The 70,540-nt window shown below is 47.8% G+C and overlaps 4 protein-coding genes across 5 annotated transcripts in view; all 4 read left to right on the forward strand.

Moving 5' to 3' along the window:
- Positions 1 to 5,331, forward strand: part of LOC129703850 (peroxisome proliferator-activated receptor gamma coactivator-related protein 1-like) — a 13,909-nt gene extending 8,578 nt beyond the window's left edge. The window contains exons 9-14 of the mRNA XM_055646526.1: positions 227 to 1,238; positions 2,722 to 2,877; positions 3,330 to 3,435; positions 3,826 to 3,947; positions 4,332 to 4,483; positions 5,000 to 5,331. Coding sequence (XP_055502501.1) covers positions 227 to 1,238; positions 2,722 to 2,877; positions 3,330 to 3,435; positions 3,826 to 3,947; positions 4,332 to 4,483; positions 5,000 to 5,103 — 1,652 coding nt within the window. The 3' untranslated portion in view covers positions 5,104 to 5,331. The remainder of the gene's footprint in view (positions 1 to 226; positions 1,239 to 2,721; positions 2,878 to 3,329; positions 3,436 to 3,825; positions 3,948 to 4,331; positions 4,484 to 4,999) is intronic.
- Positions 5,332 to 10,504: 5,173 nt separating this feature from the next.
- Positions 10,505 to 44,088, forward strand: rrp12 (ribosomal RNA processing 12 homolog). The gene is made up of 34 exons (XM_055647163.1): positions 10,505 to 10,709; positions 11,695 to 11,927; positions 12,985 to 13,068; positions 14,823 to 14,899; positions 16,326 to 16,431; positions 16,785 to 16,901; positions 17,087 to 17,225; positions 18,597 to 18,724; positions 21,180 to 21,278; positions 21,482 to 21,573; positions 22,683 to 22,794; positions 24,893 to 24,993; positions 25,581 to 25,695; positions 26,462 to 26,604; positions 28,901 to 29,022; positions 29,934 to 29,998; positions 31,480 to 31,642; positions 32,155 to 32,309; positions 32,794 to 32,861; positions 34,020 to 34,113; positions 34,300 to 34,458; positions 34,554 to 34,634; positions 35,310 to 35,415; positions 36,409 to 36,516; positions 37,226 to 37,383; positions 37,840 to 37,931; positions 38,575 to 38,730; positions 39,598 to 39,764; positions 41,750 to 41,857; positions 42,094 to 42,143; positions 42,474 to 42,543; positions 42,742 to 42,815; positions 42,947 to 43,029; positions 43,862 to 44,088. The coding sequence occupies exons 1-34, from the start codon at positions 10,571 to 10,573 to the stop codon at positions 43,941 to 43,943; spliced, it is 3,846 nt and encodes a 1,281-aa protein (XP_055503138.1). The 5' UTR covers positions 10,505 to 10,570; the 3' UTR covers positions 43,944 to 44,088.
- A 5,743-nt stretch (positions 44,089 to 49,831) lies between these two features.
- Positions 49,832 to 54,908, forward strand: LOC129704394 (neurotensin receptor type 2-like). Its single transcript, XM_055647475.1, has 2 exons — positions 49,832 to 50,748; positions 53,478 to 54,908. Exons 1-2 carry the CDS (start codon positions 49,854 to 49,856, stop codon positions 54,080 to 54,082), a joined length of 1,500 nt encoding a protein of 499 aa, XP_055503450.1. The 5' UTR covers positions 49,832 to 49,853; the 3' UTR covers positions 54,083 to 54,908.
- A 9,142-nt stretch (positions 54,909 to 64,050) lies between these two features.
- The window catches only part of sh3pxd2aa (SH3 and PX domains 2Aa), a 121,021-nt gene continuing 114,531 nt past the window's right edge, over positions 64,051 to 70,540 (forward strand). The window contains exon 1 of one of the 2 annotated variants that reach the window (XM_055647165.1): positions 64,051 to 64,555. In XM_055647165.1, the coding sequence (XP_055503140.1) occupies positions 64,478 to 64,555 (78 nt within the window). In that variant the 5' untranslated portion in view covers positions 64,051 to 64,477. The remainder of the gene's footprint in view (positions 64,556 to 70,540) is intronic. The other variant, XM_055647164.1, reaches the window with a different exon arrangement.

The raw sequence follows: 70,540 nt of genomic DNA on the forward strand, positions 1-70,540 counted from the left end.
AGGGTTATGGACCAAGCGCAGGCAAGTGGAACTAGGGACGATGGGACGTTGTTGGCCGGTGTGGGCGAGTTGGGCCGAAGGACCTGTTTCCACACTCTATATGACTATGACATGGATATGTAGGGGACGGAGGGATATTAGATTAACATGGTATCATTGTGGGATGAAGGGCCTGCTCCCGTGCTGTTCTACAAACGTGAGGTCTGACGGCCGTGTGTGTTTGCAGGTCTGACCCCTCCGGCCACTCCCCCTCACCAGTACTGGATATCGCCATCGCCGGCCGTCACCGCCGGAGACGCTCACCCCGGGGGAAGCGCTGAGATCGCCCCGGCCTCTCCTCCACCGCTCGGATGGCTGCTCCAACCAGCCAAGTGTGAGGGACCGCCCACCCCGCCCTCTGACCCCAGGAGCTCACCCACCTCGCCCTATGACACCAGAACCAAGCCCACCCTGCCCTCTGACCCCAGGAGTTCGCCCACTGACCCCAGAACCAAGCCCATCTTGCCCTCTGACCCCGGAACCAAGCCCATCCTAACTTCTGATTCTAGAAACAAGCCTAACCTGCCCTCTGACGCCAGGATCATGCCCTCCTACCCCAAGCCCTCACCCACTTTGCCCTGTGATCCCATTGCTTCACTCACCTTGCCCTCTGACCCCAGGACCTCACCCATCCCATCCCCTGACCCCAGGACCTCGTCCAGCATGCCCCATGACCCCAGAACTCCGCCCTCTGACCTCAGGTTTCCGCCTTCTGACCCCAGGCTCGTTCCCACACCCGCCCCTTGCGTTGACCACGAGTACTGCTTGCCCGCAAGTGTCCGCAAGACCCTGCCCCCCTCCTCCCTTCCCCCAACATCCCTGCCTCCCTCTGCCCTGCCCGACTTGGGCTGCCGCTGGAATGTGAGGCGGCAGCATGGCATCACTATTAAGCCCATCACCCTGCTGAGCCGCCGAGCCACCGAGGCCTCAGACCGGGCCATGACTGCGGAGGCACCCTCTTCACGAGGGCCTGCCTCGGGACCGGCGGCCAGAGTGGATACCACCCCCTGCTCGCGCCTGGACGCTAGCCCCTTCCCACCCGGCAGTGCCCAGCACGGACAGAAAACCTCATTGGAATCCCCGCGGCACTCCCCGCAGACCCACGTCTCCCCCTGCTACAGCCGGGACTGCTCCACGTCCTCCAGCTCGGGCTCCTCGTCACGCTCGCGTTCACGGTCACCAGCACAGAAGAGGAGACGGTAAGGCACCCCCTCTTTCAGTTATTAACAGGAACTGGGGCAAGGAAATGACTTTGGGGTGTGTTGGCGCGGTCATGCATGTGATTGGGTCCCATGGTCTTCGCTTAGTGATGCGTGTTGTTGTTGGCTTGGTCGTGCGTGTCATTGTGTCATGGTCTTGGCGTGATCGTGTGTGATTGGGTCTCGTGGCCGTGGTGTGTTGACGTGATCGTGCATGCGTGTGATTGGGTCTCATGGCCTTGGCGTGTTGGGATGAGCGCACGTGTGATTCCATCACATGATCTTGGCGTGTTTGCGTGAACATGCATGTCATTGTGCCCTACCAGGGCATTCTCTTTAGCCTGAGTCAGATCACATAGAGACAGGCCCATAAGCCAATCTCATCCATGCCGACCAAGATTAGGTTCAGGTTTGGGTTTACTATTGTCATTTGTACCAAGGTACATCGTGAAACATTTTTGCACGCTATAGATCAATACAATCAAGTCAAGCTCAAGTACAATAGGTAGAGCAAAGGGGAAGATACAGAGTGCAGAATATGGTTATCACCAAGTTCTGTTGGCAAAGTCCAATGTCTGAAATGGGGTAGTGAATCGGACAGTACCCGAGCTTATGGAAGGACCGTTCACCCAAGGCTGATAACGGAGGGAAGAAGCTGTCCCTGAGTCTGGTGGTGCATTCCTTCAAGCTTCTGCACCATCTGCCGGACGGGAGCAGGGAGAAGAAGGCGTGACCGGGGTTGGACAAGACTTTGATTATGTTGACTGCATTTCTGAGGCAGCGTGTAGTGTAGATGGAGAAGATGGTGGAGAGTCTGGTCCGTGTAGAAGTTTGAAGAGTCTTTGAAGACATGCAGATTTTCCTTGGTTTCCCCAGAAGTAAAGGCGTTGCTGTGACCAATTATGAGCTTGTCCCACTTTCCCATTTTCACTCTCCTTTCTTGTCCGTTTACCTGTCTAAATACTTGTTAAATGTCATTGTACGCAACTGCAGCTTCCTCTGGTAGCTCATTCTGTACATCCACCACCCAATGTGTGGAAAAAATTGCCCCTCAGCAGTTTTTAAAATCCTTCCCCTCTCACCTTAAACCTGCACTATATGGTTTTAGACTGCTCGTTTGATAAAAGATTGTGACCATCCACCCCATCTCCACCCTCATGATCTCATGTTCTGCTCACAGTCTCCAAATCTGAATAGCCCCTCCGTTCCCTCCTAACCCTCACCTTCTGACTCCTTCCACTACGCCAATTTTATATCCAATTGGGTAGTTCTCATGATCTGCGGGGTCGTGGAGGGGGTGGGGGTAGGCGGATGAGGGGCAGGAAGGGGGAGTGAGAGGCGGGGGGGGGGGGTGTGTAAGGGACGGGGAGGGGGGAATTGAGGTGCAGACGCAGGTACTATTGGGGCTGTGAGGGGGGGGGGGGTGGTTAGGGGGTTACTGGGGGTGTGAGGCCTCACCCGTGCCCCGTCGCCCTCTCAACAGATACTGCAGGAGACGTTCACGACATTCCCGGCCCAGCTCCCGGTCCGATTCCCGGTCGAGTTCCCGATCCCGCTCGTACTCCCGATCCAGCTCCCGGTCCACATCTGCATCCAGGTCCAGGTCCAGGTCTCCACAGAGTTGCAGTGTCCGCATGAGGTGAGGGGGAGAAACGGGTGGTGGGGGAAGGGGGAGAGTCAGGGTGCGACTGTTTCTGGGAGAATGGAATGTCCGTGGTGGGTGCAGACATATCTGGGGCGTGGGGGGACGTGATTGTGAAGGGTGGTCCTGTTACTGGGTGGGTGACTGAGGTAGTGGGGAGTCGGGGTAAACTGTTTCTGAGAGGGTGGGTGAAGGGTGCCGCCGTTTTTGGGGCGGCGAGGGAGAAGGGTGGACCTGTTTGTCGGAGGGTGGGGCGGGGGGGGGTGGGGGGGGGGAGTCAGGATGAACCTGTTTCTTGGGGCGTTGCCAGGATCTAGCCCGTCCCCGGCGGTCAGTGGGCTCCGAGCTGGAAGGGGTGAGGGGTCGATACAAGGGTGGGGTTCGGTGCGGAGGTTACCGGAGCCAGTCACCGCAGGCCAGTTATCGGGGTAACCCTGTGTCTCCTGCAGTTACTTCGAGCAGCTGGAGCCGTTCGAGGAGCCCAGGCACCGGTACCGGACGTCGCGGCACCAGGCAGTGGAGCACAAGATCAGCCGCAGCCGGGAGCTCGCCATCGTAAGCACAGCACAATCCCACTTGTCCTACCGCCCTGCCCCCCCCCCCCCCCCCCCCCCACGCTGGACCCCGACCACCGCCCCACGCTTAGAGGGGTATTGGTCAAACCAGTTTAGGTTGGACGGTGGGGCCAAACGGCCTGTGTCCGTGCTGCGTGACTCTTACTGTGGTCACCCATGGGAGCCCGGTCCTGATTGTGCCCTAGGTTGCCCTGACTGGAATCGGTGCACCCCCCTTGTCTCAGGGTGGCGAGGGCCGATGGGAGGAGATGTCGTTGGGGGGGGGGGGGGGGGGTGGGACTTTCTCGGCTTGCTGTGGGTGGGGGTGGGGACCTGTCCCGGGGTGGGGGTGAAGGTGGGTTTTCCAGTCACGGGCCGTCTGTGCCAACAGGAGGAGCGACGGGTGGTGTACGTGGGGAAGATCCGTAACGGCATGAAACGCGAGGAGCTGCGGCGAAGATTCGAGGTGTTTGGAGAAATTGAGGATTGCAACATTTACTTCAGAACGCAGGGGTGAGCACGTTTCCCCCCTCTCCCCCTCCTCACCCCCCGCCCTCACTCACCCTCCCCTCCCTGCCCCCACTCCCCCTCCCCACACCCCTCTCCCCCTTTACTTCAGAACGCAGGGGTGAGTACGTAGCACCCTCTCCCCCACCACCACCCCGGCCCACTCCTACTCCACGTCTTTTCCTGCCCATTCATCCTCTCATCCTCCACCTGGTGCCTCTTCCAGTGTCTCCCACTCTCCCACTGCTCCCCTCTACCTGCACGCCTCCTGCTCACCTGTCCGTTTGGGCCTCTCCCCTGCACCCCCACTCCTGCTCCATCCCTGTCCTCTGCTCCTCCTCCCCCCCCCCCCCCCCCCCCCCCCCGTGCTAACAGGTGTTGCCTCTGCAGGGACAACTACGGATTTGTCACGTTCCGCTACACCTGCGACGCCTTTGCGGCTATAGAGAACGGGCAGACGGTGCGACGGCCCGACGAGATGCCCTTCGACCTCTGCTTCGGTGGCCGGCGGCAATTCTGTAAAACCAATTATGCCGACTTAGGTGAGTCGGGGGCATCAGTTTACAGCCACAGGCCCACAGTGGCCAGGCAGGGGGGGTGAGACGATGACGCTGTACAGTTTTTTTACCAAACATAAATTTAATCAATTAAGAACACACCCAAATACTAAATTACCATATATTCTTAAATATCCCCAAATACCAAATATACTAAATATCAAATGTCTATATTACACACCTGGTCCAGGATGCATTCAACCCTCTGCTGTGCCCAGAGGTCCCATAAATCCCCCCCATGGTGCCCGTAGACACCACATGTTCCTTATCAAGGGGCACCCGGGCACAGACATAACCCTGGACTAACAGCCGCCTCGGGCTGGCGCCGATGTCTGGTACTCTCCCCTCCCTAATCCAGCTGTCTCAGGGTATTGCTGCTGTCCCCTCCCTTCTTCCCCTCCTTCCTTGTCTCCCCTCTCTCTCTCTCCCCCCTCCCCCCCCCTCCTCTCCCTCCACCAGTTAGTGTACTGCCTGTAACTTTTTCTTTTTTTTCCCTTGCAGACTCTAATCACAGTGAAGTCGGTCCCTATTCAAGCAAAAGCAAGTTCGAATCTTTAGACTTCGACACTTTACTGAAGCAGGCGAAGCGGAGCGCGCGGAGGTGACAGGAGTTCCCGCGGTGGGAGAGGAGGAGTGGAGGGGTGGGTGGTCTGTGACTGCCTGCCTCTCTGTGTCATGCTGCTACTGAAGAGAATGCCATTGATGGACTCTGCGTTGCTCTGCTCTGTCGCCCCGATAGTGACTCGCCTCCGGGAGCGGGACAGTGAGCACGGAGTGAGAGAGAAGAAACCCACTTTTAAATAAAATAAAATAAAATACCACACGTAACAAAAGCTGCTGGTGACTGGGGAGAGAGATGGTGGGGCGGAGGAGGGGCATCGGGCCTGGGGGAGTGGGACGCGGGTAGAGACTAGGGAGGGGGGGGGCCACTGGGGAAGGGAGAGGGGGACTCTGGGAGAAGAGGGGGTGGAGACTGAGCCACTGATCCTGGCAGCGCTGAAGAAGAGCCCGGCCCGGCGTTGGATTAAAGACGATCGTCGAGTTCACAGTTACATTGTGTGACCGACCCCGTGGCTGGTTTACTGTTCACAGGAGCATTTACAGACAGGTGGACACAAAATGCTGGAAGTAACTCAGTGGGACTGGCAGCAACTCCCCCGACAGAGAGAGGAAATGGGTGACATTTAGAGTCAAGACCCATCTTTCGACCCAAAAGTCCCCCCCATTCCTTTTTTTTCCAGAGATCGAGGAGAGGCGTATGCGTGGAGCGATTCCAGCCGAGCTCACCCCCGCTCCGTCGGAATTGCTCATAGCATACTCTATAGGCTGCTCCTGCACACTGCACTTCCTCGCCCTTGTCTTTCGTCCGGACACGCTCTGGCAGTCCGTGTTACCACCTGATGGCGGGAGTGGTCCTCAGTGGAGGTCTCTCTATAAGGGAGTCCTCCTCTTTTACATCGGGGACCTGGGGTGGAGAGTGTTGCACATGACTGTGGCCTGTAACAGATACTTGAGCTGGTTCATGGACTCGCCAGCCGCCTGTCACTTCTGGGGTGAGTAAGAGACCGTGTTCCATTTGTACATGCAGTGTGAGAGGTTGCAGCCCCTGTTCGAATATCTGAAGGGGCTGTTCCTCAAGACTTGGCTACATTTTCGCCCCACACTCCTGATATTTGGGCGCCCGGTACAGAGGGGAGAAGGTCGGGAGGGGGAATCTCCCTGTCCGTCTGCTCCTGGGCCTGGCCAAGATGGCCATTCGGGTTGTCGACGGCCACACCAGGCCTCTACGTCCATGTCCACGGGGACTTTGGAGGGAACACACGTGGTCGCCGCGGGAGGTTGAGTGTTTTCAGGGCCTGATTTACGTATATGCTAGACAAGCTTAAGCTTAGTGCCTCGAGAGCCAGGGGGGCCTACCCACCTCGCTGCCTCACTGGACCCGTCGAACCTCGCCGCCCCACCGACCATCCGCGCACTGGGACCTCCTACGCTTTGCCCACTGACCCGGACTCCACTCCATTGCCCTCCAGCCGCCCGCAGCTGTCGCCTTACCTGCAGCCTGGACTCAGCACCGGGCCTGAAGTTTCCACGCTGCAGACTCCAACTCCCCTGGGTTTGACTGCGCTGGGTCCTAGTGCTAGTCCCCCAACCCTGTTAATCTCAGTGGCTGTTCCACTGGGTCTTCCCCATTCCCCTCAGACCATGTGACCCCAGCTCTTCCCCACCCACACTACAGTCCTCATACCCCCCTGACCACCCACACTACCCTCCACCTGACATTGCCATCACCTCAGTCCACCCACCTGCCTTCCTCTGGCCCCAACCCCCATCCCTGCCATGTGTTCACCATCCCCCCCTGACATCCCCCTCTCAGATACCGAACGGTCTGTCCTGAGCAGAGGCCTCACCTTTGTGCCCCTCCGTCCCCACCTCAATGAATCGCCCACCGCGATTTGGAGCTCTTCTTCAGTCGCCTCCGCCTCACACCGTTCTTCCATGGGAAGGAGTCCTCGACCCCATTGATGATCCCTTTTCCTGTCTCCAACAGACCCCCTCCTGACGTCAGAACGGGAGAAACATAGAAAATAGGTGCAGGAGTAGGCCATTCGGCCCTTCGAGCCTGCACCGCCATTCAATATGATCATGGCTGATCATCCAACTCAGTATCCTGTACCTGCCTTCTCTCCATACCTCCTGGTCCCTTTAGCCACAAGGGCCACATCTAACTCCCTCTTAAATATAGCCAACGAACTGGCCTCAACTACCTTCTGTGGCAGAGAATTCCAGAGATTCACCACTCTCTGTGTGAAAAATGTTTTCCTCATCTCGGTCCTAAAAGATTTCCCCCTTATCCTTAAACTATGACCCCTTGTTCTGGACTTCCCCAACATCGGAAACAATCTTCCTGCATCTAGCCTGTCCAACCGCTTAAGAATTTTATAAGTTTCTATAAGATCCCCCCTCAATCTTCTAAATTCTCGTGAGTACAAACCGAGTCTATCCAGTCTTTCTTCATATGAAAGTCCTGACATCCCAGGAATCAGTCTGGTGAACCTTCTCTGTACTCCCTCTATGGCAAGAATGTCTTTCCTCAGATTAGGAGACCAAAACTGTACGCAATACTCCAGGTGTGGTCTCACCAAGACCTTGTACAACTGCAGTAGAACCTCCCTGCCCCAATACTCAAATCCTTTTGCTATGAATGCCAACATATCATTCGCCTTCTTCACTGCCTGCTGCACCTGCATGCCTACTTTTAATGACTGGTGTACCATGACACCCAGGTCTCGTTTCAGCTCCCCCTTTCCTAATCGGCCACCATTCAGATAATAGTCTACTTTCCTGGTTTTGTCACCAAAGTGGATAACCTCACATTTATCCACATTATACTGTATCTGCCATGCATTTGCCCACTCACCCAGCCTATCCAAGTCACCTTGCAGCCTCCTAGCATCCTCCTCACAGCTAACACTGCCCCCCAGCTTCGTGTCATCCGCAAACTTGGAGATGTTGCATTCAATTCCCTCGTCCAAATCATTAATATATATCGTAAATAGCTGGGGTCCCAGCACTGAGCCTTGCGGTAGGTACCCCACTAGTCACTGCCTGCCATTGTGAAAAGGACCCGTTTACTCCTACTCTTTGCTTCCTGTCTGCCAGCCAGTTCTCTATCCACATCAATACTGAACCCCCAATACCGTGTGATTTAAGTTTGTATACTAATCTCTTACGTGGGACCTTGTCGAAAGCCTTCTGAAAGTCCAGATATAACTGGTTCTCCCTTATCCACTCCACTAGTGACATCCTCGAAAAATTCTATAAGATTCGCCAGACATGATTTACCTTTCATAAATCCATGTTGACTTTGTCCAATGATTTCACCACTTTCCAAATGTGCTGCTATCTCATCTTTAATAACTGATTCTAGCAGTTTCCCCACTACCGACGTTAAACTAACTGGTCTGTAATTCCCCGTTTTCTTTCTCCCTCCCTTTTTAAAAAGTGGGGTTACATTAGCTACCCCTCCAATCCTCAGGAACTACTCCAGAATCTAAAGAGTTTTAAAAATTATCACTAATGCATCCACTATTTTTGGGGCTACTTCCTTAAGTACTCTGGGATGCAGCCTATCTGGCCCTGGGGATTTATCGGCCTTTAATCCATTCAATTTACCTAACACCACTTCCTGGCTAACCTGGATTTCACTCAGTTCCTACATCTCATTTGACCCCCGGTCCCCTGCTATTTCTGGCAGATTATTTATGTCTTCCTTAGTGAAGACAGAACCAAAGTAGTTATTCAATTGGTCTGCTACGTCCTTGTTCCCCATGATCAATTCACTCGTTTCTGACTGCAAGGGACCTACATTTGTTTTAACTAATCTTTTTCTCTTCACATATCTATAAAAGCTTTTGCAGTCAGTTTTTATGTTCCCTGCCAGTTTTCTTTCATAATCTAATTTCCCTTTCCTAATTAAGTCCTTTGTCCTCCTCTGCTGGACTCTGAATTTCTCCCAGTCCTCTGGTAGGCTGCTTTTTCTAGCTAATTTGTATGCTTCATCTTTTGTTTTGATACTATCCTTGATTTCCCTTGTTATCCACGGATGCACTACCTTCCCTGATTTTTTTTTGCCAAACTGGGATGAACAATTGTTGTAGTTCATCCATGCAGTCATTAAATGCCTTATATTGCATATCCACCGTCAACCCATTAAGAATCAATTGCCAGTCTATCTTGGCCAATTCACGTCTCATACCCTCAAAGTTACCTTTCTTTAAGTTCAGGACCCTTGTTTCTGACTTAACAATGTCACTCTCCATCCTAATGGAGAACTCAACCATATTATGGTCACTCTTGCCCAAGGGGCCCCGCCCAACAAGACTGCTAACTAACCCTTCCTCATTACTCAATACCCAATCTAGAATAGCCTGCTCTCTCGTTGGTTCCTCTACATGTTGGTTTAGAAACCTATCCCGCATACATTCCAAGAAATCCTCCTCTTCAGCACCCTTGCCAATTTGATTCACCCAATCTATATGTAGATTGAAGTCACCCATTATAACTGTTTTACCTTTGTTGCACGCATTTCTAATTTCCTGTTTGATGCCATCCCCAACTCCACTACTACTGTTAGGTGGCCTGTACACAACTCCCACTAGAACATTCTAACATTAAAAGAACATTCTCAGCGGCTTGGAATTCCCGAAACGGCCACTTCCTACCAGAGATCGCGGCTCCCGAAGTCCACAGGCTGAGCTGGGTGGAGATTCACGCTGGCGGCCCTCGGCAAAGGGTTCCCAGGGTTGCACGATATTAAAATCAGCTCGGCCCGAGGCTGGGAGCTCCACAAACCACAGCTCCATGATGTTGAAGCAGCAGGCCCAACCTAATCTTTGGGCCCAACACCCCAGAGCTTCCAAAGGCGATCCAAGTAAGGCATCGCCCGCTCCGCGATGAATCCAATATGTATTTTAATTGGGGGGGGTGGGTGTGGGGGGGGGGGGGGGCTCACAAGTGAAGTAGCTTAGGTCCTCTCTTCATCTAAATCCGGCCCTGGGTATTTTGTTGAATAAGTTGGCGTTATAATAATTTGATGATCGTTTGTTTGTAAAACTGTCAACATAGGCAGTCTTTGATTGTGCTAATTTATATCTTTTTTTTTGTTGAATAAAACTACTTGTATAATAATAAAAAAAAAGAGGGGAGGCTCATCGTCGAGGCGCGGTCACGGCTGCAGTACCGCTCCGGCCCGGCGGGGGGGGGGGGGGGGGGGGGGGGGGGATGCGTGGTCACGGCTGCAGTACCGCTCCGGCCCGGCGGGGGGTGGGGGTGGGGATGCGTGGTCACGGCTGCAGTACCGCTAGGGCCCGGGGGGATACGCGGTCACGGCTGCAGTACCGCTCCGACCCGGGGAAGGCGCGGTGTGCAGATCGGGCGGCCGGGCCTGCAGTACCGCTCCGGCGCGGGGGAGGCGCGGTCCCAACTGCAGTACCGCTCCTGCCCGGGGGGAGGCGCGGACGGTCTGCGGCCGGATCTACTCTGCCGTGGTCGAGGGTCGCCTGGTGCTGGACGATGGCGCGGAGCGGCCGCTTACGCCCCGGGGTGAAGCAGAAACTGAACCGCTGGAAGAAGGGCCACAGCAGCGAATCCAACCCGCAGAGCCGCCGCTTTCGCGATGCGGCGCGGAGCCGCTTCTACAGCCGAGCGGCGGGTGAGCGGGGGCGGGGACCGGGTGCCCATGTGCTCTGAGCTCGTCCACCGGCCTGCTGCGGACAGGAGCCTGCGGCCCGGGTAGTGGGGACGAGGACGAAAGGTGGAAGGTTCCAGAGACAGGGCTGAAGGGAGCGGCCGCTGGGCTCAGTGTTGGGGGACAGGAGTTGGAGGAGGGGGTTGTGATCAGGTAGGACAGCGGACTGAGGGGAGATTCCAGAGGGATTGAGAGAATTAATAAGGGGTGATCACTTTGACCGGACCTCGTGGATCAGTTCTTTCTTAAACACTTTGATCGGACGGAACTGCAAGCCCCTCGATATTGAGCAGAACTGCGAGGAATAAACACGTGGATCAGATAGCTGCAAGAATTATAGTTGTAATCGTGTAACCGCCCAAGAACTGTCTAGGAGACTGGGACCGCCACTGTGCTGGGGCTCGAATGGAGTGGAATTTGATTAATGTGTTGGGAAGTAAGACGATTGGGAAGTAAGATGATTGAAGTGTTAGTGGAGGAATACGTTTGAACCAGTGATCATTATTCTATTAATTTTAAAATGGTCATGGCAAAGGATAGCACTAGTCCAAAGTTGAAGCTCCAAATTGCGAAAAGGACAGTTTTGATAGCATGTGGCTGGAACTTGATGAGGGGCTGTTTTCAGATAAATATCAAAGCCAATATATTCCTATATAGTGAAGGGCAAGACTGCCAGGAGCTGGAAACCCTAGATGACGAGAGAAAATTAGGTTCTGATCAAGTAGGAGGTATATATCCAGTGTGGGCAAGTGAATCCATGTGCCTGTCCAAGTGTCTTTTAAATGTTATTTCATCCTGGAGAATCGTTAGAGTGCTATTAATATCTCCTTCCCTTTTTATTAAAGTTGACTTTATTCTCTGTATTTGCTCTGCAAGTGCTGATCTCCGTACTTTCAGAAGTGTTGTGTTTTCATGATGTTCCTTACCTCTGAGTGTTTCTGCTCCTCAGGGCCCAGTGACCTGACTGTGGATGTGCTGAAGCTGCACAATGAGCTCCAGTCCAACAGCTTCTCGATCGGCCCAAAGGAGGGGCCAGCAGGAGGGTCGGTGCTGGAGACTGAAGGAGATGCCCTCACTGAGAAAACCGGCGGCACCTTCCTTAGTGGCCTGTCGGACTGCAGCAACCTGACCTTCAGCCGGATTCAGCGGTACTGGGAATCCGGCTCTGCTGCCCACAAGGAGGTGAATGTTTGGGCAGCATTTGCAGGGAGTCTGTGAGTGACGGTGCAGCATGCAAGAGCAGTGTGCTCTTGTTCTTTATCTCTGCTCCCTGGACTAGAACATCAGTAGAGATGTACAGCATGGAAACAGGCTCTTCGGCCCAACTCGTCTATGCTGACCAAGATACTCATCCAAGCTAGTCCCATTTGCCCGCGTGTGGCCCATACCCCTCTCAACCTTTCCTACCATGTACCTGTAAAACTACCTTTTAAATGTTATAGTACCTGCCTCAGTTTCATTCTGCAAGGCCTAATTGAGTTTGCAAGTGATCACCAGCCCTGTTGTGCTCACGATATCTATTTACATGTTCCTCTGGTTCCTGCCTTTACACCCCAGCTTCCCCGCTCATTTGTCGATTCTCATCTATTCTCGTTGCCACCGTTCTCTCCTTTCAGCAAGGAATGCTGATTGATAGAGGTGTTCAAGACCACGATGATTTAGCTGGGGTAAATGACAGTTGTTGCCTGTGTATAGTTTGAAGTAGAGATCAGGACATACAGGCATGTTGTGGGCAAAACCTTGATATGGAGAGGATTCACTGTATGGAGACAGATTCACTGCAGCAGTTGTCATGGGAATAGAATCATACAGGCATTTAGAAGAGAATTGTGAAGAGTATTTACACGCAATGTGGGAATGCAAAGGATCTGCATGGGATTCATGTGCCAAATGGCTTTAAAATAGGCCCATTGGCTCACCGAGTCCACACTGACCAGCGATCACTGCACACAGTAACACTATCCTGCATACACTAGGGAAATTTTACAATTATACCAAGCCAATTAATCTACAAACCTGTACTTCTTTGGAATGCGAGAGGTAACCGGAGATCCCGGAGAAAACCCACGCTGGTCACGGGAAGCACGTACAAACTCCATACAGACAAACACCCATAGTCAGGATCGAACCCGGGTCTCTGGTGGTGTAAGGCAGCAACTCTATTGCTTTTCACATTAGTCTTTGGTTCTATGATATGTGTGCAGCTGCGTGACATTTTCTGTATGTGTTTAATTTACAGATATGTGCGGTGTTTGCTGCTGTCACTGAGGTGATTCGCTCTCAAGGAGGGAAGGAGACAGAAACAGAGTATTTTGCTGCATTGGTGAGTTTCCCAGCGCCCCTTTGCCCTGCCCCTGTGCCCGTCACATGCCCAGTGCAAGGGGATTCCCAGTATAAGACTGGTGCTGTAAGGCTGACGCTTCACTCATACAGGCTGGCCAGGTTTCAGATACACTTGTTTCACAGCCTCACCAGCAATCTGTCATGTGGGTGAACGTTTCCCCAGTTTCCTCTTGACCATCCCTGAGCTCATTGTGGCCTTGGTAATTCTTAAAGCTGTTAGTTTCACGCTGATTATCAGAGCTCAGTTCCCCATCAGCCCTGTTCACAGGGCCATTGTCACCAAGCTCTGGGTGAACATGTGTTGGTATTAAGTAGCCTCGCTGCTCTTGATTTAGTTCAAAATCATGAGAGACCTCTTCCACCCCTGCAACGGACTGTTCCAGCCGCTATGGTCAGGCAAACGCCTCCGTTGCCATGCAGTGAGAACGGAGAGGTTGAGAAGGAGTTTCTTCCCAGAGGCAATTCGGACTGTAAACGCCTTTCTCACCAGGGACTAACTCTACAGAACGTTTTTCCTTCTATTATTTATTATGTAAAAGAATATGTGTGTTATGATTGTGTTTATAATTTGTTTGGTTGTTTTGTTGTTTGTCTTTTGCACAAAAGTCCGCGAGCATTGCCACTTTCATTTCACTGCACATCTCGTATGTGTATGTGACAAATAAACTTGACTTGACTTGACTTGACTTAAAGATAAAGCATGTAAACAGTCCTTTCAGCTGACCGGGTCCGCACCTAGCAGCGATCCCCGCACATTAACACTACCCGACACACACTAAGGACAATTTTCCATTTGCACCAATCCAATTAACCTATAAACCCGTTTGTCTTTGGAGTGTGGGAGAAAACGCACGCAGGTCACGGGGAGAACGTACAAACTCTGTACAGACAGCACCCCTAGTCAGGATCGAACCCGGGTCTCTGGCTTTACCACTGCGCCACTGTGCTGCCCTTGGTATTTCCCACACATGCACGGATGGGAACATGATACTGATTCAGCCTGGGCCGCTGTTCCGTGAACGTGCTCACTATCTGTATCAGACTCGACATCTTTCCCTTACACACCCGAGTCAAGATTAAGGTCACAGATCTAGGGTCCTGTCACTCACTGCTTCTGATGTTGGTGGCAGTGCAGCGAACCCCATTTATATGCTGATGCTACGCTGGCCTAACCTTGCCCTTCCCTGCCCGCTGCACATTGCTGGAGGACTGGGGTCTCCCCCACGAGCACCACTGTCAAAGTTACAGAAGCAGACCTGCTCAGGCGGGTTCTGGAGCGAGGCTGCAGTTCAGTGACGAGGGGTCTCGACCCAAAATCACACCTGTTCGTTTTTGCCAGAGATGCTGCCTGACCAGCTGACTTACTCCAACATTTTGTGTCCATTTTCTGGAGTTCAGTGTGTGTGTGCGGTCCCAGTGTGTGGGCTGTTGACAGTGTGCATGTGTGATCCCCGTGCGTGGGCTGTAGACAGCTTGTGTGATCTCATGTGTGGCCTGTAGACTGTGTGTGTGTCTGTGTGATCTTCGTGTGTGGGCTGTAGACATTGTGTGTGTGTCTGTGTGATCCCCATGTGTGGGCTGTAGACTGTGTGTGTGATCTTTGTGTGGGGGCTGTAGACATTGTGTGTGGGCCCCGTGTGTGGGCTGTGGGCAACGTGTGTGTGATCCCGTGTGTGGGCTATAGATAGCGTGCATGTGTGATCCCTGATTGTGACTACCCACTGCGCTCCACAGATGACGACGTTGGAGGCGGTGGAGACCGAGGAGTCGGTGGCAGCCGTTGTATACCTCCTGAGCCTGGCGATGAAACGGTGAGTCTAAACATTACAGAGCTCTGAGACTCATCAGTGCATAGGGTGCAAGGCAAGAGTAAAATGCCTCGTGTTTCTGATTACGGTCGTCTTAGTGTGAATAAGATGCCTCTGGTGGGCCATTGGGAAGATACGTTGACTGCATGTAAGAACACTTTAGCTGTGAGTGTAAGTGTGATGCTCAGTGAACAAGGACAGTGTGTTCCTCTGAGCACTCTTGCTTGAATTGTAAGCACAATGCCTTATTGAATGAGCACATAAAAGCAGATTCCCCTCTTCCATTATAGATGATGCTCACTCGGGTCTCCTCGATATCCTGCAGCTCTGCTCTTGCTCCCCCTCCCCCCATTCGCAACAAGGACAGTGTCCCCCTTATCCTCACCTTCTATCCCATCAGCCATCGCATACAGCATATAATCCTCCAACACTTTCGCCACCTCCAACGGGATCCCACTACTGGCCACATCTGCCCATCTCCACCCCTTTCTGCTTTCCGCAGAGACCATTCTCTCCGCGTCTACCTGGTCAAATCGTCCCTTCCCACGCAAACCACCCCCTTTCCCCTGCAACCGCAGTCTTTTCAGGTGAAGCAGAGGTTCACTTCCACCTCCTCTAACCTTATCTACTGTATCCACTGTTCCAGGTGTCAACTTCTGTACATTGGCAAGACCAAGTGCAGGCTCGCCGATCGTTTCGCTGAACACCTCTGCTCAGTCCGCCTTAACCTACCTGATTTCCCGGTTGCTCAGCATTTTAACTCCCCCTTCCATTCCCAATCTGACCTTTCTGTTCTGGGCCTCCTCCATTGTCAGAGTGAGGCCCAGTGCAAATTGGAGGAACAGCACCTCATATTTTGCTTGGGTAGTTTACACCCCAGCGGTATGAACATTGACTTCTCTAACTTCAGATAGACCTTGCTTTCTCTCTCCATCCCCTTCCCCTTCCCAGTTCTCCCACCAGTGTTACTGTCTCCGACTACATTCTATCTCTAACCCGCCAACTCCCCTGTCTGAAGAAGGATCTCGACCTGAAACATCACCCATTCCTTTTCTCCAGAGATGCCGCCTGTCCCGCTGAGTTACTCCAGCATTTTGTGTCTACCTTTGATTTAAACCAGCATCTGCAGTTCTTTCCTACACATAAAAGCAGATGTTGCCTGAAGTGTGTACGAAGTGTTTCACATTACAGTGTGTTGATGTCAACACAGAGATTGTGGGCCAAACGGCCTGTTCCTTCCGTACTGTTATATGGGGACAATGGAAACCTTGCCCCTGTCACAGCTCGGGTAACCTGGTGCCTGCCTCCATGTGGAGAGGTGACCCGTTAGGCTGGTCCTACTGAGGAGCAGAGGCCCCGAATGCTCCCGCCCTCCCTCTCGCACCTCCCTCTTGCCCCCGTCCTCACTCTCGCTCCGTCCTGCTTACAGTGTTCCGGCAGCGGTCCTGAGGAAGGAATTCTCGGCAACAGCGAAGGTTCTGATGCGGCTGCTCGCCGCTCAGGCAGGAGCGGGCTCCGTGCTGGCACTGCGGCGGGTGAGTGGCTGGGCACCGTACCCCCGGGTTGGGACTAGGGTCGGTACATGAGGGGTGGCGTCCTGGGGTGATCCAGAGCTGGTATGGGGGAAGGGAGGAGGTCCTGGAATGGGGATGTCCTGGGATGAAGCAGGGCTAGGAGGGGATCCTGGAGTGACGTGGGTCTGGAGCTGGGGGTCCAGGATTTGAAGGAAGGCTGGTCTGGGTACGGAGGGGGGTGAGGGGGTCCTAGGATGAACCTGGGCTAAACAGGGGGGATCCTGATGTGAAGCAGGTCTGGTTGTGGGGTGGGGAGTTGTGGTATGGGGTGTCGCTGTCTGTGCTCTGTTTAACAACTCCCCCCACAACTGCAGACAGTGTGCTGTCTCTCCACGCTGCTGCGCCGACAGGATGTGGATGTGTGGACCTTCCCCTCAACGCTGCAAATCTACCACGGTCTCCTCAGTATCACCGTGCACGTCAAACCAAAGGTATGGGGCCGGTGCTGATGATAGCTGACGGTGACCTGGGGGTTTGACTGGATGGGGGGGGGGTTAGGGGGGGGGGGGGGGGGGTTTATCGGATGGGGGGGGGGATTAGATCGTATGGTGGTGGGCGGGGGGTTGTGAGCTCTGGCCCCGTGACTACACCCCTGCACTGCTCCTGCTCTCCCCAGGTGCGTAAGGAGGCCCAGCGCGGTGTCTGCTCCATCCTCAGGGGCAGCGACTTCATGTTTGGTGACTCGGCTCCGGTCATTCACCCTGCCGCACAATCAACGGCCAAGTTCTGCATTAACAAGATTGAAGAGCATGGAGGTGGGTTGGTGGGGATCTGGGGAGGGGGAGGAGAAGGAGTGTGGGGGGGGGGGGATGGGAATGGATGGGGGGGCTTCTAGGAAGGGGTGCTGGACGAGGGACGGGGGTAAGGGGTGATCTGGGCAGGGGAAGTCTGGGAAAAGGGGGTTTGGGGAGGAGGGGGGCTCAGGTTAGTAAGTGTGAAAATGACACCAATGTTGGTGCTGCAGTGAGGAAGGATGTAAAAGGTTACAGCAGGACTGGGAAAGTGGATGAAAGAATGGCAGGTGGAATTTAATTCAGATGTGTGTGAGGTGTTGCACTTTGTAGGTTAAACTAGAGCAGGGTTCGCACAGTGCTTGGCAGGGCTCTGCTAGACTTCATGGTGAAGGAGGTGTTTGGAACGCTTGCTTTCATTGTTCAGGGCATTGAGCATAATAGTTAGGATGTCATGTTACAGCTGTATAGATATTGACGGGACCACGCTTGAGAGTTGTGTGCAGTTTTGGTCACTTGGCTAGAGGAAGGGTGTAATTAAGCTGGAAGGATACGGATAAGATTATGAGTTTGTAGTTGACATGGTTAGTAATTGGGTCTGGAGTGTTTGATAGGATAGCTTTGGCTTTTTCCCCTGGAGTGTAGAGGCTGAGGGGTGATATTATGAACATTTATAAACAAGGCCTATGGTGTGAGGCAACAGACAGGCCATTCAGTACTAGTCAGGAAGTCATGTTACAGCTTTATAGGATTTTGTTTAGGCTGCATTCAGAGTGTTGCGTGCAGTTCTGGTCGCTGTACTTCAGCATGATGTGGAGAGTATGCAGAAGAGGTTTAACAGGACACTCCCTGGATTACAAGGTATTACTTATAAGAAGAGATTGGACAAACTTGGATTTGGTGTGGTGGGTGCCTGGAGTGGTGGTGGTGGAGATAGATATAAAAATTGTGTTTAAAAGGCTTTTAGGTAGGTCCATTGATATGCAGGGCATGGAGGGATATGGGTCATTTCCAGGAAGAAGGGATTAATTTAATTTGGCATATGTTCAGCATAGTCCTCGTGGGATGAAGAGCCTTTTGCTGCGCTGTGCTGTTCTACATAGAGGACAGATTGAGGATGTAGGGGGAACATTTAAACGGGACCTGAGGAGCAAATATTTCACTAGAATGATGGTGTTTATGTTGAACAAGCTGCCGGAGGTGGAGGCTGATACAATTACATTTAAATGGCATTTGGATAGGAAATGGACCTAAGGCAAATAGGATTAGAGTGGACAGGTTGGCATGCATTTTGGACTTTCTCTGTACTGTGCAAATGGTTCCAGAATCATGGTTGCCCAGTACAGGGTGCCCAGACCATGGGTTCTCAGCTGCTGTTAATGTGTGTTCCTGCAGGCAGCACGGAGGGTGCCACCATGCTGCACCTGTTGGGGTTGCTGAAGGAAGTGCTCCCGTGTTTCTCCGTCAGAGCTGTGAAGTCGTGCTGTGAGACTCTGCTGAGGGTCATGACTCTGGGCAATGTGGTAAGGTGCAACTTTCAACACTCTAACTCCCTGCGTCAGGCCCACACTCGGCAGGGGAGAGGGGGTGCTTCCTGTGCAATGAGTCTGCTCCTTGTTCACACCTCCAACTTGTTACTCCGTTCCGTCGTTCTCCACCTCCTGCCGTCTCTTTCCTCCAGCTGTTTCTCCAGTTCTGTTTTGCAAGCCACAGTTGCATCTCCTTCCACTGCCATATCAGTGTACCCTGTCTACTAAACCAGTGATTCCCAACCTTTTTTAGTTAATGGGCTCTTTAATTTTTCTGTGCCCCCCCCCCCGACATTATTAGCGGCCCTTCATTGAACCTGTGGCCCCCTAAATCCCAAATTTTTCTGTGGCCCCCCTGAAAGTTGCCATGGTTTAAATTTAAAATTTAAACATTTAAACACATCACCAATTCATTTCTACAGTAAAATCAACCATTTCTGACCATTTCTGACTGCAATGGAAGCCTATAAATAGCGATCGATATCCCTCTGTTTTTCTCCCGTTGTCGGGGTCTGAAAATGGCCGCTACAGACGGCACTATGTACAGCCTCCCCCCCCCCCCCGCCCGCCCACGGAGATGATCCGCATTCGCGAATCGGCCGCTTATTAATTGAGACCGCAGCTTCACTTTACCGCGAGTACCTAGGCCCCGCGATCGGAGCACTTTTTCCCGGTAAGTTATCGCAGGCAGCTCCGAGATTAGCTGTTAAAGACTTATTACTGCACAACAAGCTGGCATTAGTGAAAATGTTTAATTGACTGTGTTATGGAAACGTATAGTTTAGGCCCTCAATTTCATGAATGAATGAATGAAGTAAGTGAATGAATGAATTTATTCACATTATGAAAGGATGCAATTAAATTAATTAAACTCCATACAGATAGTTTTTCATAAATTCAGACTTTAGATCTTACCTTTCAGTTAGAGTTGATTCCTAGCTGTCTTAATCTTTGTGTTCCAGCACCTCATCAGCGACTTTGCTTTCCAGGCTTTCTTCTACTTCAATCCACTTAGCAGCACTTTCTTCAGCCTTTTTAATGCTTTTCTCACTAAATACAATTACCTTGCTGCAAGTTTCCACGACATTTATTCCACAGAACAACAAATCGGAATCTCCAGTAAAACAGGCATCAGTGAAGCCCCCTTAGCCATTTTGTGTGCTAGCCTGAAGCAAAGCGCGTGATTGGCCAACTGGCAGACAACTCAATGTTAAACGTGCTTTGATTGGACTAAAAATTACCCAAACCTTTTCCTGTTTTTCTCTAATGTAATAAAAATGTACAAGTCTTGTTCATAACGAGTTTCAGGGGTGATTTATATAATTTTTTTGACACAATATGTGAAAATTTCATGTAGTTTGGTGACTTGGGTCACGAAACTGCAGAATAAAGCTCCTCGGCCCACAGCCTAAATGGATAAGGCAGAGATTGACGGATTCTTGATTAGTACGGGTGTCAGGAGATTAGTACGGGAAGGCAGGAGAATAGGTTTGAGAGGGAAAAATAGCCATGATTGAATGGCGGAGTAAACTTGATGGGCTGAATAGCCTAATTCTGCTCTGAGAACATGAAGTATAACTCCCTTACCTTTGCTGTTCCAAGGAGAACAGCCTCTGACCATGTTCAGATTTCCTTTTCATCCCTGGATATTTTGTCTTTTAGTTTATTTAGGCAATCTTTTGCCTGTTCCTGACCCTCAACTGTCTACTGACCCCATCTAAAGCCGGCAAGATATTTAGCGCCTAAATTTTCAACCTTCACGGCTCCAAAGCAAACAGCCACAGGTTCTCCAGTCCCTGAGGGGAGGGGATGGGGGGGGAGGTGGGGTGCTGGTGTTTATTAGTCATAAGTGATAGGAATTAGGCCATTTGGCCCATCGTCTACTACGCCATTCAATCATCGCTGATCTATCTCTCCTAAACCCATTCTCCAGCCTTCTCCCCATAACCCCTGACACCCGTAATAATGAAGAATCTATCTATCTCTGCCATAAAAATATCTATTGACTATGATGCTACAGTTATTGGGCACTGTCTCGGTGTGGAGCCTGTGAAGATTAGCGGGGTCGGTGTTGACCTTGATACTGTCGTCACTGAGCACTGTCTCACTGAGTGGAGGGGTGGGATCAGCTGGGTGGTGTTGACATTGTCACTCAGTCACCGGGGACTGTGGAGTTTGTGAAGATCAGCGTGCGGTGGGGGGCTGGGGCTGGTGTTGACCTTGATACCAGGTGACTGGGCACTGTGTCAGTGAGCAGGAGGTCGGTGTAGACTGATGCCACAGTCATTGGGCACTGCCTCTGTGAGCGGGGACCGGTATAGACCTTGCTGATTGCCGCTAAAGTGGTCACTGCAACCTAAGGACCACAATTAGCCCGAGGCTCCACTGGTGCTGACCCACAAACGAGCCCTGGTCCGATCTCATTCTGCCTCACTCTGTCCCATTGCAGATGGTCACAGCCTGCTCGATGCAGGCCTTCCACGGCCTCTTTGCTGCCAAAACCGGCCCGTCTACCCTGACAGCAGAGCTGAACGCACAGATAATAACCGTGAGTGCTGGGGTTAGGTGGGTGGGGTTTAGAGACGGGTTAGGTCATCAGTGGATTAGGGTGGGGGGGGTTAGTTCGGTGGGAGATTAGGGTGGGTTAGGGTTGGGTCAGTGCATGTTTGGAGGGGTGTAACCCTGGGTGGTGGGGGATGAAAGGGGGTGATGAGGGGCATTCATTTACTGAGGTGTGTGTTTCACTGACAGGCTTTGTACGATTACCTGCCGAGTGTCAATGACCTGCAGCCCTTGCTGGCCTGGCTCACCGTCATGGAGAAAGCTCACTGCAACCTGTCACGGTAAAAATCAAAATGATGCTTGACTAATCTTCTGGAATATTTTGAGGATGTAACGAGTAGAATGGATAAGGGAGAGCCAGTGGATGTGGTGTATCTGGACTTTCAAAAAGCCTTTGACAAGGTCCCACACAAGAGATTAGTGTGCAAAATTAGAGTACATGGTATTGACATGGATAGAGAACTGGTTGGCAGACAGGAAGCAAAGAGTGGGAATTAACGGGTCCTTTTCAGGATGGCAGGCAGTGGCTAGTGGGGTGCCGCAAGGCTCAGTGCTGGGACCCCAGTTATTTACAATATATATTAACAATTTAGACGAGGGAATTAAATGTAACTTCTCTGGATGTTTTCAAGAGGGAGCTAGATTTAGCTCTTAGGGCTAACGGAATCCAGGATTATGGGGAAAAAGCAGGAACGGGGCACTGATTTTAGATGATCAGGCATGATCATATCGAATGGCGGTGCTGGGCCGAAGGGCCTACTGCTATTTTCCTATTTTTCTAATATACGCACCCAGTCACCGGGTGGAACATGCGTGTAGGAATCCTGGGGGGGGGGGGGGGGGGAGATTAGCTTGGAGATGAACGCTGGGGGATTATTTTGGGGGTGAGGATGAGGATTATCTTGGGGGTGTGGGTGGGGATTATGTTCGGGCCAGGGGTTATTTGTGGGATGTGGATATTTTGAGAGTGGTGGTTAAAATAATCACGGCAGATATTTTCAGGAAAGGGGTATTTTGGTGAAGGTGGTGGTATTTTGTGGGGTTGGGTTCAGGGGGCGTGCAGCTGAGTAAAGTTGGGTGTTGGGAGCAAAGTGTACTTCAAGCAGTGGTAGTTGGAGGGTGGGAGAGCTGTGTGTCGGTGGAAGGTGCAGGGCGGAGGGAGTGGGTGTGTGGTTTTCTGGTGGGGGGGGGTGCCGGTGGGAAGGGGAGGGTGACGGTGGGAGGAGGAGTGTGGTGCGTCAGGGAGAGGGGGGTCCGGTGGGAAGGGGCGTGCCAGAGGGAAGGGGAGGGTGCCGGTGGGAGGGGGAGGGGTGGGTCCGGTGGGATGCGGTGTGCCGGTGGGAGGGCGGTGTGCCAGTGCTTTGACACAACCCGACTGCTCCGTCCCCAGGTTGCAGGGGTCACTGTGCCTGGCCCACCTTCCTCGTATCTTCTCCACGGCCATCAGCTGCCTGCTCTCACCCCACACCCAGCTGCTGTCAGTGGCAGCCGCCACCATGAAGGTGAGTGGTTCTGCAGTGGGACTGACCCTCAGTATTGGTGTGTAAGAGGTGGCGCTGAATGGATGGAAGGAGGAGGTGTGAATGTGCTTTCAGAGAAAGGGGCATCCGGTCGATTCAGGAGGAATTGCCCTCCCACCCCAACTTGTTCTTGGAATAGTGACTGGATTTGAAATTATGGTTTCTTTTGCGTGTGTGTGAATGTCTGCACGTGTGTGCGCACATGTATGTGTGTACATGCATGTGTGCTTGTACTATATTCCTCTGTAATGTACCTGTCCATGTACATGTTCTTTTGACATGGTTACTGTGCCTGGCTGTACCATGGTGTGTTGGGTTATGAAGGAGATGAATCTTTGGGGTATTGGTACAGTGGCAGTCACATTGACTGCATTTTTTTTTTTCAAAATAGACTTTATTCATTGATAAATATATACAATTCCTGAACCATTCAAACAAACAAAATTCATCCGACATTTTCGGAGACTATACAAGTTTTTTCGGTACAATTTTTTTACATTTTTCAAATTTCACCAAACAGTCCCCACCCGTGCCACTCTGTGGCCCCTGTCCAAGTAATAAATATATACAGTGTTTACAGTGCGAAAATTCCATTTGACATTTTCACTTCCACAAATAATGTCCCCCACCCGTGCCACTCATGTGGCCCCCTGGCGTGGGATACCTTCCCTTAATTTAATTTGAGGGGCGTCTCCACCATACCGTGCCCCCTATGTCCAGCAGCGGAAGGACCCTAGACTGTGGCCCTCCCCCACCGAGCCTTGGCGTTGGCTGCACCAAGCTTCAGCGAGTCCCTTAGCACGTACTCCTGCAGTCTGCAGTGGGCCAGTCATGGTGTGTTGGGCTATGAAGGAGATGAATCTTTGGGGTATTGATACAGTGGCAGTCACATTGACTGCATACTTCGATGCAGTAATCATGCTGCTTGCCTTCCTCTGTAGCTGGGCTGGTGCAGACTTTGGGGAGTGACGTAACACCCTCCACCTTACACCTGTGGTGGTGGGAAAGGAATTGGTTGCATCACTGGTTGTACACAATCCTTGAGGGTCTCGACCCGAAACGTCACCCATTTCTTCTCTCCAGAGATGCTGCCTGTCCCGCTGAGTTACTCCAGCATTTTGTGTCTATCCTTGGTGTAAACCAACATCTGCAGTTCCTTCCTGCACAACCCTTACCATTGAAGTGTTCATGTGGCTAGTTTGAGTCCCTGGTCAGTGATTATCTCTGGATGTTGGTAGCAAGGGACTTGGTATGTGATTCTCATTGAAGGCCAAGATCAGATAGTTCCGTCCCTGTTCTTCCGGTTGTCAGCCATGCCTGAATGTTACCGAGAATACCCCGTGGTCAGGCATGGACTCCGACTGGGGTCGGACCAGGGTGCTCAGGGTGCATCTGGAACACTGGCCTGAGCAAGTCCTTCAGTGATCGACTCTCTGCCTTGTTCCCTCAGACAAGGTCTGACTCCCAGCCAGCACAGGGGTCTCACTATAGTCATGGGTTGTGCCTTGAACTATTGAAAGTGTTGCAGGATATTGAGTTGCTGTTCTTGCAGTTGGACATTGGTGGCTGTTGTAGTTAAATGTCAGGTCATTGGTGACCTGGATGAGTTGATGGTGGGGCTAATGGTAATGTCATTGAGGGTGAAGGGAAGGTCAGCTGCTGCTGGAGGTGATCATTGCAGGCCTTGGTCTGATGGTATTGCCGGGTGTTCAGGTCTTCCTGCATGGAATCCTGCTGCTGGTGTTGGGGAGGTGTGAATGTTCATGAACATCTGATGGTGTGAGAGTTCACGAACAGCCCACGGTGTGAATGTTCACGAACTGCCTCGGTGTGAATGTTCACAAACGCCCACGGTGTGAATGTTCACGAGCGGCCACGGTGTAAGAGTTCACGAACGGCCACGGTGTGAAAGTTCATGAGCGCCCACGCTGTGACTGTCACGAGCCGCTGATGGTGTGGGTGTTCATGGCCACTCGCGGTGTGACTGTTCACAGGCGGCCCGCGGGTGTGGGTGTTCACCAGCCACTGGTGGTGTGACTGTTCACGGACGCCTCATGGTATAACTGTTCACGAGCTGCAGGTGCTGCTTCAGGAATGCGTGGCTCCGTTCACCACTGACATCGGAGACTTTGCTTCGTCCTCGCCCTCGGGTCCTGCCTCCCACGTCTGCAAGATGTTCAGGTGAGATGTCTGTTTGGGGTTATATCCCACGGATTTGGCAGAGGGTGTGTGCTTTAAAAAAGAGGGTGCGGCGTAATAGACGGTAGTGGAGGAAGAATCATGGGAGTGGGCGGCAAATTGTGAGAAAGTCAAGGACAGGTTTGGACTGCGTGTGTGTAAGTCTGAGCGCCCAGTGGGGTGAGTTAACCTGGCAATTGGCCAGGTTGTGGTGTTGTGGAAACAGGGTCTAGAGTTCAAGATGGGTAATAGTGGATGGGAAGGGGGGTTGGGGAGTGATAGGGGGCTGGAGGTGGGGTGGGGGGGGGGGGGGGGGAGAGAGAGTGTGGCTGTCTCAGATCGTTCAGTGTACTGATGTTCTCCCCACATTTGGAAGTGGTGTGTGTTGCTGGGCTGTGGAGGAGGCGTGGGGAATGTGAGAAAAGGTGCGGAGATGGAGGGAGGAGGGGTGGAAGTGGGGTGGATGTATGGGGAGTGGGCATATGTGGTGAGGAGGGTGGGGACTGGGTGGGTGGTGGGGGGGTTGGGAGTGGAGGAGGGGTGTGTGGGGTGGCCCTGATTGCCCGCTGTACAGTTGTGATGTGTTGCAGGGTTGTGGAGGAGGCCCTGGCCTATCGCTTCTACGCGTCCTGGGCCAGTGTTCTAGACGTTCTCACGACCTTCTTTGAGGTGATCGGCTCTCAGGCTTCGCCAGCAATGACACAGGTGGGAGTGTGTCCTGGGTGCAAATGACTGAGGCCGGTTGGGGAGTCGAAAGCAAGGCCCGGGGGGGGGGGGGGGGGGGGGGCCTGGGGAGGAATATGGTGCAGGGCTGCTCCAGGGTGCTGGGCCCAGTGAAGGAAGCGTGGACCAGAGGTGGGGGGAGGCTTGGCCTGGGATGGGGGTTGGGTGGGCCCTGTGGTGTTTGGGGTTTTGGAGGGGGAGGAGAAGGCCGGGGTGGGTAGGTGGGAGGGAGAGTGATTCTGCGGAGGTGTGAGGTTTGAGGTGGGTGGGGGGGTTTGGGGTAGGGAGAATGGGTGGGAGAGTGATTCTGGGGCAGGGCAGGGTGTTTTTGGGGTGGGGGGGCAGGGGTTTGGGGAGGGTGGGTCCTGGGGGAGTGTTGACCGTGGTGGCGATTTGGGGAGGGGGAGGTGTAGGGAATCTGGTATTCTCTGGCGATGCGGAGTGGGGAGTTCTGCGTGCAGTGATACTCCGGCGATCGGGGACACTCAGAACCTTGGCGGTGACAGATGTGTGAGTTTTTTGGCCTTTTGTTGTTACTTCAACACTTCGTGCAATTCAGTGGAAGGGGGTTGAGGGAACTGGGAACCTGGGGATTCAGAAGGGAGAGTAGGAAACGGGGTCCGGTACGTGGGAGGGTATATTACCTGGTCACAGTAGATTGTGGTGCGGGGGAATCCAGCTGTGGCAGTGGATCCAGCCGTGGCGGGGAGGGGGTTCCAGCTGTGCTGACTCGTGTTCCTGCTCTCAGTGTCTGCAGGCCCTCTGTGATCTACGAACGACTCCACATTTCCCCTATGTCTTGGAACTGGAGCGTGCCGTGGGCATGGCGGTGGAGAAGATGGGAGCTGAGACTGTTTTACGGGCTATTCCTCTGCAGATTGATGGCACAGAGTGAGTGTGGCAGTCTGGGGCATGCATGGGGCACGTCTTTGAATAAACCTGCCAGCTGATCTCCCTCCCCAGTTATCCAACCGTGCCCTGCTATCAGGGTCACAATGTTCCCCCTTAATTCACCAACAATGCTTTCCGGATCAGTGACTGTCCTTTACACTGGTAATCCTCACAAAGTGTCCTCATCACCTGTCTATGTAACACATTGGGTAACGGTACAAAGCATGTTTCCCTGCAGTAATCGGACACCGTTGTCTCTTGAAAACACAGGGTGGGGGATGGTCTTGGGGAGCTGATGAAATTGAGGAGCATTTACTCTGTTCTGTTTTCGTAATGCGACTGTCTATAACACGGTGGCGCAGCTCTAGAGTTGCTGCCTTGCAGTGCCAGGAGACCCAGGTTCAATCCTGACTATGGGTGCTGTCTGTACGGAGTTTGCACGTTCTCTGATCTATGTAGGTTTTCACCGGGATCTCTGGTATCCTCCCACACTGCAAGACATACAGATGTGTAGGTTAATTGGCTTGGTATAATTGTAAATTGTCCCTAATATGTGTAGATAGCGCTAATGTGAGGATCGCTGGTTGGCGCGGACTCGGTGGGCCGAAAGTTCTCTGTCCATGCTGTATCTCTAAACTTAACTAAACTAAGCACAAGGTATCTCAGGAATGCAACTATTGCATTGTAGCAGAACTCCCTATATTGCTATCAGTAATGCATGTGGCCATAGTAGGAGATAGTGGTGGAAGTTGGACTCTGGAATATAAATGATAGATTCCATGAGCCAAAGTACAGCAGAAAACTGGCTTGGAGGTTTTGTCAGCAGTTAAACAGAGTGGGATTAAAGAAATCCTGTAAACTGGGCAGATGCCATTGAGATTAAACACAGCGTAAATAGAGTGGCCTCTCTAGGTGAGGCTGATGATGTGGGTCCGTAAGCCTGGTGAAGCAGTCGCAACTGTCCAGTAATTGCTACTGGCAATAAACCAATATTTAGAATAAAATAGAAAGAACTCTAAAGACGCTAACAAGTACAGAATACATACATTAGATTAAACGGTATCCTTGAACTGGGAACCTGCCACCCAGAGTTCCAAAGAGGTAACTGCAGAAAATCACAGGCATTAGCGATGTATCTAAGTGCTTATGTGTAGTGTTTCTTGTATTGAACTGTGTACAAAAATGAATTTCACTGTACCTTGGTACATGTGACAAATAAAGGACCATGCCATGGATGTGTGGAGAAAACAGATCTTCCCAAATTCCCTGAGTTCATGAACAGTTCCATCAACCTGGAGATAGCACGTGCAATGTGCCCATTTACGAAAGCACAGAGAGAACGGTGGGAATTGTAGAGTAGTTAACCTGACATTTGTCAGGAAAATGTAGATTTTTTTAAATTAAAGATGTCGCAATAATAGTGTTTAGTTTTGAGATACAACGCGGAAACAGGCCCTTTGGCCCATCGAGTCCACACCGACCAGTGATCCCCACACACTAACACTATCCTACACACTAGGGACAATTTACTATTTTCACCAAGCCAATTAACCTACAAACATATACGTCTTTGGAGTGTGGGAGGAAACTGGAGATCCAGGTAAAAACCCACGCAGGTCTCGGGGAGAACATAGAAACTCTGTGCCTGAATAAATATTTAATATGTAAGGAGAGAGGAGGGTTAGGCTACGCTTTGTACCGTTACCCAATCTAATTGGGCCTTTTGAGATGAAGAGTAAACATCTATATATCGTTAGCATAGATAAACAACAATAAACCCAGTAGAGACCGGAATACATCTAGTTAGGACCCAGGGATTTCTCCAACTTTACGCACGTTAAGACCACGCATCCTCGTTTGTAACGTGGTTATGTTCCAAGACATCACTATTTATTCCCCCAAATTGCTTAACTTCCATGACCTCCTTCATAATAAGTACACGAGAAATCTTCATATAAAATGACACCTATCTCCTATAGCTCAACACATAGATGAGCACATTGATGCTTAAGGGGACCTATTCTTTCTATGATTCCTCTTTTTCACAATATATGTAATATCTCTTCGGATTCCCCTTTACCTTGTCTGTCAAAGCTACCTCGTGTATTTTTGGCCTCTTGATTTCCTGCCTAACTACTCCATCACATACTCTTCAAGCGATTGGTATGACCACAGCTGCCTATTCCTGGCACATGCCCCCTTGTCCTTAACAGTGGTTCCATATCCCTTGACAGCCAGGGTTCCCTCCTCCCGACAGCCTTGCCCTTCACTCTCATAGGAACATCCTTTCTTCCAGGGAGAACTTGGACTTCCCACGGAGCTGGCTCATCCCCGTGATCCGAGACCACGTCAAGCACACTCAGCTCGCCTTCTTCAATAAATACTTCTTGCCTCTGGCAGCAAAATTGAAGAGCAGAGGTACTGTGGGCTGAGGGGAGGGTGGTAAGGTTGGAGGGGCGGTGGTGGTAGGATGGGGGTGAGTAAGTTTGGGGGGGTTGAGGGATAAGGTTACGGTTCAAAGGGTGGGAAGGCAGAGGTGGAGGATTCTGGGGGGTGGGGGTTGGTAGGCTGGGTGGCGGAGGAAAGTAGAGGCTGTGAGTCTGGTTAAGGAGGTGACCATAAGAAAACAGGAGCAGGTTTCAGCCCTTTAACGCCTGCACTTCCAACCTTCAATGCCCCAGAGAAAATAATACAAGTTTATCCAACCTTTCCTGATAGCTACTACTCCCTAATCCACGCAGCATTCTGGTAAATCTCTTCTGCACCCTTTCCAAAGCTTCCATATTATTCCTGTAATGCCGGTACCAGAACTGCACGCAATAGTCCAAATACAGCCAACAAAAATACCATAAAGCTGTAACATGACGTGTGATAGTGAGAAGATTCCTTTTCACCGACGAGTCTTTGCACAGAGGGAAAGGGTTCCAAGGGAGAGGTTTAGAGGGAACTTGAGAATATTTGACCCAGAGGGTGGATGAAATGTGGTACGCACTGGTTGGGAGCATTGGCGAAAGTGTACTCACAACATTAAACAAGTATTAGGTAAGCACTGGAAATGCCCAGACATGGAGGGCTATGTCCAGATCCTTCGAAATGGGTTTAGAATAGATCGGTATCAATGGACAACATAGACATGGTGGGCCGAAGGGTGTGTTTCAGTGCTGCGTAACTCTGTTGAGGAACAGGGTCGAGTTGCTCAGGGACATGGTCTACTGACAGGGCCCCCCTGGGGCTGTGCTACCAGGATATGTGACTCGTGGGGCGTGAATTGGAATGAGACTCGCAGAACACCTGTAACCCATGAATTGTGCCTTGTGTTTGTTCTGCAGCTGTGGAACTTGCTGAGTCTGGCCAAACCCTTGAAGCCAAAATCTACGACACTTTGCAGTGGCAGGTAAGGTCGCATGGCTGAGGCAGTGAGAGTGAACTGACACTTCATCAGTATGTACAAGCACAACATTGGAGTACTGTGTGCAGTGTTGGTCATCTAGCAAAGATTCACATGGTTTTACCGGGATTGTGGCTTGGCTTGGGTTATAAGGACAGCCTGGAGCGAAGGAGGATGAGGGACGATCTTGTAGAGGTTTAAAAAAATCATGAGAGGAATTGATAGGATGAATGGTCATAGTCTTTTATCAGGGATAAAGTCGTCTAAAAGAGGGCACAGGCTTAAGGTGGGTGGGGAAAGATTTAAAGGAGATGTGAGCGCCATTGTTTTCACAGATGTGGATATGTGAACTGAGCTGCCAGAGGAGATAGTTGAGGCAGATATAACTACATTTGAAAGACCCTTGGACAGGCACATGGATAGGAAAGGTTGCCAAGGGATGTGGCCAAACACAGGCAGGCGGGACTAGTGTAGATGGGACATGTTTACTTGTGTGTGAACGTTTGGCCGAAGGACCTGCTTCCACGCCGTATGACTCTGTGAAGTTCCCAAGAGATGTGGGCAAATGGTCTAGTGGGCGACTTGGTTGGCACGGAGGGAGGGCTGGATGTGCTGTGAGACTCAGACTGCATCGGGAGAGCTGGCACTGGGCCACATAGCCAACAGGTCATGGTCAGTGTGAACGTGACCATGAGTAACCTGAGGTTACTCTTTCGCAATCTGGGAATGACCACTGAGCCTAATAGCTTGCATGCCTTAAAGAAGGGGGTGGGGTGGAGTGGAGTGCCGGCAAATGCTAAGCAGCCAAGGACAACGTGCACATTGTCACAGGCAGCGAGGAAGACGCTTGATCACCGGGGCTGGCGGGCAGCGGCACCACGTGTTGTGGGGACATGATGACTGGTGACCCAGTGCCTGACGGATAGCTTGCGTCCTGGGAGTGTATGATGGGAAAGTCCAGAGGGAACTTTGGTTAGTATCAAACTTATTTCGTCCCTGACTGGGATTTGTAGAGGTTCATTATTGTCACTTGTACCAAGATACAGTGAAAAACATACAGGCAAATCGCTCCGTGCACGAATACAACAGGCAGTGCAAAGAGAAAACAAACTGAATGCAGAATAAAGTAGTGCAGTTACTGCGAAAGGGCAGGTAAAAAGTGCACGGTCTGCAATGAGGTAGGTTGGGAGGTCGGGACTGCAGCCCAACTTATGGGAGGTGTGTTCAGTCGTCTGATTACAGCGGGGAAGAAACTGTTCCTGAATCTGGTGGTGTGCACTTTGAAGCTTTTGCCTTCTGCCCAATAGCAAAGGGGAGAAGAGGGAATGGCAGGGGAGAGAAGGGAATAACGGGAGAGCAGAGAGAATGATGGGGTGAAGCTGGACCTTTAATTATGTTGGCTGTTTCCCCAACATACGCTTGTGATGGATTAGGGCTGTACGGTCCTGATCATTTGCTGGTCACGTCAATGAAAATGCTTTGTTTAGATATGGACAACGTTGCCGGGATTCTGCACCAGACCCACAGATACGGTTGTGGCGTTTAAAAATATTGCCAGGACCCTGGGAACGGCCATCAGTGACCGGCCGGACTTGCGACCGACCGTCTGCCAAGCTCTCAGAGCCCTGATCAGCAAAGGCTGTGAGAACGGTGAGTGGCCCTTTACCAGCTGGTTCAGGCTGATCCAGGAGCAGTGGACCCTTCACTAACTGGTCAGTGATTGGGGAAGGCCCAGCCATTGACCCGAGACCAGCCAACCCCAGGAACCTGCACCCTCCCCCATCCAAGGACCCTGCACCCTCACCCACTCTAACTCCCTGCATTGCCCGCCACCCCACGACCCTTTACCCACCCCGGTGCACCCCCACCCATCCACTCCCCCGGGACCCTGCACAAATCCTCATTCCTTGCCCTACCCCTATCCCCTTCACCCACCCCATCCCCAATACCCTGCACCCGCCCCAGGACCCTACAGCCATTCCCCCACTCCCCACCGGACCCTGTTCCCATCCTACTCTTCCCCACATCTCCAGTGGGAAGGGTGCTCATCTTACGTTGGCAACTGCCGTCGTGATGTTAATGTGAGCCGCCGAGCTCAGTCTGGGCGGGGGGGGGAGGCATCTCCCGCGTCTCACCCGTCAAACGGCCTCTCACTCTTCCAGACGCAGACCATGCGGAAGTGAGTCGATTTGCCAAGAACTTCCTGCCACTCCTGTTCAATGTTTACTGCACTCAACCGGAGAGTGGGGAGAGCCCTGCCCAGCGACTCCCTGTGCTGGACACTATCAAAATGTACCTGACCCTGGCGGAGCAGAAGGTAGGCCCAGCATGGGACGGATGCACAGTGACTCAGGGCCCAGTGTGAACATCTTTTCTACATTCTAGCCCGGGCTTTGTGCTGTGGCCTCACTCAGGTCATGGAGCCGTGTCGGAGGGGGGGGGAGGGGGGGGGAGCATCGTGTAGCTGGGGATTCTGAGGGGGGGGGGGGGCATCCCGTGGCTGGGAGAGAGGAGGAGCATCATGTAGCGGGGAGTTCTTAGGGAGAGGGGTGGGGGGGGGGGGGGGGGGGGGGGGGGATCATGTAGCTGGGGGTTCTGAGATATGGGGGGAGCTTCGTGTAGCCGGCAGCTCGGATCGGCTGTGAGGGTTATGGTGAGACCTGGAGTTGGGTGTGTGGGAGCAGTGGCTGAAGATCAGGGTGGGTGCTGTTGGAATGATTGGGGAACTTAAGTGTGCTCATGCCTTCATTGTGCTCATGGTGACATAGAACTGCATGATGTATTGCTCTGCCATCTCACAGCTGGTGTGTGGATTCCTGGACAAGGCCAAAGAGAAGCTGGAGAAATCGGATAGTTCAGCATTCACAAGGTAAGGAAGGACCAGCGGCGTTAGATTTGTTCAGTTTGGAGATGGTGCCTGTCAGTGGGTAAATCAGCTGTTATTGCTCACCCCAAGGTGCCCCTGTGAAGCTGGTGAGAGCTGCTATATTTCAAAGGTAGACACAAAATGCTGGAGTAACTCAGCGGGACGGGCAGTATCTCGAGAGAAGGAATGGGTGATGTTTCAGGTCAAGACCCTTCTTCAGGTTTCAATGTCAGGTACGAGAGGGCATAGTTTAGTCAAGAGTCAAGTCAAGAGAGTTTCTTGTCATGTGTCTCAGATAGGACAATGACATTCTTGCTTGCTGCAGCACAACAGAATATTGTAGGCATAAATACAGATCAGACCAGTGTGTCCATATACCATAGAATATATATATACACACATAAATACACAGATAAAGTGCAATAGGCTGTTATAGTTCAGAGTTTGTATGAAGTGTTTAATAGTCTGATGGCTGTTGGGAAGAAGCTGTTCCTGAACCTGGATGTTGCAGATTTCAGGCTCCTGCACATTCTACCTGATGGCAGCAGAGAGATGAGTATGTGGCCAGGATGGTGTGGGTCCTTGATGATGCTGCCAGCCTTTTTGAGGCAGCGACTGCGGTAGATCCCCTCGATGGTAGGGGGGTCACTGCCGGTGATGGACTGGGCAGTGTATACAACTTTTAGCAGCCTTTTCCGCTCCTGGACACTCAGGTTGCCGTACCAAGCCACGATGCAACTGGCCAGCATGCTCTCTACTGTGCACCTTTAGAAGTTCGAGAGAGTCCTCCTTGACAAACCGACCCTCCGTAATCTTCTCAGGAAGTAGAGGCGCTGGTGTGCTTTCTTTATGATTGCATCAGTGTTCTGGGACCAGGAGAGACCTTCGGAAATATGCACACCCAGGAATTTGAAGTCCCCCTTTGTTCACGGCCAGAATTTGATGCTCCGACGTTACCACATCGTGTTTGACATCTCATTGCATCTGACTGCATCAGTGGGTAATGTTGACTGTGTGTATTGCAGTGTTGTTTTGTCAAATAGTGGTTAGGATTCATCATTAAAATTGAGATAATATTTCAGAGAAATAGTAAAAAGTTAAGGAGTATGTGTAAAGTCCCTCGGCCTAAATTAATGGAGATTTACACTTCCCTTACTGCAGACTGTCGGTGATGGACCTGCTGGTAGCAATGGCCCCACTGGTCGATGAAACCAGCATGGATCAAATGTACCAGATGATACTCCCATTCCTGCAGGTAAGTCCTGAAGTTTGGTTTCTGCTGAAAAGAACCATGGGCATGTTTTGTAATGATCCTTGTGACAATACGTGGTGCCAGAAACACCATGGTTGTGAGAAAATGATAGGTCTGTGGTCCACCTAATGGGCTGCCTGTGTGATCCTTCTGTTTGTGTGATCTGACTGGGACCTCTTGCTGTGGCAGAGCAAAGACCACAGCATCCAGAAGAAGGCCTATCGAATCCTCGAGGTTATCTGTGGGGGCACGCAGGACACGTGCAGGCAGTTTGTTCACAAGCATTTGGATGGGTTGAAGGTGACACTGCTGGGATCTCTCAAATCTGCGTCATCCCCTGCAAAGAGGGTGAGTAGCCGTGCGAGGCGTGTGATGGGGTTGTTGAGGCAGCAGCTGGTTTGCACACTCCATTATTCACTGCTGTTTGTCATTCTCTCCCCCAGCCAAGGTTGATGTGTCTGATTCACATTGTCAAGCAGCTCTCTGTGGAACATCAGGAGTTCATCGTAGCACTGCTTCCTGAGGTAGGACGTCCTTCCACCCAGCGTTCTAACTCCTCCAGCTCTCTGCGGTACCCTGCCTTGTATTCACCCATTGACCTGGTTTTAGAGATTACATGAGACCAGTTGAGTTCCGGTAAGCAGATTTGGTCACTTTGTTGGCACCATCAATCACTGACTAATCTGCAGCATTACCCCAGCGACCAGCAGTCACTTTACTTCAAAGGGATTTATCTGCAAATTTACTTGAGGTATTTCTGTCATATATCGGTGCTATTGAAATGGAAGGACTTCATTATGAGAGGCATAGATAGGGTAGACACAGAACCATTTTCCCCAGCATGGGAAAAATCAAATACTGGAGGGCAGAGTTTTAAGGTGAGAAGGGTAAAGTTTAAAGGAGACCTGTGGGACAAGCTTACTACATAGAAGGCGGGGAGTGCCTGGAACACTACCGGGGATAGTGGTGGAGGCAGATGCAATGGTCTGTGTTGATGGGAACATTGATGTGCATGGAATGAGGGAAGTGGATTATGTGCAGGCAATAATAGATGATCTTGGCATCATGTTCGGCACAGACATTATGGGTTTAATGCCCTGTTCTTGTGCTGTACTGTTCTGTTTAGGTGTTGGCTGTTTCTAGGGCAGGTAATCGGGGTTTGACGGACTTATTTAATGCTGAAACTCTTGATCCTGTAGGTTATAATCTGCATGAAAGAGGTTTCCATTGGAGCACGCAGGAATGGCTACACTTTATTGGTCGAGATCGGCCAAGCCTTCTTGAAGTTTCATAGCGATGGACAAGGTGAGTCTTTCATCGCCAGTTTATGGGGGGGGGGGGGGGGGGGGGGGGTACTGGGGAAAGGGGGGGACGGGGGGAGGGGGGGGTGTAGGTCTGGGTGAGAGGGTGGGTCGGGTGAGGAGAGGGTGGGACTGGGTTGGGATCTCTGGTCAGCTGGTGCTCTGTGAATGGCATGGTGGGCCTGTTGCGAGCAGGATTTCCACAGAACCCATTTTGGGGGCATTATGCCTGAGGTCAGATGTTGGGTAGTTTGGATGCCAGGGATTTCACTGGCTCTTACCGGCACTCAGCTCAGAGCCTGGCACTATAACCATATAACCATATAACAATTACAGCACGGAAACAGGCCATCTCGGCCCTACAAGTCCGTGCCGAACAAAATTTTTTTTCCCCTTAGTCCCACCTGCCTGCACTCATACCATAACCCTCCATCCCCTTCTCATCCATATGCCTATCCAATTTATTTTTAAATGATACCAATGAACCTGCCTCCACCACTTCCACTGGAAGCTCATTCCACACCGCTACCACTCTCTGAGTAAAGAAGTTCCCCCTCATATTACCCCTAAACTTCTGTCCCTTAACTGATCAGCCTTGATCACCCTGTCCTCTGTTTGAGGTGAGCGAGTCTCCGGCAGGCAAGCTGGGTCTTCCGGGCAACTGTGTCTGAACTGAACATTCTGATGATTGGTTGAATGTAAGGTAGACAAAAATGCTGTAGAAACTCAGCGGGTGCAGCAGCATCTATGGAGCGAAGGAAATAGGCAACGTTTTGGGACGAAACCCTTCTTCAGACTGAGGTTGAATGCATTTGGGTTCAGCTTTATTATTGTCACGTGTACTGAGGTACAGTGAAAAGCTTTGTTTTGCAGGCTACCCAAGTAATGACAATACATAAATACAATCAAACCAAAACTCCAACTTTCTGTTCTCAGTTTGAGAAATTCATAAAAACATTCGGTGTGATGTTACTTCTGTGCTGTGTTTCTTTTGCAGAGGCGATTACTCAGTACCTGGCACTGGTTTACGCGGGTTTAACTGGCTCTGTCACCATGATCAGCTGCACTGTCCTTGCACTCACTCGCCTGGTCTTCGAATTCAAAGGTACAGAACTGGGAAAGGTTGTTCACAGCATTTAGTGGAGATGAAGACATTGATTATAGTTTCCTGCAATGCCATGTTTCAGAACCAACTATGGGATGGGCAGATTAATGCGCGAGGTTTTGCTCACAGCCCAGTAAAGTGTAGACACTATTTGTTTGGAAGGAAGATACATGCAATGGCAGCTTAAGTTCTAATCTGGAACTGCTGACTCCCATCGAGAGTTTACATAAAACTGGGTAGATCTGGGAATTGGTCAAAGGGCAAGCATCAAAGAAAGAAGAGTTCAATATGCCACCGTTCTTACTGTGTGGACAGCTCAACCCTAAAATATTCTAAAATGTGGTAAGTAGTTCTGATCCAAATGACTTAGAAAGATTTAAGAATCAGCAAATGGTTTTGTGAGGGGTGAGGGGAGAAACAAAAGCAACACAAGTTTTTTCTCTTGTGAAAAGTGGGCAGGAGCAGCAAAGAGCCATTGAGAGTGGTGAAACTGGAATGACATTGAGAGCATTTGGAAGACACTTAATGTGAGAAGTGGGCTTGGCGCAGAGGTCCAGAGGAGCTCCATATAAAAGGGAATAAAAGCTCCAGGAAAGGGTTGAAGGTGGAGATAGTGAGCGGAGGGTGCGGCTATGCAGGGTCAATGTTGGCATCCCCCGGAGCCTGTGCTAAAGGGATCAAGGACTCCAGCTGTCTGTCTCGTCCTTAGATAAGATGGACGTGGCCACCATTGAGCATCTGCTGAAGAACATCTGCCTGTTGCTGCAGTCCAAGACTCGCGATGTGGTCAAGTCAGCACTTAGTCTCATCAAAGTAGTTCTGTTCGTCATGGATACGAGTGGACTGGCTCCGCAACTGCCGCTGCTGGTGAGTCCGATCAGTGACCTGTATGATCGCTGTCAAATCTCAATGACCTGTGGCCCCCCCCCCAGGCAATGTCCGCTCAGTGACCTTTGACCCCGGGTACTGTCCGCTCAATGGGCTGATCCTGGGCACAATCCGATCATTGACCTGTGACCCCAGGCACTGTCCGATCTCAATGACCCCCACAATGTCCAATCAGTGACCTCTGAGCCCAAGTACTGTCGGATCAATGACCTGTGACCTCTGACACGGTCCAATCACAGCGACCCTGTAGACTCGCTACCTGCTGCCCTGGACGTGTGACTGAACATTCAACATTCCTCTCTTGCTCTCCACAACCACGTCTCGGCCCCGTGTCAACACTGTCGTCCACAGAACTTCTCGCCGCAGACTCCTGCAACCCACTCCCACTCCTCCTCCTCCTGCTGCCTCTCAGACGCTTACATTCTGTGCCCTCAGGTTGAGAGTATCGGCAGCATGCGGGATGACACAAGGCGATACTTCCGTACAAAGTTGAAGAACATTTTCACAAAACTTATACGCAAGTTTGGGTAAGTTTTATAAACAGCTTGCTGCTGGTAAAAAGGTGCCGCGTTTTCTCACTGTCCCTGTGAAGTTATTCTAGGCCAACGTTCCACAGTTTAATGGACAAGTTGAGGAATCGTGTCAACATCGATGCTTCGTATTTCCTCAGTAAACCAAGTCTATGGTTGATCAAATTGTGATCACCATCCTACCGCCAGTAACCTTTCACCCCCAGCTTAACGAGAATCTGCCTGCCTCTATATTAATAATATTCAGAGGTTGCTTCAGCAGCCTGTTCTGACACTTTGCAAGGCGTGATAGTGATGTTGATGATAACTGTCACTTAATAATTAGGAGATGTTGTCAGCACACAAATTTGCCTGTTTTGGCAGCAGTTGGCCAGAGGCATCTATTATACAGCATGAACAAACACACAGCAGTCGTAGCCCTTCCCACATTCTATTCTCACCTCAGAAGTATCTGATTGGACACACCCAATCGCTACTCGTACTGAGTTATCTTCTGTCGATGGTCAACTGGAGGTGTTGATGTCTTGGAGGCGTGTCAACGTGGTGACTCTGGTTCTATGAAGCTGCATTAGGGTTGTGAAGGAGAATCGTTGAAACACTCGTTCACTTCCCAACACATTCTCTTGTCCCACTGCTGCAGGTTTGAGATGATTGACAGCATGTGTGCCGAGGAGTACCACAAGGTGCTGGTGAACATTCGTAAAGCAGAGGCACGCAACAAGAGACTGCGCACCATGAAACGTAATGCAAGTGAGCTGGAGAGTGAGGATGAAACTCCGAAACCAGGCAGGGGCAGGTGAGCAGCAACAGTGCGTGGCGGACTGTGCACCTCGAAGAAGCTGACGTTCCCTACAGCCAGAGCGGCTGTATTTCTAACGTGCCTTGCTAACAGTTGACATGTAACGTGCCTACAACGTACCAAGTCCTGGCCAACTCTAGCCAGTGAGTTGAGTTGCCTACCCGGACATTCAGTGCAAATATTATTTTTGACCCACTCTCCCTCGGCATGGGGTGGTGAGGAAGGTAACACTTGACCAAAGTTAAATGGGACAACTCGTGTGCACAGAGGCTTGTTCTCTGCTGGGTATTGCAAACTGTCACTCCCCAGCATGAGAGGGGTGCACCTCACCCAGTCCATAGAGAGTCCACCATAGGGAGAGGTTCATAGAGTGGTAAAGCACGGAAACAGGCTCTATTGCCCATCTACATTAGTGCTCTTGCGTGCACATAGTCCATATTCTTCTGAGCTTTGCCCAGTGCCTGTTTCTAAGTGCCTCAAACATAGTGCCTCTATCCCCACCCAGTGAGTTCCAGATAACAGTCAGTCTCTTACCTCTCGGACACCCTTGAAAATGCTTCCTCTCACCATAAACTGCACCCTGCAGTTTATGTAACTAAAAAGGATAGAACAGCAAGACAACTGGAAGAGCTGCTGCCTCACAGCTCCAGAGACCTGGCTTTGACTCTGATTTCTGTTGCTGCTTGTGTGGAGTTTGCATGCTCTGCCTTGGACTCCCAGATACAGACACAGGATGTTCCCCTCCCCCAGTAACCAGGACAGGGTACTGCGTGCTTCCCCCATGTGGACCAGAGCTTGGGCATGGCTCTGGGCAGGGGGGAGGTCTGTCCCTGCATGTGTCACACCTTTCCCATTTCTCTCTAGTATTGAAGATGTTCTGCTCGAGACCGATTCTGATGATGAGGGAACTGAGGAAAAGAGGAAAGACGTGAAGAAGCGGCAAGTGCAGAAGAGGCCAGCTTGGTTGAAAGAGGGTGGAGATGATGAACCGCTCAACTTCCTCGATCCACAAGTAGCGCAGAGGGTGCTGGGTAAGAACAGAACAGAACCATAAATATTTCAAGATTCAAGAGGGTTTATTGTCATGTGTCCCAGATAGGACAACAAAATCTCGCTTTGCTTCAGCACAACAGAATATAGTAGGCATGAGTACAGAACAGATCAGTGTGTTCATATACCGTTATATAAATATATACACACATGAATAAATAAAACAGATAAAGTGCAAATAAACAGATAATGGGCTATTAATGTTCAGAGTTTTGTTTGAGTTGAGTTTCATAGCCTGATGGCTGTGGGGAAGTAGTTATTCCTGAACCTGGATGTTGCAGTCTTCAGGCTCCTGTACCTTCTACCTGAAGGTAGCGGGGAGATGAGTGTGTGACCAGGATGGTGTGGGTCCTTGATGATGCTGCCAGCCTTTTTGAGGCAGCGACTGTGATAGATCCCCTTGATGGTAGGGAGGTCAGAGCCGATGATGGACTGGGCAGCGTTTACTACTTTTTATAGTCTTTTCCACTCCTGGGTGTTCAAGTTGCCGAACAAGCCACGATGCAACTGGTCAGCATGCTCTCTACTGTGCACCAGTAGAAGTTAGAGAGAGTCCTCCTTGACATACCGACTCTCATACCAGGGGTGATGGTGGAGGCAGATATGATAGTGGCGTTCAAGAGGCATTTAGCCAGACACAGGTACAGGCAGGGAATGGAGGGATCAAGACCACTAGCAGGCAGATATGGAATTTAAATTGGCATCATCGTCAGCACAGATATTGTGGGCCTATTGGCCTGCCCTGTGCTGTACTGTTGTATGAATCTTTGAGTCTGCTGTATCATTAAGAGCACGTCCGATCCTGGTTATGTGTGCAGTTCTGGGCACCGTGCTATGGGGATGATGTGGTTACAGCAGGGAGAGTGCAGAAGAGAATTTGCTGAATGTTGGTTGGTCTCGTGGAGTTTATTTATGTTGAGATTTTGGATTGGCTGGGCTTGACTTTCTGGGAGTAAAGGAGGTAATGGAATCAGATCCAATTACTACGTTCACTACATTTATACAGGCATGAATAGACAAAGCACAGAAGGATGTGAACCCGTTGCAGGCTAACACAATTACTGTAGATGGGCAGTAAGGCCGGCATGGACCTGATGGGCCCATTTCTGTGCTGTACAACTTCATGACTTGATGCTTCGGTTCAATAAACAAAAGCTCTAAGTCATTTAGCCGATAATTTTACATGTTGAGTTTTGAACCGACCCTGGGTTTTACCGTTCTGGAGGGTAAAGCCTTTCAGATTTCCACCACCCGTTCTGTGAAGAAGTGCTTCCTAACATCGACTAAATGGCCAGGTTTAAATTTTAATACTTATGAGAGGATGAGTTTTAAAGGGGTTCTGAGGGGAAAGGTTCTGAGTAGTTGGAATCTCGAATTTGCTGCCAGAGGATGCGGTGGGATCAGATACAATGACTGCGGGTAGAGAAAGGTCATAGAGCTGTACAAAATGGAGAGGCCCGAAGATAGACAAAGAAAGCTGGAGTAACTCAGCGGGTTAGTCAGCATATCTGGAGAAAAGGAACAGGTGGTTTCTTCGAAATAGGCCTTTTGTCCAACTTGTCCATTCTGAGCTAGTGTCATTTGCGTGCACTTGACCTATCCGTACATCTGTCCAAGCGTAATTGAAATGTTATTCTATTTGCACAGGGTGAATGCACAGTCTTTTTTCCTAGAGCAAGGGAATGAAGAAATAGAGGGTATAGATTTAAGGTGCAAGGGGAAAGATTTAATAGGAACCTGCGACTGGAGATGAATGGGTTAATGGGGATGGGGGGGGGGGCTTCCAGAAAAGGGTGTTGCTGGTGTGGGTTACAGAGGCGATTGACAATGGTTGCTGGGTTCGTGGGATCATGGCCAGGGCTAGAGGTGACAGCTGATGGTGTTGGCCACCATTGCTTGGGTAGGTTCCTCTCCCCAAGTTGAGTTTCATCAGGACTTCATCCTGAGTATTTCTTTGTCTTTGCAGCAACCAACCCGGAGCTGAGAAAGAGATCGGACATTAAGCACGATTTCACCGTGGCGGCGGACGGCCGGCTGGTCATCGCTGAAGGGCCCCGAGCAAAAGCCAACAACGGTGAACTTCCTGATACCTTCCAGCGCTCGTTCCCTTACCCCAGGGCGTGTCCCCGCCCTGTGTCCTGTTTACCCACCCACACGGCACTTCCACCCTTCCCCGCAGCACTCCCAACCCGGGCCCCCGCTTCCTTCCCCCTGGCATCCGTTCATCCGCTCCCATACCCTCCGGCATCTCTGTGTTGGGTAACCTGGGGCTGAGAGCGAGGTGTTGATGGGAGTGTCTTTGTTTTTCAGACCCCGAGGATGAAGCTGGTGACATTTTGGAAGAAGTTGGAGTGAAAAGTGTGAGTGTTTTTGCAGTTCATGAGCGCCCTCCAGTGGTCTATCTAGTTTGATACACAACCCTTTGTCCCTTCCCTCCCCATTGCTCTCCCGCTCCCTCTCCCCTGGTCTCCCGCTCCTTCTACCCTGGTCTCCTGCTTGCTCACCCCTGCTCTCCTGCTCCCTCTCCCCTGCTCTCCCTCTCCCTCCCCCCCCCCAGCTCCCACTCTGCCTCTCTCTCCCCACTCACTTCGACCCGCTCACTCTTGAACTCCAACCATGTTTCCTTCCCCTGCACGTTTGTGATCTCTGTCAAGAATGTTAATTATTGGTTTTAATTTGTCTCCATATAGAAGGCTGGACAGAAGCAAAGATTTAAAAGTGCTGATGGTGATGAGATGCAGGTCGACTCTGGCTATCAAGGTGAGTTGAGAATTGTCCCTCTCCCTGGCTGTCTGCTCGTGTATATTTGATTTGAGCATTGCTTTGCGGGGCTGTGAATGGGTTCAAAAGGCGAATGCAGCCTGTGGCTCTGGAAATTGTGGTTACAATGATAAGATGCTATTTTGAGGTTTAACTGCATGTTCTTCAACACTAACTTCTAACTTCTGAATGTTTTAGCTGGAGGTTCTGGGATTCACAGACCAAGACCTTTGAAGAAAAATAAAGATCATGGTGCCGAATATAAAGCAATGGTGAGTGTAAGCCGTGTTGGATGTAAGGAATCAGTGACAGTTAATCCACTTATTAGTCCTATCTTTAGTCATACAGTTTCCTTGGTCCCTTGTCATCGTAAACTAATTAACACTTTCACGTCTACTTTCAGAAAGGGCGAGGGGATGTGAAACGGACAGGAAAACCCGACCCATTTGCCTACATCCCACTGAACAAATCCCAGCTGAACAGAAGGTGAGACTAGGGCACGCCTGGTCACATCTCCGTGCTGGGACCACGCACTGAACGTACTGACCACACATTGAAATGCTCTGACGTGTACTCCACAGGACAGACATGGTGTGTGTGCTGGGAACATGCAGTTAGGACAGATGTCCTAAGGACAGAGAGTGGTGAATCTCTGGAACTCTCTGCCACAGAGGGTAGTCGAGGCCAGTTCATTGGCTATATTTAAGAGGGAGTTAGATGTGGCCCTTGTGGCTAAGGGGATCAGAGGGTATGGAGAGAAGGCAGATACGGGATACTGAGTTGGATGATCAGCCATGATCATATTGAATGGCGGTGCAGGCTCGAAGTGCCGAATGACCTACTCCTGCACCTAATTTCTATGTTTCTATGTCTATGTCACATGGACTGACTCCACTGTGGGGCAGGTGTGATGTGCTGACTATACTGGGACAGGTGCATTGTACTGACTGTTGGGGCAGGCGTGTGATGTTTTCAGGATGCATCCACACTGGACTTACTGGGTTTGCCGTTGACGTTTGCTAACAACAGCGGAGCAGCCAATTCCATCTGTGCCTGCTCTGAGAAATCCCATTTTGCCACTTTTCCTGTAAACTATCCTCTCACTACCCCATCATTTATCCCCAAATCACTCATAATCCATGCACTGTAGGTAACATCTATTGTGGGTAATAACTGGCACATCGCTGGGATGAAATGCACACATCACAGGATGAATGCAGCAGAAAGCGGAATCTGGGTTGCTGGAGACAGTGAGGCACACACCAATATTTACTGCCAGGTTGGAATCTGTGCTTATAAATGTTTGCTCTCTCTTCAGGAATAAAGCCAAGGTGAGCGGGCAGTTCAAGGGCCTGGTCAAGAACAGTCACAGACTGCACAGGAAGAAAAGGACGAAGTGATTGATTCTGTCCGAAGAGCTGTGAATATTTGGGGAGTGTGTGACTGACTCGCTGCCAATCTATGTCTCCACAATAACCCCAGAATCCTAAAAAACTAACTTTATTTTCCTGATGGACAGGGTGAAATTAAATACCATCAAAAATGGTTTTGTTGAATTATTTTTTAAGGAGCAGCATTTGGAATCCTTCAAATGTGTCCAAGCGATGAAGATTCCAGGATGATGACTTGATGCTGGTCACTGCTCTCCATCATCAGTTAATTACTCTGCCCAGGTTATGTTTTCTCGTTCATGCAACAATCATACGAAGTACTTAAATCATTAGATCAAGTAACTAGAACTATTTCCAGAGTCTCTCCTTGAGAATAAAAAATCTGCAGATGCTGGAAATCTCAAGTCAAGTCAAGTCTATTGTCATAAGCACAAGTATGATGAGACACGGGTGCAGTGAAAATCTTGCAGCAACACCAGCATGAGTGTGCATGATGAGTGTGATCCTGAAACTATGCCAAAACGGTACATGAGGAAGCCCACCTTACTCACCATTGTCCTGGAGTGTCTTGTGGCAAGTTTCGTTCAGATTGATAGTATATTTTACAAGTTATTCACATTTTAATCTTTACAAAAAACACTTTGACAAAAATCTCCTCCATCTGCACTGCCCGTTAACAGCATATGACATCACAATAGGATCTCATTTACATAAACTGCCTGTCAGCAGTGTTCCACCCCACAATGGGATCACATTTACATTAAAAAAAACTCAAGTTTTACAAAACACAGCAGTTCCACCTCACAATGACGTCAAGGGGGGTAGGGAGGGGAGAGGGCTTATGGAGAGAGGGAGGGAATGACTGAGGGTAGGGAAAAGGAGAGGTGAGGGAGGGAGTGGGGAAAGAAGAGGGAGGGTGAAGAGGAGAGAGATGGGGTAGGAATAGGGATGGCGAGGGGCACTTGGGGAGATTTGCCGTGACTCGCGTCACAACGGAGATCTCTGGCGTCACCACGAGAACCCGTCAGCCGCGCCTGCGCAGTTGGGGGCTATGGGTTAGTGATGGAATATTGCGTTCGTGGACCAGCTCTCCCATGTGACAGGGACCCAACGGGTCCCATTTGGTCTAGTAAATTACTCGAATTCTGCAAAACAGTAAAAATACAAAAATAGAATACAAAAAAAGTACATGAGTACAAAATAATTAGAAAAAAAAGTGCAAGACATAATCTGTAGTGTTCCATTGCCGAGTTAGGATGAGTTCAAGAACCCGATATTTGTGGGATTGCAGCTGTTCCTGAACCTGGTGGTGCGAGACTTCAGGCTTCTGTAACCTCTGACGGTAGCAGTGAGAAGAGGGCATGGCCTGGATGGTGGGAATCCTTGATGATAGATGTCGCCTTCTTGAGGCAGTACCTCGTGTGGATGCTTTTGATGGTGCGGAGGGCTAAGGTCATGATGAACTGGGCTGGGTCCACCGCTCTGCAGCCTCTTCCGTCCCTGTGCATTGGAATTGTCGGACCAGGACATGATGCAAGCAGTCCGGATAATTTCTGGAGTGCAGTGCATCTAGAATTTTTGATGACTTACCACATCTCTTTGAACTATAGACAAGCAACATTTTATTTAGTTGCCTTAGGAAGTAAATTCACATTCACTCTTGATCAAGAGTCAAGAGAGTTTAGTTGTTCTACGTATTGTAAACGGAACAATTAAATTCATAATACAATAAACAAAATAATTCTCAATAAATGTAAAAAAGAATTTTAGTGCAAAACAAAAGCCCAAGGTCCCTAGGCTTTTTCTTGCAGCCCTTCTTAAATAGAGGCATAACATTCGCCACCCTCCAGTCTTGCAGCACCTCGTCCTTTCTAATGTTTAAGAAGGAACTGCAGATGCTAGAAAAATCGAAGGTAGATAAAAATGCTGGAGAAACTCAGCGGGTGAGGCAGCATCTATGGAGCGAAGGAATAGGTGACATTTTGGGTCGAGACCCTTCTTCAGTCTGAAGAAGGGTCTCGACCCAAAACGTCACCTATTCCTTCACCCCATAGATGCTGCCTCACCCGCTGACTCTCCAGCATTTTTATCTACCTTCACCCTTTCTAATGATGATTTGTATATCTCAGCCAGGGCGCCTGCAATTTTTTCTCCGTCCCTGTGTCCTCAGATATTTCTGATCATCCTTAGGAGATTTGTGCACTTCATATGCCTTAGGACTTCCTCGACCTTAATAAAGACTGTCCTCACGACAAAGCCATTAGCTGTCCCAAGTTCTCTCCATAATTACTCTTATGCCTTTATGGTATTTTGAGAATCTTTTTGGATTCATCTTTCCCTTGCCTGCCAAAGTTATCTCATGTCCCCTTTTTTGTCTTCCTCATTTTTTTCTTGTGTATTCCTACACCTATATTCCTCAAGAGATTGACAATTCCATCTGACGAACAGGCTCTTCAGCCCACAATAACTGCCGAACATGATGCCAAGATCAACTCCTATCTCCCAGGACAAATCCATATCCCTCCTATCCAAAACTCAAATGCCACCATCATACCTGCCTCAACCAACATATCCTGCATCCCCAGGCACTCACTACCCTCTGTGTAAAAATAACGCCTTGCACATCTCCTTTAAACTTTACCCCCTCTCATCTTAAAGCTATGTCTTCTAGTGTTTAATTTTTCAATCCTGACCTAAAGGTTTTGATTGCCTTCAGGAGCGCGCAGGCCTTGAACTCTCCCTGTCTCGCGTTCAGCATTTGCGCTGTAAAAAACTTCAGAAAGTTCAAGTAATAATTGTCCAATTTAGGGCTTCAACCTTTGAACTAGTACTATCTTTTCCAAGACTATTTAAAAAAAAAAAAAAGAAATAGATGGTGTAGACGGTTGATGATAGTGTCGATAGTCAGGATCTATTTCCTAATCTACCACTGTCAAAAACAAAAGGCGTGGGTTAAGGAGATTTGAAAGGAATTGGAGGAAATTGGGTTTTTTTATACAGCGTGGTTGATATCTGGAACAGATACAAACATCACGCTGAGAGACATTTGAACAGGCACTTAAACAAGGCAGAGAAGGTTACAGGCTTAATGCAAATGGGATTAGCAGAGATGAGTGATCAGGTAGACATGGACGTGGTGGACCAAAGTGCCTGTTTCTGTTCTGTATCTATAACTACGTTGATCACTGAAATAATTTAGGTTGCTTTATGAAAATGAGTTGAGAAAGGTTGGGCCTTATTGGAATTTAGAAGAATGAGGGATATTATTGCAATATCCCAGATTCTGAGGGCAGTTGCGGAGGAAGGGGTCGCCTAGTTAAGATGCAGATGAAGAGCAGTTACTTTCCTGGAAGGATCGTGAACTTTTGAAATTGTGTATCCGAAAGAGCTGTAGATGTGAAATCATTGAATAGGATCAGGGCTGACCTAGTGTTTGGTCGAAAGGGGAGTCAAGGGTGTGCGGAACAACTAGGAAAGTGACGGTCAGGCCAAGATCAGATTATATTATTGAAAGATGCAAGGGATTAAGAGGCATCTTAGATTCGCCTGTTATTTTGAATGTAGCTGGCAGAGTACTCATTGCTTTGTCCTCTCATGGGTTTATTAGCAGTTCATGGAATGGCATGATTAATGGAGCCAGATGACATTATATTAGCTGTGTTTACCAGTAGATGCGTGAGCATAAGCCATATCCATAGACAACATAAATATTTGCTGGTTGTATTCCCACCGGATGAGTGACTGCCTTCTGGTGATTGACTGTGAACGTGATCAGCTCCAATAGAGTGAATTTAGACAGCTTATATGCACCAGTAGTCAGGTAAGTGTCCACAGCTTTACTGACTAGCAGCTGCGGAGGTTGGTGCTGAATACATTCACAGTGACCAGGGGAGCACATTGTCCACTTGCACAGTAACTGGGTGAGTGTAGTGTGTACATTTCTGGTGTACATATGTGCACACTCATTACATTTGCAGCAACTGAGGTGAGTACCTGTCTATATTCACAGTATCTGGGCTGAATGTAAATGCCTTATTACAATAACTGGGCTGAGTACATGTGCCTGTATTCACAGCAACTGGGACGAGTGTTGAGTCTCTGTATTGACAGTAGCGGGTGAATGTAGTGTAGGAAGGAACTGCAGATGCTGGTTTACCCTGAAGATAGACAAAATGCTGGAGGATTGGGGGACATTTCGGATTGAGACCCTGCTTCAGAGGAAGGGTCTCGACCCGAAACATCGCCCATCCCTTCTCTCCAGAGGTGCTCCCTGTCCCGCTGTTACTCCAGCATTTTGTGTCTATTTTGAATTTAATGTGCCCGTATTCACAGTAACTGGGGTGAGTGTAGGTGGTCTGTATTTACATTAACTTGGGTGAGTGTGGTGTGTATATTCATAGTAACTGGGCTGAATGCATGTGCCTGTATTCACAGTAACTGGGCTGAGTGCATGTGCCTGTATTCACAGTAACTGAGGTGAATGTAAGTGTTCGTTATTAGAGTAAGTGTGGTGAGTACAGCACAGGAACAGGTCCTTTATCTCATGATGTCTGTACTGAACACTATGCCAAATTAAACAAATCCCTGCTATCTGCACACGCTCCATCTCATGTTTGCCCCCTATCTCTCTTTAAATCTTTCCTAACTATGTACTTGTCCAAATGTCTGTTAAACTTTGTTATTTTATCTGCCAGAACCATCTCCTCTGGGAGCTTGTTCCATATATCCACCACCCACTGAGTGAGAAAGTTGCCCTCAGGTTCCTATTAAATCTTCCCCCTCTCTCTATAACCCAATGTCCTCTGGTTCTTATTTCCTCTACCCTGGGTAAAATACTCTGCACTCACCCTATCAATTCCCCACATGATTGTATACAGCTGATTAGGTCACCCCCAGACCTCCAGTGCTCCAGGGAATAAAATCCTAGCTTGCCCAGTCTTTCCCTACAGCTCAGGTCCTGGCAAAATCCTCAAAAATCTTCTCCGCACTCTTTCCAGCAATCTGATGATTACGTGTGTAGTGCTGTTTGTGGTATTTTGCTGCCCCTCCGTTTTCCAATGACTTAATGAGACATTCTTCACATTCATACTTTAAAATGATGGACTGGGAATAAGCAGTGATCTGAAATCATAACTCAAATATACGTGTTAAATTTTTCCTCAGTAGTTGCTGTTAATGTTGTAAAATAAATGTCATCAGGATACAGATATTAGACTATACAAGTCTCTGTTCATGAACTCGCTCAGTAACTAGTGCGACTTACTATTCTAGAAAACCTGCCCGTGGACAAATTGCACTATGTTTGGAGAGAGTTGCAATAAGCTCCCCAGAATCCAGACCTAATTAGACTGAGTTCAAGTTATTGGGAACTCAATCATAAAAGGAAACAGACATGATGAGCTAAATCAGTGATTCCCAACCTGGGGCCATAAGCAAATGGCAAATTTCAGGGGGGCCACAGAAACATTTGGGGATTTAGGGGCCACAGGTTCAATGAAGGGGGCCACTTTTTCCCGCTTATATAATGCCGGGGGGGGGGGCACAGAAAAATTAAAGATCCCAAGGGGCCATGAACTAAAAAAGGTCGGGAACCACTGAGCTAAATGACTCCTCTATAATGTTGTACGTTTCTACGATTCCACTTTAACTGCTCGGTTTGCTGGTAACAAATGTTATTTCTGTTCTAAATAAATGTTTCAAATCCATCTTTTCACAATTACAGTTTGGACTTGCCATATGAATATTTTCTTACCCAGATTCCAATGCTTTGAGGCAACACTTGTGGAAACTATTGCTCAATCAATCAAGCGTTAAGGTGCCCGTGTCATTACACTAACCTGCATTGATCTAACATCACATGGATTTCACTGGATGAAAATTAACTTCTGGCCCATTTCAATATAATTCCAATATTAGAAAATGAACTGGTCTTTGACAGATTATACGTATTCATGCATGATGCATGTCAAATCCTCCATTAATGAATCACACCCAAGGAACTTAATTCAACTGAGCAAAAATTTACCGGGTAAACATCAGTTGATCGAGTCCAATCAGCAAGAACCTAGGCATGTAACTATTCCAATCACAGTGTTTTACGCATTACTTTTACTCTTTGGCATATTTGCAAATAGTTTGAGCATTCTCATGCTCTTGAAAAATGGACGTATGAAGAGCAGCGCCATTCGGTTTTATCTCCTCAGCCTGGCAATGGCAGATCTAGCACTCTTGTTGACTATACCAGTGACTGTCTATAGATATTACTGGCAGTATTATCCCTGGCTGCTGGGTAATCCGCTCTGTAAACTCTACTTCATGGTCAGGCACATCTATTGTGCCACAACTAGTTGGACTATAATTGTCTTTACTGCTGAACGATATATGGCCATATGCCATCCAATGTGGTCAATCACTGGTTTACGACAATCTCGAACGGCCCATTTGTTGGCACTGATCTGGGTCTTGTCAGCTATCTCGTCAGTGCCATTTGCTGTTGTTTATGGGCAATCAACGGCCTGCATCCTGGACAACACTGCAACTTCACAGGATAAGACTGTCTTCTTATCTACTGTATGTGAGATGATTGAGAAAGAGCCATTCACTATCTACAAGATTGCGATTCAAGTGAGAAGCATTTTATGTTTCTTGGTTCCACTCACTGTGATCATCATTTTTTACTTACTAATATTTCGCCATTTAAGTGTGAATCGACGACTACGTGAGAATTTGGGATTGACACATCTATGGAGAAGTCAAGATATAAATTCTTCTAGAAAATTACCTGGAACAGAAAGAAAGGCGCTTCAACTGATGGGTTAGTAAACATTTCTATTCACCATTCGCCTTTGCAAATATCATGCAAAAGCTTCTTTCTTTGCCTAATAAAATATCAAAGGCAAAGAGAGGGGTCATCAAATATCACTAGTGGATAGGATTAAGGTATATCTGAATGATTTTTGTAAGTATATTAAGGGCAAAAGAATAACCAGGGAAAGAGTAGGGCCCACTAGAGACAGCAGGGGCAATATGTTATATGTATGTGGAGCCAGACGTAGAGGTGAAGTCCTAAATAAGTTCTTTATCAGTATTCACAAAGGAACCAGACTTTGTCATTGAAGAACTCTTCAAGCTAAAGGTGCAAGTTTCCAAATAAAGATGAGGTACTTGGCTGACATAAAGGTGGATTAATCCCCAGGCTGGAAATGATTTATCCCAGGTTCCTATGGGAGATATGGCAAGAGACACAAGACATTGCAGGTGCTGGAATCTTGAGCAAAACGCAAAGTGCTGGAGGACAGTAAATATGGACCTACTTTTCAAGAAGGGCAGCTGAGGAAAGCATGATAATTACAAACCTGTGAGCCTAACAGCAGTTGTAGGAAAGTTATTGTAAAACATTCTGATGGACAGGATCAATGATCACTTCGAAAGGCAGGGACCGATCAGAAATGAACTATAGCTTTGTCAAGGGCAGATTATGTCCGACTAACCTGTTGTAATTTTTGAAGAAGTAAAGTTGATTGATGAGATCAGTGAGTAGGTTTATTGGCTTGGCAATATGAGACAGAGGATGGTGGTAGAGTTTTTTTTCTTCAATTAATGCCTATGTCAAATGCCATTCTCCAAGGAACAGTGGTAGGATCCTGGCTGCGTATAATACACACATAATATTTAGATATGGACATTGGAAACGTGATCAATAATGTGGCAGATTACACAAAGTTTAGTGGAGTTATTAATGGTTTGCCGAATGGTCAGGCTACAAGGTGATATCGATGTTTTAATAAATGGTTTGAGAAATATTTTACAGAGCTTCATCCTCTAGATGCATTTTGAAAGTATTGATGAGGCTAGAACATGCCCATGAATGGTAAGGTCCTAAGGAGTATTAAGGAACAGAATGACCTCAGTGTGCAAGTCAAAAGATCCTTGAAGGTGGCAATGCAGATAGATAATTTAGTCAGGTCCCACTTGTTCTGAATCCTGTTGAAATCTTAATAATGTTGAGCAAAACACAAAGCTCAGTCTGAAGAAGGTCCTTACCCAAAAGGTCATTTGTCCATTCCCTTCACAGATTTTGCCTGACCCACTGTGTTCCTCCAGCACTGTTTTGTTCAAAGTATCAGCATCTGCAGTTTCTTAAATAACCTTGTTCACTGTCCACTACCACCAATTTTACAGTCATCTGCAAAGTTACTTACCATGCCAAGTACATTCTTATCCAAAGCATTAAACTGGATAATGAACAGTACTGGAACCAGCACAGATGCCTGCAGCACATTGCTGATCACAGCCCCTTTATCAGAAAAGCAATCCTCCACTATCACCCTCTAACTTCTACCATCAAGACAATTTTGTACCCAATTGACTAACTCATCCTGAATCCCGCGTGATCTAACCTTATGGACGAGCCTACCATGCTGGACCTTGTTCATATAGACAACAACAAATTTGGCCACCTCTTCAAAATAACTCAATCACATTTGTGAGGAATGATTTTGCAAAGCCGTGCTATCTATTCCTAGTTGAATGACAAATAAATTGAATCTTGAATCTAGTTGTCCTTGCTGTTCCAAATGCAGGTAAATTCTATTTCTCAGAATCCCCACCAGTAACTTTGTCACCACTGTTCTTAGAAACACTGGCTTATAATTCCTGGCTTGTTCTTGCAGCCCTTCTAAAATAAAGGTACAACATTAGCCACCTCCAATCTTCCAGCACCTCAACCTGTAGCTGACGATGATGTAAAATTCTGTGCCAGGGCCCCAGAAATGTCTTCATAACTTTTCCACATGTCCTAGGTTACACTTAATCTAGCTCTGGGAATTTATTCACCTTTATGCACTTTTCTTTTGTAATGCGGGTATGCTTCAGTACATCACTGTTCTCTTTCTGTAATTATTTCACTTCCATGACCTTCAAAGTAACTATAGATTGAAAAGTGTTAATTGAAGACTTTGCAGTTACAGCAGATATGATATTTTTGAATCAATTCATCTGCGTTGTTGATGAAGAAGCTCTGTGGTTCTGATTAGGCAAAATCATCAATAGGCATAATCGCCCGGCACGGCCTAAAATGGCCGTGGGACTTATCATCGCCCGCCTGGGGCTTGGACATCAGGAGAGAAATGGAAAACAGGGGAGAGAAAAGACTTTGCCTTCCATCACAGTGGGTTCACTGTGATGGATGTTTTTGTAAATTGAATTGTGTGCATGTCTGTATGATATTGTCTTTGTTTGTATGGCTGTGGAAACGCAGTTTCATTTGAGCCTCAATGAGGTTCAAATGACATGTAATAAATATTATATTGTATTGTATATTGTATTGATATGCACTCAGTCTGAAGAAGGATCTCCACCGGAAACATCATCCATTCCCTCTATAAAGAGATGCTGCCTGTCCTGCTGAGATACTCCAGCATCTTTCGTCTATCTTCAGTTTAAACTAGCACCTGCAGTTCCTACCTACACACTAGGCATAAAGATGCCAGTAATGTTCAGTCCACCAGATGGGCATGCTGATAATTTCTTCTCTCATTTCAGGAGCAGTTGTCGTTGCCTTCTTCGTTTGTAACTTCCCTGATACAGCTGCCACGTTGATGCAAATTTACATAAAGAATCGGTCTACAAGTGTTTTTACTATGTACACCTGGTTGAAGTCCTACTTGTCAGTGCCACTGTGGTATGTGAACAGTGCTCTAGACCCCATTCTCTTCTGTATTTCCTCTTCCTCCTTTCGCTGTGCTTGCAAGGATAGCCTTGGGCCCATCCGCCCTTGCAATGACAGTTCATTGAAAGCCCATAAGAGACATGTTTCTTGCATCAATCTCACACAAAGCCGGAACAGGAATCAGCTGTCAATACCTTCAGACACACATAAATCCATTTGGAATCTGAGTGCCTACACTGGTGAACTGCCAGATTCAGTTGATGGAAAGCAGAGAAGAGGACTTCAGCTGCTTTCTTTGAGGGAACTCTTACAGCAGAATGATCAGCAAATCTCTCATTCTGGGATTTTGCAGACCAGCAGATCTCTTTCTCTCAGTGGCATCACTACCCAGCAGCTCCATGTTTATCAGGGTCTGTCTGACCAGCACGTTTCCTCCCACATACCAGCAGCTGACCCTCCCATTAGTCTGTTTCCTTGATATTGGTTATATTACCATATGAAGTGTCTTTCATTGCAGTGCAGAGGCTAAACCTTTTACTGTGACAGTTTTCTCAGATCAGCAGGTTCCTTTCCTTTCCCTCTTGTTTATTGACATTAGACCTAACAATGAGGTCTGTGCCTGACCCATATTGCTCCAAACCCTTCCTGTAATAGGGCAACCTGAACTGCACAGTACCTCATACATGGCCTTAAAAACATCGTGTACAGTTGTAACATAATGTTCAACTCCTGTACTTAATACCCAGACTAATGATGGCAAGTGTGGCATACGGCTTCTTCAGCAACTTACCTGCCTCTGTTGTCACTTTCATGAAACTAACTGGATCCCTGGGTCTCTCTGTTTCCCAATACTGACCAGGGTATTGCCATTTACCAATATTTTAAGAGATGTGGAGGCACTGGAAGAAATCATTATAATTACAAGGTGGAATCAGAAATGCAAGATTGCAATTAGCAGGAAAAAAAAGTTAATCAAGATATTAAGACCACACTGTATGGATAAATTAAACCAGAAGTGCCTGCCTCACTGCTAAATTTTGGGAATTACTTCCATGAATTATTCCTGTACACAACTCCAGTTACAGTGATGGTCGAAATGAACTGTCTGCGTAGTGATTCTTGAAATTCTGTGATTAGCTTGTCATGTGAGCCTGTCTCTTCCTTCCCTTACTCCGTTTTTATCAAGTGATCTTCCTCGCTCAACATCCAGTAGCCACATCACCTTCCCTCTGCACTTGCCCTATGGACATTATTTTCTCCCTGAACCTGGTCACAGAAAACTGCTTTTCTTATAGTTCATTGCTTTGTATGTAATCTCATCACAGGTACTCGTTATTAATAAATTAAATAACCTGTTCAAATTGGTTGTCCTTTTTTTTTCAATTTAGTTTTTGAAATATGTTTTTTGGTATTGGTATACGTACCAAAATAAAGCAAAGAACTTCAATTTGCACACTATACGGGCAAATCATAGCATACATGAGCACAATTAAGCCATTACTAGTACAACCACCAGTGATAGGAAACAAAGTGCAGAATATAGTGTTGCAGGTACAGAAATAGTGCAGATAAAAAAGAATGCTATGGCCGCAGCAGTGTAGAATGGGAGATTGACAACACCTAGCCTCACTGGCAAAACTTTCTACACAACCTCGGTCTTCAGAAGGCAGTTTTGTATCAAGATTGCATTTGCACAGTTAATGGCCTAATTAACCTTTTAAGAAACTATTTTTCCGTGTAAAGAAAAACAGTTGATAGTAATCAAGCAGGAAAGAAAATAAGATTAAGATACAGATCTATCAATTTCCAATTGCTCACCAGTAAATTTCATTCCCACCGAGTCTGGTGGTCAGTGCCAATATCAAGTGCTACCATCTTCCTGGGTGGTATTAAACTTTCTTGGGGTTTCACGTCTCATGTCGTGGTGAATATTGTATCATTCTCTAACAAATTCTGAAAATAACAAAAACATTCAGGGATCAGGAAGAGCAACATTTGACCAGCTTCACCCTGTATTTGTAGCCATGGTATTGATCAAGGCTGAGCTAGACCAATTAATGAGGAATGCTAAAGTCCAAGATGATGGTGGCAAGCAGCAATGGTAATGCAACTCAATTTCACAGGTATACTGCAGGCCCTTGTTTTGTTAGTATGTGGACATGATTTCACATTTGGGTAGCACAAATGTTCCCTGCAGCAGTCATAATAAAGCCAGATCTTGTGGTAGGTTGGTAAAGACTACTTTATCATTGAAAAGATGTAAATAGATCTGAATTGTGGCATTATCAACAAGCATCTTGAGTCATACAGCACAAAAACAGTCACTTTGGCCTAACCTGTCCATGCTGACCAAGGTACTCCACCCATGCTCACATCCCATTTGCCCATACCCGACTCATATCCCTCTAAACCAGGGGTGGGGAACATTTTCATGTTGGAATGCCGCATTAAGTTAGCTGTAATCTAATAAAGCTGCATCCAAGAAACTTCAATTAGATATACTTTAAAAGGTACATTATTTTGTAAAAAATCTAACTACTATGTACTAACTTCAAGAAAATGAAAAAAATTGTTAATTCTAAAGTTAACTAACCTTTTAATGACTTTGTTGTGATTGCTTTTTGTGGGAAAGCATTTGAATATTTGGTTGCAACATGGAGGTACGCAGTTTCAGCTGTTCTAGATGGGTATCTTGCTGATGTAAGATACAATGAAAAGAAATGAGAGCACCTGGATCTGATAATAATGCGGTCTTTTTTATCTGTGCAATAAACCCTTCACGTTTTCCTGTCATGGAAGGTGCACCATCTGTACATACACTCACTAAATTAACCAAATCCAGTCCAACTTCATGACATTTATCTTGAAAGTTGTTGAAGAAATCTATTCCTCGTGTTCTACCCGTAAGAGTGTCCAAAGCGAGTAAATCTTTGTAGCAAAGAAAATGTTCTATTATGGCCCAAATGAAGTATAAAGCCTGCGCCGATTCAGTAGTATCAGTTGATTCATCCAAAGTGATTGAATAATATATTTTCCCTTTGGAGTATTGCGTGAAGTTGTTCAGTTATGTTGAGGGCTAATTCATGCTGCCAATCAGTTATAGGTCTCCTTGAAAGAGGCAGTTGTTTGTACTTTGAAACATTATCGGGGTCTAAGCATCCTACAACTTCGACAATGCATTCTTTTACGATTTCTACATTGCTAAATGGCTTCCCCTTTTCCCCCGAGTATATAAGCTACTTTATAAGTCGTTTCAGTAGCATTATTTCTGGGTCTTACCGCTGCTTGAAATAACTGCCTCTGCCTTTGCTTTTCATCTTTTAATTTCTGCAATGCAACCTTTTGCGCCTCACTCTCTAATTTGAAATATTTGTGGTCCTTATGAGTGACATAATGCTGATGAGCATTGAATTTCTTCAATGTTGATATTACAGTATCACAAAGCAAGCAAATCATCTTATCTTTAGCAGAAACAAGATAATATTGCAGTTCCCAATCCTCATTAAAAATTATTTATTCTTCCCTCAGCATTCTCTTGGTTTTCTTTGAAATGATGGGCTGTTAAGCTGACAGAATAAAAAAAATACAGTCAAACAAATACGCTGTTTAACTATTCTCAAATTCAACTTCAAACGGAAAGCCACAGGCACCGCTATCAAAAGTTGATAATACAGAAGACTGGATGGCCAGCGGACTCTCCCCAACATTTTCCCTTTCGGCCTCAGGGGGTGGTGGCGCCAGTCAGGCAGGGAGGTTAACGTACATTCTAGAGTCGCATTAGAACTAAATCATGAGCATAACAGGTGTTAAAATAGCCCTCATGACTTACTAATGTTTTAATTGTGACCGTCAGTCGGGGAGGATTATTTCGTTGAATCTTCTTTTACTCTTTGGTATTTTAAGATTAAAATAAAAATAATAAGACGAACAAAAACATATTAATAAAAATAAAAAGATTTGTTCTACAAAATTTGGATTCATTCAAAAGGCTGCACTTAATGGCCAAGAAGGCCACAGGTTCCCCACCCCTGCTCTAAACCTTTCCAAACCATGTAACTGTCCAAAATTAAAAAAAATATATTGTTATTGTACCTGCCTCAACTACTTTATCCTGCACCACGTTCCAGAAACTCACCACCCTCTGTGTAAAAATGTTGCCACTCAGATTTCTATTAAATATTTCCCTTCTAACCTTAAAGCTATATCCTCCAGTTCTTGATTTCCCTACCATGGCATTCACCTTATCTATTCTCCAAATAATTTGTACACCTTTATAAGATCATCCCTCAGCCTCCAGTGCTCCAATGAATAAAATCCCAGCCTGCCCAACCTCTCTCTGTGCATTAAATTATGAAAGATATAATTAAGCATGTGAACATCACGAGTCCTGTCAATATTCACGGAAATCTTCTTTGCTTTCTTTCCAGCTTAAATGGGTGACCCAAAACTGAACACATTATTCCATTTGCGGCCTCACCAAAGTCACTGACAGATTGATAGGCATGAGTCAGCAGGGTTGAGGAAGGTTCACAGAAATTTTTATGCAGAGACATCCCTTGGTAGAGTTTACATGCTGTTAACATCCTGGACTGTTTTAATTAACATCAAGTAACTTCAGACATTCAAAGGTTTTCCCTTTACAATAATGACTAGTTTTGTTAGAGCCACTTGGTGCTTTGCTTAGTTGAATGCTGCCATAATGCCAGAGACTGGGGCTCTCATCTCTTTGTTGCAGTGGAACTTGAACGGAAAGTCAGTGTTACACAATCGATAACATTTTCTGTAATTTCACTAATGATTAAGCTGACGCTGATAGAACAGTAAGCAATTATCTTATTTGCCCTCCACAAATGGACAGATCTTTCTTGATGTATTTACATTGTATAACCAAGAAACATTTCCTACTTATACCACTTTACACTTTATAACACAATTCACATACAGGGTTTGCCTTAGTGTTTCTACTTCGCTGAGTTTCATTTTGGACTGACTCCAAACATGTAGAACCATGGTTATAAAATCAGAGCATGGAAATAGGTTATTCAACCCAGCTTGTCCATGTCAACCATGTCAACTTGTCCCCAGTTTAGAGGAGACGTTAGGAAAAACATTGTCTAGGTGAATTCCTGTATATTAATACACAAAACCATATCTTATTAACCTATTTTTTCTTCCAGTGCCCCTGCATCTCTTAAAATATTGGTAAATTATAAAATGATAGGGCCCTGGAGAGTACAGAGAGGCCTGGATGTCATTATACTAGAAAACAGGTACAAAAAAAGATTTACAAGGTTGTTACCAGTTCTGGGAGGTTTGATTTATAAGGTGACAGGAAAAAGAGTTAAAAGGGACCTGAGGGGCAACTTTATCACACAGAGGGTGATATGTATATGGAACGAACTGCCAGAGAAATTGGTAGAAGCAAGTACAATTACGACAAGTAAACGATACTTTGACCGGTACATGGATTGAAAAGCTTTGGTGCAATATGTGTCAGGCGCAGGCCTCATAGTTAGGTCTAATGTCAATAAACAAGAGGGAAAGGAACCTGCTGATCTGAGAAAATCATCACAGTGAAAGGTCTGACCTCTGCATTAAACAAAGACACTTCATATGGTGACATAACCTATCAAGAAAACAGACTAATGGGAGGGTCAGATGCTGGTGGTATGTGGGAGGAAATGTGCTGGTCGGACAGACCTTGTTAGGAGTGGAGCTGCTGGGTAGTGATGCTACTGAGAGAGGGAGATCTGCTGGTCCGCAAAATCCCTGAGTAAGAGATTTGCTAATCATTCTGCTGTAAGAGGTCCCTCAAATAAAGCAGCTGAAGTCCTCTGATTTGAATCAAATGAATCCGGAAGTTTGCCAGTGTAGGCAATCAGAACCCAAGTGGATTTATGTGTGTCTGAAGGTATTGACAGATGAGTCCTGGTCCAGCTTTGTGTGGGATTCATGCAAGAATCATGTATCTTATGGTCTTTCAATGAACTGTCAATGCAGGGGAGGATGGGCCCAGCTACTGTATCCTTGCATGCACAGCAAAAGGAGGCAGAGGAAATACAGAAGAGAATGGAGTCTAGAGCACTGTTCACATACCACAATGGCATTGACAAGTAGGACTTCGACCAGGTGTATATAGTGCAAACATAATGGAACGTTGCAGTATTGAAATCCTTATGTGGAACTTGGAATTGAAACAAATTACTTTTTTATGAAAGGCAATAAGGCATGCAGAAAATTCTCAGTACTGTTGGTTGCTATGTCTATGTGATAAATCTTGAACCTACATGCTTTGATTTCAAGTGTGTAGGAAGGAACTGCAGATGCTGGTTTAAACCAAAGATGGACACAAAATGCTGGAGTAACTCAGCGGGACTCTGCTTGAGTCCCTGGAAAGATGGTCTGAAGAAGGGTCTCGACCTGAAGCATCACCCATTCCTACTCTCCAGAGATGCTGCCTGTCCTGTTGAGTTACTCCAGCATTTTGTGTCTGCTTTGATTAAAAGATGAATACCACTAAGCCAAGACATACGTACTGAACCCAGTTGAGTGAAACAATAGACATCCAATAACCACTTATTCCTAAAATGTGCTTTGAAAAAACTATCCTAAGGTGTTGCTGTGCCCACCAATTAGACTGTTGCCCATTTCTATTCATACACCAGACAACATCCTGTAATAAAAAATGAATAGGTCAACAATGGAAATATGAATATAAGAGATAAGAGGTAGGAGTCTGGTTCTGACAGATGGTGTCTTGGCTTATCAGCTGTTTAAGTGCACTAATGATGTTTTAGATATTGATTGGCAAATGAATAGATAAATCTTATCTCAGAAGAAAATTTATATAAAATGTTATCTATATAAAACTCAACCTCCTCACAAATGATGCAGGTCCCATTCTTGCTTACCTAAGCATTTTATGTCCTGGTAAAATTCCCATTTTGTGCTAGGCAGAATTGGGATCTAATGAGATTGTATCCAAACGATTATGGTGGTAGAAAAGCCTAAAGACTAACTGGCCTCAAAGAAAGAAGGAACTGCAGATGTCGGTTTACAAAAGAAGACACAAAGTGCTAAAGTAACTCAGTGGGTCAGGCAGCATCTTTGCAGAACATTGATATGTGACATTTCAGATCAGGACCCTTCTTCAGGCTGGGAGAGATGAGAGGCAGGGCAAAGTGTGGTAGATAATGTCAACCCAAGCGAGGTGTGTGTGTGTGTGTGTGTGGAAGGGGGTTGATAGGCAGAGATTAAAAGTGTGAGACAAAAATTGTGAAGAGTTACGAATTGTGAATCCAGAGGAAGGAATAATAATATATTTTATATCTTTTATTGTCATTGCATATAAGCGCAACGAGATTTGGTATGCAGCTTCCATCCGATGTTATAACATAAATAACTAATACAATTTAGATTTAGATACCCCGAGAACATGGATTGTAAAAAGAACAGTAAAATAGTCAAATCAGTTCAAACAGACTAAAGTGCAGATGTGTCTGTGCGACGGGGGTGAACTAGGTTGTGAATCCAGGTGGGGCACAGGGGAGAGGGATAGGGTAGTGTGGGGGAGAAAGGGGGAGCGGGTGGGAGGTTGTTAAAGGCTGCCAAAATTGGAGAATTCAATGTTCATACTGCTGCGTTGTAATCTACAGTATATGAGGTGCTTTTCCTCTCGTTTGTGCATGACCTCACTCTGGCAATGGATGAAGCCCAGGATAAAAAAGTCAGTATTGGAATGGGATTTAAACTGGTTAGCAACTGGGAGATCCAGTAGGCTTTGGCGGATTGAGCACGTATTCGGCAAAACAGTTGCTAGGTCTACGTTTGGTCTTGCCGCTCTATAGGAGGCCACTTTGGGAATACTGGATGCAGCAGATGAGGTTAGAGGCACATGAACCTCTATCTTACCTGGAAGGACTGCTGGAGTCTATGGATGGAGGTGAGGGAGGAGGTATATGAAAAGGAGTTGCATCTTGTCCTTAAACATCACCGTTCCTTTTTCTCCAGAGATGCTGCCTGACCCTTTGAATTACTCCAGATTTGCGTGTTTAGTTATTGTATACCAGGGTGTGTGTACTGCTTCGCTTCATGAAGCAAATCACAGCCTCCTTTGTCTTGCTGACATTGAGGGAGAGGTTGTTGTCTTGGCATTAGGTTACAAGATTCTCAATCTCCTTTCTATGCTGTGCCTCGTTTATATTTAATATCTGGCCCACTGCAATGGTGTCATCTACGAATGTGTGCATTGAGTTAGATTGGTATTTAGCTATAATAGGGGGGCTGAGAACACATCCCTGCAGGGCACCTTTGTTGAGGATCATCGTAGAGGATGATTTGTCACCTATCCTCACTGATTATGGTCTGTTGGTCAGAAAGTTGAGGATCCAGTTGCAGAGAGGAGTGCTGACACCAAGTTCTAAGCATTTGGAGGCAAGACCTATTACCCACTAAACTTTGTCCTGCCTCTCCCCTCTTCTAGCTTCCTCTCCCTCCCCACAATCAGTCTGAAGGGTCCCAAACCAAAATGTCAGCTATCTGTGTTCTCCAGAGATGTCACCTGACCTGCTGAGTTACTCCAGCACATTGTGTCCTTTTATGTATTGACCAGCATCTGCAGTTCCTTGTTTCTCCCTTCCAGACCAGGTGATTTATCCACATTAAGCATCCAGTTGACATTTCATTTTTGTAACCAATCCAGCAACTTACTGCACCTTTAATTCCAAAGATCCTTAAAATATGATTCTTGATTAGTATGGGTGTCAGGGGTTATGGGGTGAAGGCAGGAGAATGGGGTTGAGCGGGATAAATTGATCAGCCATGATTGAATGGCAGGGTAGACTTGACACTGCACCTACAACTTATGAAGCACTCCCTCAGTAACTCAACTACAGGATCTGCCACGGAGATAGGTGTACCTAACAAGGCAAGCCTACTTGACCTGAAGTGTAGGAAGGAACTGCAGATGCGGTCTACACCGAAGATATACACAAAATGCTTGAAGAACTCAGAAGAACTTCAACCCTCACCCTGAACACCGGCGTTCCTCAGGGCTGTGTGCTGAGCCCCCTCCTCTACTCCCTCTTCACCTATGACTGCACACCTGTACATGGTACTAACACCATCATCAAGTATGCAGATGATACAACGGTGATTGGCCTCATCAGCAACAACGATGAGCTGGCCTACAGGGAGGAGGTCCAGCACTTAGCAGCATGGTGCGCTGACAACAACCTGGCCCTTAACTCCAAGAAGACCAAGGAGCTCATTGTAGACTTCAGGAAGTCCAGAGGCGGCACGCACACCCCCATCCACATTAACGGGACGGAGGTGGAACGTGTTTCTAGCTTCAGGTTCCTGGGAGTCAACATCTCCGATGACCTCTCTTGGACCCACAATACCTCTACTCTGATCAAGAAGGCTCATCAGCGTCTCTTCTTCCTGAGGAGACTGAAGAAGGTCCATCTGTCTCCTCAGATCCTGGTGAACTTCTACCGCTGCACCATCGAGAGTATCCTTACCAACTGCATCACAGTATGGTATGGCAACTGCTCTGTCTCCGACCGGAAGGCATTGCAGAGGGTGGTGAAAATTGCCCAACGCATCACCGGTTCCACACTCCCCTCCATTGAGTCTGTCCAAAGCAAGCGCTGTCTGCGGAGGGCGCTCAGCATCGCCAAGGACTGCTCTCACCCCAACCATGGACTGTTTACCCTCCTACCATCCGGGAGGCGCTACAGGTCTCTCCGTTGCCGAACCAGCAGGTCGAGGAACAGCTTCTTTCCGGCGGCTGTCACTCTACTCAACAACGTACCTCGGTGACTGCCAATCACCACCCCCCCCCCGCCCCCCCCCCCCCCGGACACTTATTATTTTTTTTAATTCAAATCGTTTGCTATGTCGCTCTTCAAGGGAGATGCTAAATGCATTTCGTTGTCTCTGTACTGTACACGGACAATGGCAATTAAAATTGAATCTGAATCTGAATCTGAGTGGGACAGGCAGCATCTCTGGATATAAGGAATGGTTACATTTCGGGACCTGCAGTTCCTTCCTACATACTCACACACGATGATCAAGAAAATGTAGAATGGATCATTATTAGCCCCTAATCTAGTTCTCTGCCTAGTTTCACTGAACCAATCAGTCTGAAGAAGGGTCTCTCAACCCAAAACGTCACCCATTCCTTCTCTCCAGAGATGCTGCCTGTCCCCGCTGAGTTACTCCAGCATTTTGTGTCTGTCTGTCTGTCGAAGTCAGACTTGTCGAATTTGCGTACATTGTGTATGCAAGCAAAGAATTTCACTGTGCCTAGTCACGTGTGACAATAAAGTATTCCTATTCCTAAATCACCGTGCCGTGACCATTTAGCCGAGTCAGGATAAAACCAGCCGACGATAAACACAAAATGCTGGGGTAACTCAGCGGGACTTGTTGCATCCATGGAGAAAAGGAATGGGTGAAGGTTCAGGCCGATCGAGCCCCTTCTTCAGACTGATTCCAACCAGACGGACGGACGATAACAGCAGCACCACCACGAGCGTGCTGAGCGAGCTCGCGCGCCCTTTAAACGTCCCGCCGTTTTCCCGAGAGCGCGGCCGTCGAGGGGCGGGCACTGGCGCCGATCGTCTGCAACCTGATTGGTCTTCAGCGTTTAGGCGGGCGGAGGACCCGCTCCTGATTGGCTCACGGACACGTCGATCAGTTGCAGGACCCGCGCCCCCCACCTCACGGCGGGCGCGCGCGCGAGGGACAGGCGAGGCCGGGGGCGCGCACGCGCCGCCCCCTAAAGAAAGAAAGAAAGAAAGGAAGGAAGGGAAAGGGGGCAGCGGAGTGTCGGCGGCGAGAGTGGCTGTGTGGGCCACGGGTCATCATGCAGACTCTCGGCCGCACCGCGGCTGATGTGCGGGTGCAGGATGTGCTGAAACGGAGGAACCCGAGCAAACACTACGTGAGTCTGGGGACGGCGGCGGCGCGGAGTTGGTAACCCTGGGGGTCGGGACGGAGGGCCGGTGCAGAGTGTGGAGGGACAGGAGTAGAGGGACCCAGGCTGATGGGGGACATGATGATGGTGACGAGTGAGGAGTCTTGGGCTGGTGGTTGAATGAGAAGGCAGGGTGAAGATTGACGAGAGAAAAAAAGCGATTGGGGATCGGATACCAGGTTGGATGGGTGGACAGGGGTTGAGAGTGGAAGGGTAGGGGAAATGAATGTTGAATGGGTGCAGGATGTGGAGGGGAATGTAAGGAAGAAAGAATGGGGTGCCTGGGGAATGTGGTGGGGGGTGGTCTATTGAAGGAGAGGGGGGGGTGGCGAAACGGATCAGGAGGCATGAATGAGATGCTGAGGTGAAAGATCAGACGTGATATTACTGAATAATGGAGGATACACATGGGACCAACTGACCTCCTATTGTTTTTAAAGGGGAGTGTGAATTTGTGTAGTAGAAATGGCTCTGAGTGAGTCAGTGACAGGTCATAGATAATGAGACAGACGAATGCTCAAGGGATCCTATTGAAGTTTTTGGAGGTGACCTGTGGATAGAGTGTGAGGATTAGACATAACGGAGTGATCTCATGTAGTGGAATGGACTAAGGCGGGAATGAGGGAGGTCAGAGATGGGAGGTTACTTGGATTGTAAGTTCTTGATGAAGGATGTTGATGGTCTCTTTCATTTGGTCTCTTGTAGATCATGACTATGATCTGTGTATAAGAAGGAAGTGCAGATGCTGGTTGAAACCATAGATGGACACAAAAAGCTGCAGTAACTCAGAGGGACAGGCAGCATCTCTGGAGAGAAGGAATGGGTGATGTTTCAGGTCGAGACCCTTCGTTACCCATTCCTTCTCTCCAGAGATGCTGCCTGTCCTACTGAGTTACTCCAGCTTTTTGTGTCGATGCTCTGTGTGATTCCTTTTGTTCTTTTGTGGATTCTTTCTAAACCAGCCCTTGTTCTCAACCAGAGTGCGTGCCATTGAAAGCATTTTCTCTTTGTTTTGCCCAAATCTCTTTTAATTTAAAGTACATTTAACAAACCATAGAAACATAGAAAATAGGTGCAGGAGGAGGCCATTCGGCCCTTTGAGCCAGCACCGTCATTCATTGTGATCATGGCTGATCATCCCCTATTAATAACCCGTGCCTGCCTTCTCCCCATATCCCTTGACTCCACTAGCCCCTAGAGCTCTATCTAACTATCTCTTAAATCCATCCAGTGGCTTGGCCTCCATTGCCCTCTGTGGCAGGGAATTCCATAAATTCACAACTCTCTGGATGAAAAAGTTTTTCCTCAGCTCAGTTCTCACCTTTTCACCCCTTCATCCTTGTGATTGAGGCAGTGCAGCATAGGTTCACAAGATTGATCCCTGGGATGGCAGGACTGTCATATGAGGAAAGATTGAAAAGACTAGGCTTGTATTCACTGGAGTTTAGAAGGATGAGGGGGGATCTTATAGAAACATATAAATTTATAAAAGGACTGGACAAGCTAGATGCAGGAAAAATGTTCCCAATGTTGGGCGAGTCCAGAACCAGGGGCCACAGTCTTACAATAAAGGGGAGGCCATTTAAGACTGAGGTGAACACCCAGAGAGTTGTGAATTTGTGGAATTCCCTGCCACAGAGGGCAGTGGAGGCCAAATCACTGGATGGATTTAAGAGAGAGTTAGATGGAGCTCTAGGGGCTAGTGGAATCAAGGGATATGGGGAGAAGGTAGGCATGGGTTATTGATTGGGGACGATCAGCCATGATCACAATGAATAGCGGTGCTGATTCGAGGGGCCGAATGGCCTCCACCTATTTTCGATATTTCTAATTAAAATACACCATCCTTGGGATCATTCTATGCACTTTCTCATGGGCCTTTACACCTTTCCCGAAGTTCGGTAATGAGACATGGACACAATAAATGTTGTCGCAGGCCAAATTTTCCAGGTTAAACATTACTTCCTTACTTTTGTACTTTTATTTCTTTGCTACTGATTAGATTTCTCTATATTTTTTAGCTGTATGATGATGTAGCTTGTTTTGGCAACATTGTGGACTTGGGCATTGATGCCACCCTTTTCTGCAAACCATTTGAATTTCACCAATCAAATAACTGCCTCTTTTTCATAATGCATTTGTATTTTTCATGATCAAATTCTACTTACTACATGTCCTTTCCATGTTGACACGAGATGCTGGGATCTTGAGCAAAAAAAAATACAGTGCATGAAGAACTCGGCTAGTCAAGTAGCATCTGTGGAGGGAAATGGACAGTTGATCTTTTATGTCGGGTCTTTTCAGACTGCTGGAGTAGAGGGGAGGAAGAAGGTACTTAGCTGTTCATGGCTGAAGAAGGTCCCATTCAGATTTTTGCTATATATTTTAGTCCTTGCCTTAAATTTATGTTCTCTAGTTTTAACCACATCATTGCTTTTAAGTCTTTTCATTAACTATACGTTCCCCCTTACAATCAACCTCCCAAAGCCCAACACCTTTGAGTACTGTATGCTGTTCTGGACACCTAGCTATAGAAAGGATGTCATTTCACTCTGAGAATGGTAGGTATATGGAGCAAGCAGCCAAATGAGTTAGTTGAGGCAGGTACTATAAGTGTCAAAAGACACTTGTACATGTATATAGATAGGAAGGGTTTAGGTTTAGCCACATGCACTGAGATACAGTGAATAGCTTTGTTTTGCATGCTATCTATACAAATCAGATGTATCATACAGATAAACAATTAGTTCAAACACAAGTGCAATAGATAGAGCAAAGGGAAAAATACAGTGAACAGAATATAGTTTTCAGCATTCTAGCGTATCAGTTCCTCAGACAATGTTCAATGTTCTCAATGAGGTAGTAGACAATCAAACAATACCCTAGCTTATGGAAGGACCGCACAAAAGCCTGATACCGGAAAATAAGAAGCTGTTCCTGAGTCTGATGGTTTAGGGGGATATGGGTCAAATGAGACTTACTTAGATGGGACAACTTGGTTAGCATGGATGAGTTGGGCTTGTTTTCCTGCTGCATGACTCTGTTTAAGTTGGAAAGGGTGCAGAAGGATCTTGCATCCAGGAACATCTGGGATGTTAACTGGGCTTACAGGTTTGAGTTATAAAGTGAGGTTAGATGGGCTAGGACTTTTTTCTTTGGAGCATAGGAGGTTGAGGGGTGTACAAGATCACCAGGGGCATTGATAAAATGAATGCTCATAGGTCAGAGGATTTTGAAACCAAAACCCATAGGTTTAAGGTGAGAGGGGAGAGATTTAAGAGGGAACCCTGGGACAACATTTTCACGGAGGGATGCCATTGTCTGGCATAATCTGCCAGAGGAAGTCATAGAAGTGGATACAATTAGGATTATTAAAAGATATGTGGATAGGAAGGGTTTAGAGATCTAGAGGCCAATTGCACCAAATGGGACTAATCTAATATGCCAACTTGGTCGGCATGAATAAGGTGGGCTGAAGTCTCTGTTTTCATGCTGAATCTTTCAATTATCGATTTACATTTACATTCAAATCATTTTTACATGATTTGGTCCCAGCACAGATCCCTGTGGAGCACCTCCAGCCAGAATAACACCTTTCTACTACTGCTCTCTGTCTTCTTGGGTGCTGGTTCTGAATCCAAATGTCACTGTGGATTCCATGCTCCTTCTTTCATTGGTCTGTCTATATACTTTGTTAAAATGTGCTCCTGGGGACATCCCATAAATTCTACCATTTGTGTTTTTTATGTGCAGACAGGCAGTCCCAGTTATTTTTGGGGAAATTAAGCTTCCCGAATGCTGCCTTATTTTTATTGCATTATCTCTCCTAATCAATAAAAAGTGACATTGACCCAAGTAAAGAACATGAACTTTGTAGGTTAACTTCTTTAAACAAAGCTTGTCACCAGCTTTATTAGCAATAGAGAATTGTTAACCATGCCAAGTAACATGTCAGATAAAGTTGTGTGATCAACATTTAAGTGGAAGTGGGATTGAGGAGCTGGAGGAAGATCTTGTTTAAATAAAAAATAGCTTGGATAACAAGCATGTTATTGAAAAAATGTATCACCTACATTCTCTGATGTTTGTAATCATGCATAAGCTGAGGTGGTTGTACTCTATGGAAATTTAGGCTTTGGGAAATTTGTGTGGTAGGTCTCTACATAGAAAAAAACTTGTGAGATTGTTTACATAGAGCAGTGGCAGGAAAGGGAAGCAGTTACAAAAGGAAATCTGTTAACATGCAAATCTTCTCCAGATGTTGTCGAATGTTGCACCTTGATTAACTTGATTATCATGGCACAGTTAATCTTTATGTAGAATGTTTAGCCTGCATTGAATTTTAATATAGTTTCTTAAATGTTGTACTGTGTTGTTGTTTTGTGTAGGTTGTACTATAAATAGTAATTGAGGGTCAAGAATTGATTCTTGGCATGTCCATTCTACAAGTTATAGTAAAATGTTTATATTTTGTTATTTGAATTATTTGGAGATTCTCATGGTTCAGTATCTGGTGCACCAGATAATGTTTAGACTGTCCACTTGCCAGGGCTCCATTTTCCGTGGCTCCTTTCCACTCACCAGGGTCCCTGTTCCCATTTTCTCCATGCACTTGCCAGGGCTCTGGTTATCTCTTTCATTTGTTTCTGTGAATCCCTGGTTTCTGTGCTCCCAACCCCTGGCCAGGCCCAGTTTCCCATGCTCTCCATTCATCCACAGTGGCTCAGGTTCCCACACACTCCATCCACTCGCCAAGTTGGTCGTCTCTTGTATTCTTCGTCCATTACCTGTCAAGGGATATTCTCGAAGAACTCAAATTTGTCAAACATAATTTATCTTCCAGAAGCCTATGTTGACCTGGCAGATGGAATTTAAGTCATAAGTAATTCATTTTGGAAAGTTAACCAATTGCAAGAAATGCCCAGTGAATGGCAGGTGAGTGTTGTTAAATAGAGAGTCCTTCGGGTACAAGTATATGGTTCCCTGAAAGTAGCAACACAGGTAGACAATGGTGAGGAATATGCGTGGCATGCTTGCCTTAATTGGCTGATGCACTGAGTTCAAGAGTTGGGAAGTAATGTTACAATTGTACAAAACATTGGTTAGACAGCACTTGGCGTTTTGGACACTTTGCAGGAAAGATGTGATTAAGCTCTAGAGGGTGCATAAACACTAGACTGGAGGGCTTGAGTTATAAGAAGAGATTCGATTGGCTAGGTTGTCAAATGATGCAGCAGGATATAGGTTATTTGGAAATCTGGGCTGAGAAATGGCAAAGTTTTATCATATATGTGAGGTGTTGCATGTTTGGAGGTCAAATGTAAGAACCAAGTATTCAGTGAATGTCAAGACTCTTTGTAACTTGATGTGCAGAGGGATCTTGAGACGCAAATCCATAGCACCCCGAAAGAGGTAGCATGCGTGGATAGGGTGGTAAATGTGAATGACTTTAGTTGGGGCATTGAGAATAAAATTGGGGAAATTATGCTACAGTGTTATAATAAAATGAATATGGAGGATTTGGAGAGGATCCATAATTCACTAGTGCTACTTCGTGGGGGGGGGGGGGGGTTAAACTTGAGAGGCAGGGATTGTGAACCTAGAGCCTGGATCGGTACTTCGGTTTATGATGTGGCCATTTCAAATACGTGGCAGTGAGTGGAAAATGGCTGGCTACTCTATGTTCTGGGGTTTTGATGTTTTCAGATGTGATAGAGAGGGAGGGAAAAATGGGTGAAGGAGTTGTGCTACTAATCACAGGTTGTTATTGCCTCTCCCAGTTGAAAGCGGGAGATAGAGGAACGGATATGTGGATAGATTACCGAAAAGTGCCAAGCAACAGGGTTGTCTTAGTGGGTAACATTACTTTCCCCAATATTGACTGGGGCATGTTCAATGCCAAAGGCTTTTATGGGGCAGAATTTGTTGGGTGTATTCAAGAGGGTTTCTTGA

The sequence above is a fragment of the Leucoraja erinacea genome, chromosome 15 (genome assembly GCF_028641065.1).
Source record: "Leucoraja erinacea ecotype New England chromosome 15, Leri_hhj_1, whole genome shotgun sequence".
NCBI lineage: Eukaryota > Metazoa > Chordata > Chondrichthyes > Rajiformes > Rajidae > Leucoraja > Leucoraja erinaceus.

Excerpts from the sequence above, each read along its gene's own strand:
- rrp12 (XM_055647163.1), top strand. The coding sequence starts at position 10,571 with ATGGCGCGGAGCGGCCGCTTACGCCCCGGGGTGAAGCAGAAACTGAAC. Across the intron at positions 11,928-12,984 it reads GCTCTGCTGCCCACAAGGAG|ATATGTGCGGTGTTTGCTGC; the intron begins GTGAATGTTTGG and ends TTTAATTTACAG. Across the intron at positions 31,643-32,154 it reads CAGCAAAGGCTGTGAGAACG|ACGCAGACCATGCGGAAGTG; the intron begins GTGAGTGGCCCT and ends TCACTCTTCCAG.
- LOC129704394 (XM_055647475.1), top strand. The coding sequence starts at position 49,854 with ATGAACTGGTCTTTGACAGATTATACGTATTCATGCATGATGCATGTC. Across the intron at positions 50,749-53,477 it reads AAAGGCGCTTCAACTGATGG|GAGCAGTTGTCGTTGCCTTC; the intron begins GTTAGTAAACAT and ends CTCTCATTTCAG.